Source organism: Astatotilapia calliptera, chromosome 5 (genome assembly GCF_964374335.1).
Source record: "Astatotilapia calliptera chromosome 5, fAstCal68.1, whole genome shotgun sequence".
Taxonomy (NCBI): domain Eukaryota; kingdom Metazoa; phylum Chordata; class Actinopteri; order Cichliformes; family Cichlidae; genus Astatotilapia; species Astatotilapia calliptera.
Genome location: NC_137426.1, coordinates 3,126,633 through 3,198,721, shown reverse-complemented (window position 1 = coordinate 3,198,721; position 72,089 = coordinate 3,126,633). Strand labels below are relative to the sequence as shown.

Below are 72,089 nucleotides of genomic sequence, written 5' to 3'. Positions count from 1 at the left end.
CAGTGACGTCCTGCTCCTTACATCTTTACAGCAGTCAGCAACTTTCGAAGTTTGTCTTCTCATTTATTTTCCAGACCACAGCTCTGACTTTCATGTCCTTGTTTTTCCTCTCAGGTCTCCCAAATCTCTGCTCTGCGTCGTTCCCGATGTTTCGGTTTTCAGCGACGGCTGGCGCTGTCTGCGGCGCGTCATCACCGTCCCTCTGTCTCTCGTCCGACTGGATGGACTGATTTACCGCACCTCCTACAGTTTCACCTACACGCCTGAGCTCCAGCCGCCCCCGTCGGCCCGAATGACAGCCGGAGGAGGGAAGAGAGAAGGAGGGATGGGTGGAGGACAAGACGATGACATCCTGTTGGAGACCATCCATCAGGAGTTCACCAGAGCCAATTTTCACCTCTTCATGCAGAGTTAGTTCGTTTGTTCACAGGAATCACAGAAATCAAAGTGTACAAATAGCTGAACTGGAGACAGGTGTGACATCATAATTACCTTCCTTCCATCTGCTCTGCACATTAAAATTAAAGCGTTTTCTTCAAGCTCAGTAACAAAGCAAAATCATATGTTTGCATTGGTACGAGTGCACACGAATGAAAACAGGTTCCTCGGTCATGTGACTGAAACTAACGCGACACTTTTCATATCTGTGATTTCTAATCGAGGCTTCAGCACAAAGTTCTTTGACAGAAATTTTATATTTTAAAAGCCTTAAATAGCTTTAGACAAGTGTTAACAGGAAACAGGAGATGAAATGGAAAAAAAAGAATGGCTGACGCCCCCTGATGTCACTGATGTCTCTCTGTTGAAGCTTCCACATAAGCAGTTCGACCTCAGCCTCATTTTGGAGCCAGATGTGATCACATCTGTTAATCTGCTTACCTGCTAATTAGTGACAGACTAATAAAAAAGAGACGTTTCAACACCAAACCTGAAGCACAGACTTGGATGTACAGCTGTGTTGATCTCAGTGGATCAGCAGTATGATGAAAACACGCTGGCAGGAAGAAGTCTTGACATTAATAAAAATAAATCACTAGATCCTTGCATATGTGAGTTTAAGGAAAATTAGTTTTTTTATACATTTCTTAGGTAATAAAGGCAACCATCCGAAATAAGAACAGATAAAACCTGAGCTTTCATCACATATTTTCATGTGATCATTTAATGATAATGGATTGGATTTATATATCGCTTTTCAAGGCACCCAAAGCGCTTTACAATGCCACTATTCATTCACTCTCACATTCACACACTGGTGGAGGCAGCTACGGTTGTAGCCACAGCTGCCCTGGGGCAGACTGACAGAAGCGAGGCTGCCATATCGCGCCATCGGCCCCTCTGGCCAACACCAGTAGGCGGTAGGGTAAAGTGTCTTGCCCAAGGACACAACGACCAGGACAGAGAGCCCAGGGATCGAACCGGCAACCTTCCGGTTACAGATACGCTTCCCAACCCCCAGCCCCAAAGAAAAAAAGAAGATCAGCTGCAGCTGCCCACACATCTGAGACAGAGACTGTAGGATGACTTTGTGGTTGGTTGGATTAAAGCTCCTGTGGAACAAAACAGCTGCGTTCTAAAATCAGGTGCTAGTGAAGCTTGACTAACCTTTGACCTCACTGACGGCAGGCCGATAAAGAGACTTTCACCACAGAGTCTACGAAGGACACTGAACATTAAACATCACTTTATCCTTGTTCCTTAAAATCGAATCTCTAAATTCAGTGTTCCTGGTTTTGAAGTACAAATGAGTGCTCAGTGTGAGCAAACACACTGTGAGTTATCACTGAGTTTTGCAGCCACCAGAGAAACACTGTTTGTCCTGTATGATGTGTTCAGGGTCTCTGTGGCAGTAAAACCTTCAATATGATTCAAAAACGAAAAGAAGTGACAGTGAAAGGGAGGATGTGTTTATCTCATGGATGGATGTGAGTTGAGAGCAAAGTAAAACGATGTGCTTCCCATTTTGCCCACTGAGGGAAAGTTTTTGAACCCAATATTCTGTGACAAACAGTCTGGGTGTCAGTCTCTCACTGGTTGTGTGTGAATGTTAATGTTAATATATTAAACCCACGGGAAGAATTACAGTTCAAGTTATCAAAGTGTCAGCAGAGGCGCTGCTCCGGTGAGTGATGGACAAAAGAAATATCTGAGTGTAGAAAAGACAAAACAATAAAACCTGTTGTCAAACTATCAAATAGAACAAGGCCCGTTTGTTCTATAAATCTAAAATCTTGTGAAATATTATTCTGTGTTACATGTCACACACTAGTGATATTTCCAGCATTTTATTCCCAATAGAGCAGCACAAACGGGACTAAGACCAAGGTGGAGGAGAGTGGAGACCCACAGGCAATCAGAATATTAGACAAGAAATCATTTGGTACATTTTTTTACTTCAGTATTATTTCAAGTTGTTTAGCATTAAAATGTATTATTTTAAATAACTCAAGGAAAGAGTTATACAGAATAATATGCATTTCAATAATGAATTGTATCTTAATGCATAGGTGCAAAATCATTGAGAAATCAAACATGTGGATTATTAAAAATGACATTTCCATATTGGATCAGAAACGTCCAGAGTTAACGGTGATGTGAAACAGCTGGAGATGTTCAGATGTTCACTGGGAGCGAGCAGGATTAGAAATAAGTCCGCCACCTCAGGTCGAGCAAAGTTAGAGGCTGAGATGATTTGGACATGTGCTGAGGAGGGAGGGTGGATACACTGGACTAAACACGCTGGAGATGGAGCTGCCTGCAGGAGGAAAAGACGAAGAACAGAGAGAAGATTCATGAAGGTAGAAAAGGAGGAGCATGCTAAGGGTCGGGTCAGATGGAGGCAGATGATCTGCCGTGGTGATCCCCACAGCAAAAGATGATGATGAGAGAGATAGCCTTTATTTGTCAGTTGCAGGTCTTTTGCCCACGACCGAGATGACAGACCTTGCCGACCGTACATACAATACACAAACAGGTCAGGCTAGGTAGCAAGGAAAAAAACATAGAAATGTGTAACACAAAAGGATAATACAGGAATGCACAGATATCAACACACCATAGCCTACCAAAAGAAGAAGAAAAGTTAATAATAGACTCTAAGTGGATGTTCATCACACATTCATCATTTAGTTTTACCGATTCTGATCCAGTCTGGGGATTTTCTCTGTAAACTCTCCAGCTACTCCACCTCCAATCACACAGATGGGGTAAGGTTCACCGGTGACTCCAAGCTGACCGTAAGTGTGAATGGTTGTCTGGCCCAGCGACAGCCTGTCTGCAATGTCTCAGCCGGGTATAGGTTCCAGCCCCCCCACGACCCTGACGTGGATAAGCAGACTGGAATTTGACTGCTTTTCAGGGGTAAATGGGTTTATGTGTTCCCTTTTGTAGTTTGAACTGTGTGTGATCTTCTGTTGCACCACACATTAGAGAAGATGTAAGCAGCACGGTGATGACAGCCTCCCTCACACTTTAATCTTCATTCTTATTTTGTTAATCGAGTTAATCAAAGTGTCAGGTTACGACTGAAGTCACCAAACCAGCAAATCTGATTTCACTTGACTTGTTTCTACACTTTGTTCCTGCTGCATGTTTGATTCTTGGAAGTAAAATTACAAGTAATTAAATTTGGGCTGAAAAGAACAACCAAAAGCTCTTTTGTTCCCACGAAATGAAGCAGGTGATCATGACAGAGGCATGGCAGGACCTCCCGCATCGCCGTATGGCTCTGTTGAAAACCCTCAGTTCATTCTTTTCAGCCGTCGCATACTTCTCATTCTTAACACGGCGACTTCTCCTCAGTTCGGGCGTTATCTGTGGAAGCTCATTCTTCACTGAGATTAAGCAACAATCCAAAAAACACAAGTCACCTGATTTAATATGCGTGGAAGGGAGATAAGCTGGAGCTTATTCATATTTGTTAAAGCTGCGTCGCTGCAGTGATTTCTCCCCGCCTGCAGTTTCTTTTTATCTGAGTGGAAATGTGACTTCACTGCACCTGTTCTGAAGAACAGCAGGCAGATATTAATCTGATGACCTGAGAGGAACTCAGCAACAATGTGTGAGAGAGAGAGAGAGCTCCACAAAAACAAGATGTGAAGAGAGGGAGGGTCTGATCGAGAAACTCAGAGACCACCAGACCTTCGTACACGACCAACCAGCCAGTCACAGCGCAGACTGCTCCTACATCATATTCCACTTAAAAATCTGTTTTTATACTAATAATCACCTCATATGTTCCCCTTATAGTTCAGTGTAAATGTCTCCCTGCACTACAGGCAGGAATTAAAAACAAATAAACAAATAAATTTACTGTTTTTGAATGATTTTCATGCCAAACCTCACAAAACTTTAAAAATTCATCACATAATATTCTCATTTATTTCAATTGGAATTGGAATCAAAGACGTCACATAGGAAAAAATCGTAGTTACACTTTTACTAATCATAAAAACGTATTGCAGGGATGTTAAAGTCATTAACATGGTGGGACACACACAGCCCACTTTGATGTGCAGTGGGCTGGACCAGTGAAAATCATGATAAATGTGTAGAGTTACACAAAAGATTCTGGTAGTCCATTGCTCAGACTATAAATAAATATATTTATAATAAAATATAATTTAAAATATACAATTTATCGTAAAATATTACAATTTTTAATTAATTCACAGAGAATTTGGTGTAGTATGGATGGCAGTGGGTCTTTATCTGTGGGGAAAAACTGTGAAAAGTCAGTTAAAAAGACCAAAATCTGTGCACTCCTTCACATTAAAGCTGTCCAGTGAGATCACAGTGTTTTCCAGGCTGATTCTGGTCCCCGGGCCTTATGTTTGACACTAGTGTATAAAATGCTGGGACTCATTTTAAGGTAACACCATTGTTTGAAGCTTTTCACAGCTAATGTTATCTAATAACTGGATATTTTTGCGTTAAAATCATTTTTATGTTCAGTAATACCTCAGAATCCAAGCTCGAGACATATTCATTTGTCATGTGAACCTGTTTTATTCAAACTACTTTTTTCATTGTTCAGTCATTGTTGATCTGGCTGTAGTTGTAGTTCTGCTGCTGGTCACACCAACAGGCTGTGTTGTCTTCACAGGGCATCATGTGCAGTGCACACTTTGAGTCTCCCTTCAAAGAGCATTCACGTGCATCATTGTACAGAAAACATTCTTTAATTCAATCAGCCAGGCAGCCGAGGGAAGCCTTCACCTTCACGCCTCACGTGTCCGATGTTCTGCAGGGAACAGAACGAGTCTTTCATCCTGCACTCTTTTCCCCTTCCTCTCCTCCTCTTCCTCAGCATTAACAACACAAATATGTGTGAGAGAACGAAGGAAGGAGACGGGCAGGAACACAAGACCATACGGTCACTGGCTCCTAATCTCAGTCATGTGGGAGAAACTTCAAACTGAGAGATTCTCGTACCCAAAACAGTGACGCCCACCACGCTTTCCCTCCATCCTGATGAACTGGAGACTATATGAAAGAGCCCATTTTATGAGTTCCCATCTATAAGAACACCTTTATTCTTCATTCAATGCTCTGTTATATAAAGTTCAGTGACCTTAAACTTTAACACTGAATGAAGCAAAAAAACATCCTGTCATAATATAAAATAAAATTGTAATTAACTATAATTAAGCAGTAGGACAAAAGAAAAGAAAGCCTTTGTTTTTGTGTCAAACTCCTTCAATTAGTGATAGAATGATCAGCCTGTCGGTCACTTTAGCAGCTGGACTTGAGTTATGCTGTTTGCACACGTGCAGAATGCACTGCTGAAAAAAGACACAGAAGTCATCTGGATGGTGTGCATGTTGCTCCCTGTTGGCTGATTCACTATCAGAGGCACATAATGCACACAACGTCATTTCTTCCTCAGCTCATTCTGTGATTTCACAGAAACACATCTGTTTGTAATGCAGTGGCCACAGATCGCAGCCACGCAGGGCTGGGCTTCAGCTTTCTTACAGGGACTGACTTCTAATGACCTCTAATGATATACAGTATTACACTTTCTATTGGTTCAATATTTGACAGTTTGCCAATTTTTTAAAATATATAAAGTTTAGCATGCTAACGTGCTAGTATGTGTACATAATAACATTTTTACATAAAAGCTAAAAATAATGTGAATTTCTTTTGTTACTTTCTTTCTATTATTACTAACAGCCTACAAACAGCTCAGGTAACAACAACATCTGTGACCCCAGCAAATAAGATCAGGAGCTCAATTACTAGTTGCTGAATTCACCATGTAATGTAATTTATTCTGCTTATTTAATTCAGGTTCAAGGGTGGCTGGAGACCATCCCTGCCATAGGCTACGCTTTAAATATGCCAACCAATCACAGGGCTGACACACGCAGTTTGTTTTGTAAATCATTGCAGTCATAGAGGACAAACAGCGTTTGATTGACAGCCTATGAGCATGAAGTAGAATCAAAACACCAAGATGAAAACACTCAGCTTGACGCTTCACAGCAGCATATGTGACGAATCTCCCAGCTCAGCTGTTTCGGTCTGGACCAACGTGCTGGGCGAGGACGACCAAGAGGAACAAGTGGAGAGAACTTAAACTTATTTTCATCAGTGCATTTCCAGACTGATTTCCTTATGTTTGAGAAATGTTTGAGAACTGAGGTTCAACATTCACATTTATCAACGTATACCTTCACATCAGAAACCTCAAAAAGAAATGATTCAAAGTGGCTTTAAGATATTATCTCAGTAAGTAAAGGGGTTAGGATTAGATTAAGTGTCCTGGCTGAGTGTTTAATGTACACATTCATTTCAAGGTGAAAGGTCAGAGAAACAGGATTAGTGGAAAGGTTTGAATCCCCAACAGTAAAACACGTGGCTACAGGAGCAGCATTATAGAGGCACCTGGACCTTCTCCCAGTTTCAGCATTCATATCCTTCATGCTGCAGCCAAGAGACCCGTATCCCCCTGTTTGTGTATCACAGTGGGATAAAGGAGCCACTGTCTACTTTTACTCTGCTTTAGCACACTCCTCTTCCTGTATGTCATCACCTCCACATCACTGTGATTGACAGGCAGCACAGTGAAAACACAGAGAGAAGATATGGAGAAGAAAAGACAAGCTCATATCAAAATACAAGAGCACATAAAAGACAAGCAAAGATACCAGATGATGCTCATTGTCCAGCCAATAAGAGAGACCCTATCAGCGTGTCCTCACAGAAGAAAGAGCTCATCAGTGGACGTCTCCTGCTGCTCACATTTGTTGAGCTGCCCGTGGTGAAAGCAGCTGTCAGGGAGAAATCCTCCTGGAACAGCAACTGGAGAAGTATGAGCAGAATGCTAATTGCTTGAAACTAACAGAGCATGGGAAATATTGGAGGAATGCTAATGATGGTTAATAGAGATTATACCCGCAGGGGGCGTGTCCATCGTTTGCTGGATTTAGCACAGATGATAGGATAGCTGTGTGTTTTCAGAGCACCTGTTTTCTCTGTGATTGACTGGAGAGTAAAGACCTGATGTTTGGTATTTAATAATGTTTCAGTTTGTCACAATCTCACACTAAACAATCTTTTAATGCACTTCACCTCTGCTTCAGTTCATATCTGACTGTAGTGTAGTTTACAGTAAAGTGTGGGTAACGCTCACGTGCACAAAACACTTACATTTTTTTATTATTTAATGTAATTTATTTATATGTAATTCCTTCAGTGTTTGAGGACTAATTATTATATATAGTGTATATCAGCCCTCGGTACTTCTTGGCTTCTTGTGTTTCTTCGTCCTAATTGTGCTCTGACTCGTCGTCTTCAAACTTCAGGAGATTGACAGACTGAGGTGCAGCTTTTGGTATAGAGAAAGAAAAGCAGCCTCGAGGAGAACAAGTGTTGATGGAGAGTCTGAGATATGCCTGCCCAGACTTGCACGTTGCTTCCTGTCAGACAGAAAGTCACTCATCCAGCTGCAGATGGGAGCTGCCTGATCCAGCTGCAGAGCCAGGATGAAGATGTTCAAAGAACAACTAAAATCCACAACAAGTAACCTGGCATAAGTTCCTGCAGAGTCATGATATTGAAGTGCAATGCAATATTAACACAACATCTACAGACATGTTTGCACTTTGTAGGCAAACTGCAGAGTCCAGGAGGGCTCAGTGACAGACCTGAGATGGGACAGTAGGGTGTTTGTTTTGCAGCCACTGCATTTACTCCTCTGTATACCAAAATATTCGACAGGAGGATGAGCCCAAAGGTCAGCTCTTCAGAGGAGCTGTGCATAAACAAATGTTCACAGAAGTCAATAAACTGAAGCAACATTTCCTCTACAACAATGTGAGAAACTGATAAAGTCAGAAAACAGTTACTGGAGCTGATTCTGTGAACTGTGGTGTGTGTTTGGTTTTTCACTGACTACTTCTGCATTTTGGCTTTATGCTAAATAAATGACAACATGTCCACATATGTAAAACCTTAGTATCAATAGAGCGAGTTATGTCTTTTTAACGTGACTGTAAATTATAGAAAGTTACAGGAAAGCTCAGAAATATATCAGATTTCAGATAAATTAGGAAAAAAGTTCTTTTAGTAACTATGTTTTCTCTGAGGATGCTTTCAAATGATTTTCAAAAGGAAAACTTTCTGTTTAGAGTTTTGAACCTTTTTGCTTTTTTCCTTCTATCAGCTGATGCAACTGCTCACTTGTACAAACCCGAGTCAGCCATCAACCTTCAGCCTTCATTGGCCTGTCTATTTAGGTATAACCTTTTATCAGCAAGTAACAGAGAAACTCCAGGAACATCAACAAGTAAGAGAACGACATTCAGCTGTAATAAACTTCCTTTTGGGACAAACCAGAGGTGACCGGAGATCATTTGTCTTGTCTTTTTCTTTCCATGTGGGTCAGCCTGAACATCCGACATACAAACAAGCTTCAGTGCAGATGTGACAAGAACAAATACAGATGTGCATTCCTCCTGTTCACTGCCACGAGGGTAAATGTCTCTGTGTCATCTCAGTTATATAATGAAAAGCTTTATTTGGTGTTTCAGAGACAGTCGAACCATTTAGCTGTGTGTGTTTGTCTAACAGCATCAGAGGGTGATGTCGCTCCCGTGTGTCTACATGTACAGCTGATGTTGCCGGAACATTAATCTGTCATTCTGTGGAGATTCAACATCTTTTTGAGGACAAACACGTCCATCATTTGGAGGATGAGGTTAGGTTTAACAGTTCAGTTTGGGATGTAGTTTAATATCCTTGGAAAAGGTGAACAGATGTGTGTCGGTTTGTGTCAGAGAAGAAAGGTCCTTCCAAAAACACGTCTCTGCACTTTGCAGCCATATTGGTAATGCCTCCAGTCACTTATTTCAACACCTTATAAAAGCATCCTATGATTTAAATTTCATCACAATAATATTTTTTTTATATTTTAGCAAATAAACAACCTGTACCACCCTGATTTTTCAGCAGATCAGTTTCCCAACAGCATGAACAGGTGAAACAATAGTGCAGTCTGTACATGTACAAGTAAGGTTTCACTCACTAAAACTGGGGGACAAACTTTATTGGATGGCCTACATCTCATAGAAAGCCATATTATTAAAATGCTCCCAAAGGTTACAGATACAGCAGTCACCTCCTAACTTTAACTTTTAAAATGGGAGTCTGGGGACTGACCTGCTTTTGAAGCCATCCCATGAGGCTCCTGTCATTTTGTGCACTTCCGGTTTGGCTTAATCTTCCAGCTCTGGAAGTTGATCCTTGTCATGTGTACATAGACTATAACTGCATGTGTTTATGTGTTTGAGTAACTGTGTGCATATCAGAGGAAGTTACCTCAGGTACCCAGACTGTCTGGGGTCGTGTGCAGAGCGAGACTCTGAGCTGACAGTATTTACGAGCCTCTGGAGACATTAAACGCCTCGTACGGTGTTGTGAAAAATGCTTTATGAGCTCACGGCGAATATAATCCATCATCATCATCAAACAGTCAAGTCTCAAACTGCTGCGATTCTGAAAATCCCCAGGATGTGGAAATACCCACTGAGAGTGTTATCCAAGCCTACAACAGCTCGCTGATGGTGAGAGTGACTTCTGCCATTGTTACATAACAGCTGGTTTTGGGGGAGGGTCCGATGTAAAGTTTTGGATGAACAGTTACTGTTGATCACTCAGATCATGTGCATCTTTTTTATTGATACCTTTAACTCTCAGAGTTGCTCTTTTACAAACAGCCAACAGGACTGAAATATTTAAACATTAACATCTATCAAGAGGAGACTCCTGTCAGTGCCAGGTCAGTTTGCCTCTCGGGTGCAGAAGGTGCAAACTGTCATCTGGCAAACAGATGTCACGGGAACATTTATATCTAAGTTGGCAAACTGAGAAGTTTGGATGAATAAACAGAACGATCAAGACAAAGCTCAGTCGTACTGTGTAAGGAAGAACATTTTCATCATATTTTGTTTGTCTTGTTTTGCATTAATGACCCCAAATTTTACTGAGGTCAGCCAAAATCAAAACAGACAAAATCTAAACTAATACTGGAAAAAATACTTTAAAAGAAGCAAAAACACAAACAAACAAAAAGCTGAAAGAATAAAAACATAACTGGGGGAAAAACTCAAAGTGAAATGAAGTCAGTCTTTCCACTCAGCCATCTCCACCTATATGTGGAGTTATTTTGTAGCCTGGTTAAAACTGCATTAAGACGTCATCAGTCAAATCTGAAAACAACAACAGGATGCAAAAACAAAACAAAACAACAAAACTAACAACTAACATAGAAAAGACTCACTGAAGGACGGAGCTGGACACGTTCAGCAGGTTCTGATGTTACAGTGAGTTTTTAGAAACTCTGGCCTGAACTGTTCGACTGCACAGCAGAGCCGGGGACACAAAGTGCAGGTAACGAGGAACAGGTGGGCACGCCCCGTCATAGGTACAGGTACTGTAGAGCAGAGTAAATCCTAGACACACACACACACACACACACACACGGTAGGACAAAAGCTCTGCTCCTGGGGGAAGAGGTATCACGACATTTCTCTCTTTTTTCATTTTCTCCTCTGTGTAACCAGAAAAACCTTCAATTTAAACTCAGGAAGCACAAAACGCAACATCAGCCCTTCTGTGAAATACTAACTACTGCCAGACAATATGTGTGTGTGTGCTGTGATGACCTTTGACCTCATGTGAAACCTCCTGACCTTCACATCCTCCCGCAGACTCCTGAAACGAATGGCACAGAAACCCCTCAGAGAACACACACACACACACACACACACACACACACACACACACACACACACACACACACACACGGTTTACTATCCTTGTGGGTACATCCTATTGACATACCGGTAATCCTTACCCTAAATGAGGGCTGTTGGTCCCCACCAGTATATTAAGAACCCGTACACACACACACACACACACACACACACACACACACACACACACACACAAACGGGCTCCTGATGCTCTGAATCCGTTTAATTTCATTTTTATTTAGTTATTTTTTACAGCAGTGTTTAGGTCTGCTTTTATAATGAAGGTGTGGTCGACACTGGGATGTATGTCAGGGCTCCAGGTCAGCAGTGTGGAGGTATAGATGTGTTCAAGCAGGACTGTTGATCCTGAAAGTGAAGCCGTTTCCTGTCAGGAAGCATCGACCCACAGGGATACTGCCCAGGAAGGTTAGTCACACACACACACACACACACACACACACACACACACACACACAGGGCCAAAGTCATTTCACACACATGCTGCTGCTGTTCGTGTGTCTTAAGCTCTTTTGTTCAGACTGTGTTAACTTTATGTGGTTGAGACAAAAAGCACATCAGCTCACACGAGCACACAGCCAACAGTGTCTCACACTAACAGAGCATTTTTTGATTTTAGCTGAAAAACACGTCGCTGCTGTGATCTGCAGCCTGAGAAAGGCTAAAAGAAACTGACGCCTCATTAAACTAAATGTTTAGCAGCTTGTTACAGCACGTTCATACCGTCAGGTGACCTCTGGTGGTCACAGGAAACTGAACCTGTCATTTAAAGATATATTTGAGTCTTAGTGATGGTGCCTTAGTTAGCTACAAAAAATCAGAGATTAGAGAAGAAGAAACTCTTTGTTTCCTTTTTTAAATCAGTGTCAAAGTCATTTCTTTAAAGTATTACCATATTTTCATATTCACTATTTGCTTTTTATTGTAATTCTAATGACTAAGGTCCTTTAACCTTATTAAATAATCTGTTTTAACACAAACTGTGGTCTCAGCCTAAACAAACTAACAGTTTGTTTCTTTCCATTCAATGTGCGGGAGCACAGAGGCCAGCAGAGGGCTCGGACTGAGAAAGGGCTGCCAGGAGGCGCCTGTGTGGAGGGTACGAGCTCATACCAGGCTGTAACTGCAGAGCCAGCTGACCTGAGACTGTTGATTCTCTCACTGGGTTTAAATTCAAAACTGCTGCTGTTTTTATTGTGTTGTGTGGTGTTGCTGTATTTTGTGAATGAAATTACAGTGAACTTGTCTGGCCCCACGTCAGGCTGATGCTGCTGCAGCTTTGTGAACAGTTTTTAACCTGCAGTGTCTGATTTTGTCCAATTATTTTCAGCAGGGAGAAACGTGCTCAACATAACAAATAATAATATACTGTAAGAAATCAGCTGCTTCTTTAATTCAGTTCAATTTTATTTTATTTATATAGTGCCAAATCACAACAACAGTCGCCTCAAGGTGCTTCATATTGTAAGGTCGACCCTACAATAATATATACAGAGAAAAACCCAACAATCATATGACTCCCTATGAGCAGCACTTTGGCGACAGTGGGAAGGAAAAACTCCCTTTGAACAGGAAGAAACCTCCAGCAGAACCAGGCTCAGGGAGGGGCGGGGCCATCGGTAAGGGTGAGAGAAGGAATCTACACACCATCATTTATGGATCAACATTAGCATTCGTTGGTTTCAAGTTGTGGTGTCAAACATAATTTCCTCAGGAATTAATAAAGTATTTTGATTCTCATTCTTTTCTGCTGTGCTCATATTTGTCTGTCAGACAGAAAGAGAATTTTCATACAGATAATGAACAAAGCTAACTGCATTATTAGTTAGCGACCGTGGCTCAGGGGGGTTGGGAAGCGTATCTGTAACCAGAAGGTTGCCGGTTTGATCCCCGGGCTCTCTGTCCTGGTCGTTGTGTCCTTGGGCAAGACACTTTACCCTACCGCCTACTGGTGTTGGCCAGAGGGGCCGATGGCGCGATATGGCAGCCTCGCTTCTGTCAGTCTGCCCCAGGGCAGCTGTGGCTACAACCGTAGCTGCCTCCACCAGTGTGTGAATGTGAGAGTGAATGAATAGTGGTATTGTAAAGCGCTTTGGGTGCCTTGAAAAGCGCTATATAAATCCAATCCATTATCATTAAATGATCACATGAAAATATGTGATGAAAGCTCAGGTTTTATCTGTTCTTATTTCGGATGGTTGCCTTTATTACCTAAGAAATGTATAAAAAAACAAATTTTCCTTAAACTCACATATGCAAGGATCTAGTGATTTATTTTTATTAATGTCAAGACTTCTTCCTGCCAGTGTGTTTTCATCATACTGCTGATCCACTGAGATCAACACAGCTGTACATCCAAGTCTGTGCTTCAGGTTTGGTGTTGAAACGTCTCTTTTTTTATTAGTCTGTCACTAATTAGCAGGTAAGCAGATTAACAGATGTGATCACATCTGGCTCCAAAATGAGGCTGAGGTCGAACTGCTTATGTGGAAGCTTCAACAGAGAGACATCAGTGACATCAGGGGGCGTCAGCCATTCTTTTTTTTCCATTTCATCTCCTGTTTCCTGTTAACACTTGTCTAAAGCTATTTAAGGCTTTTAAAATATACAATTTCTGTCAAAGAACTTTGTGCTGAAGCCTCGATTAGAAATCACCGATATGAAAAGTGTCGCGTTAGTTTCAGTCACATGACCGAGGAACCTGTTTTCATTCGTGTGCACTCGTACCAATGCAAACATATGATTTTGCTTTCTTACTGAGCTTGAAGAAAACGCTTTAATTTTAATGTGCAGAGCAGATGGAAGGAAGGTAATTATGATGTCACACCTGTCTCCAGTTCAGCTATTTGTACACTTTGATTTCTGTGATTCCTGTGAACAAACGAACTAACTCTGCATGAAGAGGTGAAAATTTTTTGTTTATGTCTAGACATTTCCAAAGGGTTGTGATTTTGTGGTTTTTTTGGACACTGCAGCCAGATGTAACGAGCACAGGGTGGAGCTGAAGGAGAAACCGAGGCTCATATGGCCAATTAGTTAAGCCACAGTGAAGCATGTCCTGTATTTCACTCTGATGGGGCCATAATTTACAAAATGAACAACATGTTGTTTTTAATAAGAACTCAAACTTGAGAATGAGACCGTAAACATCAGGAAACTGTTTAATGAGGTCACAGTCCAAGTAGGGTCATTTTCTCAACTTCTATACAGTCAGACTTCTAGAGGAGTCGCCCCCTGCTGGTCTGATAGAGAATTCATGTTTACGGCGCTTCTGCATTGGCATCACTTTTCAGAAGTCTACATCCACCTTTTATACGTTGCCTTTGGCTGACATGAAAAAACAACCTGTTTACAAACAATCACAAAGTTTTAAATAATTCCCATCCAATAAAATAAATGCAGACAGATGCCAACACGATGCAATCAGTCTGAGTGTGTCTGTGTCGATAAGTGCAGCTCGTCTGCGCCGCCTCTCTTTGCAACAGGGACTCGACTCCACTGGTTGTTATACAGAAATAGATCTGATGGTTTTATTTTTTATAAGGATAAAGTTGCCGAGCAACTTTGTCCTGCAAAAACGAGATCTCAAATGTGGAGGAATTTCTGATTTCCTGTTTCAGATCTGTGAGGTTCTGACTCGACGAGTGTAAGTAGTTTATGTGTAAATGTGTATTTAATGTTAAATTCATGTCTATGTAGATTTATGATTTCTGCAAAGCAGTGCAAACATGTAACTGTCATCTTGACCCATTCAGCTACAAATTGGTAGCAGATTCATAGCTGATGCACTTATTTCTATTGTTATTATTATTTGTACTAGTTGCAGTAGTAATATTATTAGTATTAGTATTATTGCTCTGTTGCCGACCAAAGTCACACCTGCTCCTGTGTTTGAAGCAAACATGTCAAAGGCAACAAAACTGCAAGTTTACTGCACAATAATTCTGGTTGTGCTTTCATCTCCAACCACTGTTCTTCCTTTAGCATGAGCAGTTTTGATGTTCCTTTCTTTTATTCATTACTGGTGGATGTTTAATATTTATAAGAGCTCTTTTAAAATAAAGCATCTACAGTAAATCTGTTCATAAACACTTTAGATTTTCACCTTAAACCTCTTGTAACATGTTCAGTCTCCGTATCTGTTCGCTGTGTGTTACTATAAAGACAAAGCTGCTTTTCAGTGATTCAGAAATGAAAAATGTTTGATTTTACTTTTCAGAAATGTCCAAGAAATCAGACCTCATCTAGTTTAAATATTTGAATCCATGTACAAATATAGCCTGGCATCTAGCACCGCACAGACCACCTCAGACTCTGTCAGCACCAGGACTAAATGTAAAAAACTCCTCATATATTTGAACTTACTGACTTCACTCAGCTTTATTTACCCAGAACTTTAACAGCCACTGATATTTAATCATCAGATCAGTGGAGTCCACACACAAATGAAATTATGTGATGTAAACATGTAATAACACAAGTTTGCATTTTACTCCCAGAAGACATTTTGTCTCATTGGTAGTTTTAATAAATAGTACTTGTTGTTAAAAGCATTATTTCATCCATGCAGAGTCTTTAAACTGACGCCCACCTGACTGACAGCTCCTCATGTGATTCAGTAGACAGCAGATCTCAGGCTGTACCACTTTCTTCCTTTTTCCACCCTGCAGTGAAATCAGAGGTGCAGCAGGGCAGCTGCTCACATGAGTTCAGGAAGAACCGGGAATGATTTCAGGTTCTGAGATTAGAAGGGATGCTGTGAGGTGAACCCTGACACCCAACCCACTGCTGACTTTGACCTTTCCCACGGCACACACACACATTTTGCTGTGATAAACACACTCTCTTGATGGCTCTCTGTGGGAGAGTTAGTTCACATGACCACCGGGGTGCTGCTCCACCTGACCGAACTAAAGGGTCAAATAAATGTCTGTGACCGAGCTAAAGGGCCATGTTATTGGTCAATCATGTGTGTGCACGTGAGTGAGCGTGTGCTTGAGATGATGTGTTTCTATTCTCTTCTTCTCAGCAGTGAGCTGCTGCAGAGAAACCGCCTTTTAATTAACTCTGACTTCTGACATAGTGAAATAACAGTGCGTGTTATTGGACATCAACAGAAAAATTTGAGATGTAACTGTGGATTTTACAAAAACTGCTCCTTTAGTGCCTGGACAGGTCACATGAGACTAAACAAAGATAAAAAACAAGACACATATCTGATTTCATATTTGCTATTTTTAACTTGCTCTTTAAAGGTGATCTGTAAAGTGTTCCTTTATTGTCATTTTCACCTCAAATTTATTTTAAAAAGATCTAGTTGGTTGTTGGTTTCATGGACAAAAGCAGCCTGTATAACATGGGCGCATGAACACTACGTATCGAAGAAATTTTCACACTTGTATTAAAAACTGTCAGCACGCCTACATCACTGAGGGCCATGTGCATGTGAGTGAACTGGACCTTTAGCTTTCAGCAGCTGGAGTTCTGGAGCCAGGCTGCGTCCTTCGATGTTATTTCTATATCACATTATATCATTAAACAATAATATAAGGTTCAATTTTGTTTGTTTCTATAATGATCTAACCATCTTCACCACTACCTCCCAGTGTGATCAACACTACACGCACACACACTGCATACAGCAGCGAGCACGCCAACAACTCGTGCAATTAAAGAACTTCACAGACAGTATGATCGGTTTAGCTCAGGACATGTGAGCAAAGGTGACACAAATGTGCGTTTTCTTTTACATAAAACAAATACAGGCCACATTTTCACAGGTAAATACAACAGAATACAATCCCAACATATTCACAGTTTTATAACTTATAACTTTTACAGTTTTAGAAATTGTCAAATTTCCATTCATGTGAGAACTATGTAGAAACTCACAAAAACAAGTACATGAAAATGTTTTTTCGTTCGTTTGTTAATGTTTAAAACTGTCTGTCAGGGAGCGAAAGAAAAACAATGGACAAGGACATCTGCAGTCAGCACAGGTATCGAATAAAGGCAAACACACCTGGGGTCTGTTCAAATCTTTTAAAGAACCAACAACAACAAAAGAGAACTCAGGAAGAGCAACCCTGCACCAGGCAGCACGATGCGGTAAACCCCACTAGAGGGCGCCAGAGAACAACCAATAAAGTAGCATCATACTCATAATCAACACAACTCTTAGGTGTGCACCTACATCCTGGGAGCATGGGAAGAGGTCGTACCTTGTTTTATTGTTTTACGGTAGGATTAACGTAGCTATGTCAGTTTTAGTCTAAGTGCCTTTTTACATATAGATGAACTGTTGGATTTTCCAGACCAGCAGGTTAAGGGAAGTCGTTTATGGGGCCACACTCTGACCCCCCCCCACACACACACACACACAGTGTTCTTTGTTCACATGTATACCTATGTAAGATGTTATATGTTAATGACCCTATGCATATTCATGTAACCACAATAAAAGGAGTGCTATGGGGAACCTGGCTGAGAGTCTGACGGAGGTCAAGTGGTGGGACGACACTTGGCTCCAGGCAGGTCTCCCTCATGCATGAGTAAACCAGAGAACTTTGGTGCCTTGTGTCTTGCTGCGTAGCAAATTGTCCTTAACGTTCCAGCGAATAGGTTTACGTTACAAACCTATCAATGTAGTTTCTACACAGCAGAGTAACAAACTAACTGAAATTGACACTCAGCACAAAGATTAACAACTAGAAATATTCTAACAGTGTTTTAAGGTTTTTATGTGAAGCAGCTTTGCAGATAAACTCGAGTCCTCTCCTGCACCTCCCACCGAGAGCCGCCAGTCTCCGGTGGCGTACAAGTGCTTAAGGAAAAGTATGTGCACCTGCTGTCACAACCCGGCTCATAGGAGGTGACAATCAAGAGGGAGACCACACACAGGCTTTTAAAGACTGTAAGACATATTTAATGAAAATAAGGTAAAGCAACTTAAAGACAATTTAAAGGACATAACAGCCATGACTGAAACTTCCAAATGAACAAAATGGGTGCCAGGCGGCGAGACAGAGCCAAAGCCAGGCACCCTGGTTCAGTCAAGGTGTCTTTATATACACTGGGACTGGCCTCTCAGGTGTGCTGCATCACTAATTGGGTCAGCTCCACCTACCTGCAAGAAACAGGTAAAAGAAAAAGAAAAACACAAGGCCAGCCCACTGGCCGTCACACTGCTGTAAAAGTGTGTAAAATATGTCATAAAAGCGTTTTTGTTCGTATGTTACACTTTAAATATCTGATTCATATAAAACTCATTTTTTGTTCGCTTTTTTAAATAAAGCTTTGTCCAATGTACATGTCATGTGTTTTATTCTTTGGCCTTCGGAAACTGTAATAATTCATTTTGATACATAAAATATTCAAACTTTTTTGAGTATTTGAATAAAAAGATGCATCAAAAATCTTAAGCACTGATGAGCACAGACGGCTGAGAAGTGTTTGATGAAAAACGTTTTTCTTCTATGAGGCTGGATTTTCAGGTTCTGAGGAACCAAATTGAAAGACCATATATACCTAGAGGCACATAATCAATTGTGTGTGATCTTTAGCAGGCTGCAAACCTAATGTGCACTCGAGGAATGCACTGTCCCACTATACCACGGCAGGATCAACGCAGCTATGCCTGTTCCAGTTTAAGTGCCTTCTTTACATATAGATGAACTGTTGGATTTTCCAGACCAGCAGGCCAAAGGAAGTCGCCCGTGGGGTCACAGCAAGAGGAGATGAAGTTCAAACAAAGGGCATTGCAGAAACAGGGTCCTTTGTATAATATCATCAAAAACAATATCCTGTAAATGCTAACCGTAGTGCTAAAATTCACAACACAAATGTGTAAATAATGAATTGTATGAATAAATAAAGGAGGCTAAATAGCAAGCAGTGCTAATGCGGAACTGTGTTAGTTTGCTGCTTCAATGAAAGCAGAAGGATCAATTTTAAAATACAGACACACACTGTGTACGCTGTGACTGCAGCTGCCGAACAAAACTGCATCATAATGTTAATATCACAGAATCATCTGTATTTTCCTTAGTTTTTGATCTCTCTCTCTCTCTCAGACACTCTCTCACACACACACAAACAATTTTGGGAAATTGGGAACTGCTCCTAATGATAACGAACCTTTTTTTCTTCTTTATAAAACCCCCCAAAACAAAACTGTTTATTTCTACTGCAGTTAGACTTTTTAATATGCCAGTGTTAAGGCTAAAATGCGCTGATGCTGTGACAGCTTACTCCGGAAGTGCAGTTATGACCCGCTGCTTTCGCACACTAGAAACCGAAAGTGTTCAAAACTGCGTCAGAGCGCTGAGAGGAGTGGCTGTGAGTCCCGTTATTTTCGAGAGATACTGTATTCACAGTCTTGGGAGATTTCTGCAGACATGGAGCTTCTATCACTTCTCTTTATGAGCTCCTGCTTCCTGACTTTGTCCGGACTGACGTTTGGTGATCAATCCGGTAAGAAAATCGTTAATTTATTATTTATTTACCGATCGTAGGCGCACGCGCAGTTATGGAACAATGGAGTGTCTGTGAACACGCAGCAGCGTGGGGCCTTAAGGCTGTTCAGGCTGATGGTTTCGTGGGTGGATGCCTGCACCATCCGTACCCATCACTTTATCTTTTAACGCAGCTGTCCGCATTGTGTTTTGCGTTATGTGAGTATACTGAGTATTACGGTAAACAAGACAAACCGAAGTCAACATTTTCAGGCGAACGTGTTTTCAACACCATGATTATTTATGGTCATTTATTAGAGAAACTCAGTTTCATTTGGAGATGTCTTTATCTTTAGGTGTGGCCTCATCGACAGCGGTCTGCGCGCTGCTTCCTGAAACGCACATCCTTTTTCTTTCCTGTTGAGACACAAACTGTGTAACATTTGCTTCTGAATATGAAATTTAAGTGTGTGTCCGCTACATGAAGCTTTAAAGACACTATAGCTTTACGTTATACTGACCAACAAAATGAAAACTCAAGACTCACAAAAACTGAACGAGCTGACACACACACACACACACACACACACACACACACACACACACACACACACACACACACACACACACACACACACACACAGCATAGCTCTTGTTTTTTTTCCTCTCAGGCTGTAGGTAATAATTAAAGTCTGGAATTTTAGCTCGCTAACAGTAGCAGCTGCATTCTCACAGAGGTGGTGCACATGGCTCTGATAAAGAGAAGTAAAAAATAGAAACAAGAAAATACATGAAAATCTGTGTGCACTTTTGGCAGGTACACAGAGATTTTAACTATGTTCAAATGTCTGTGCAGAAACAGATTAAAAACCTGAAACACTTCAGTTGTGTTTGCTTAAAAAATAAAATAAAATAAATGAATAAATCCCAGTTTCATTCCTGAGGAGCAGCAGGAGACTCTGCTCTAAGCACTCAGCGTGAGGACTGAGTGAAGAGTTATAAAGTGTTTAGAATTTGCATGTTTTCAGATATTTAATCAACTTACAGACAGAACAACAACACAGCTCTGCAACACCACTGACCAGAGAGATAATTAATGGGAGCAAAGACCAGAAATTAATTTTTGACTCCTACAGTTTATAATAATGTGCATTACATGGAAAACAGGAAAAGACAGCAGTGTTTACATGTGTAAGGCAACTCAATTATTTTGTAACTGTAGGTGTAACACCCCTTTCTAAACTTGGGATACAGATTTGAATGTTGTGCTGGGCCAACAGTTAATGTTTGACTGCTGGAGCAAATTGAGTGACTAATGAAACGCTCTGAGAACTTGATTTTATCAACTTCACAAAAGAATAATGTCATATACATACAATGGAAACAACAGCATTACATGAAAGGAAAAGCTGGAACAAAAATCATGGAAAATAATAAACAAACCACACCCCAGGGGATTTGGCTCAGTCTCTTGTGTCAGGCCACACCTTGCAGTGGGAGTCCAGCAATGAGCCCCCTCCTTGCAGGATGTGCAAAGGAGCAGTGAGGTGCAATTCTGTCCAAACACTTAAGTAGACTTTGTACAGTTTGAGGCTCGTCCAAAGAATTTAACTTCCTTCTCAGAACAATCATCTCAAGGAATCCTGGAGGGGTGGCTCACCATCTTTGGACTTTTCTTCAATGAACCGTACACCCAAAATACCTGACCTGTATAACACAGAGTAACATTCAGGAACCTACATTTAGACATTCATGCAAACTACAAAAACAAAACATATCCCCTTTTCTGTAAACTGCATTTACTTCACAATGAACACAACGAGGGTTTGACACAGGAACATACAGTCTCTACAGCATAAATATAACCTGCAGTCTTTGCATACAGCGTTATAGGAAGCTAACAAAATGTAATGTAATCAAGCTGAATGGGTGGATGACTGGTTGTGTAAAGTGCTTTGGGGTCCTTAGGGACTAGAAAAGCGCTATATAAATACAGGCCATTTACAGGCCATTTGTGGAGAATTTGTGGGTCCTTCTAAAACAGCAGAATTATGTTGAAGTAAAACCGTACACCTCTCTGAAGAGTGTCCAGGAGCTGTTGCCTAATAATTATACACACACACATTCTCATATTTTTCCTTTCTTAAATATTCAGTTTTGACTTAAGATAATATTATTGGACTGACCAAGATCTCTGTAGACATTCAACAATAACAATAACCTTCAAAAATAAAATATAAGATGCTTAATAATTGTGCACACGGTGTGTGGCTAAAGGGTAAAATAAATTATTATAATCCAAATGATGCTGTGCTGAGGAAATGTGCACTAAAATATAAGGTGTGTGTGTGTGTGTGTGTGTGTGTGTGTGTGTGTGTGTGTGAGAGAGAGAGAGAGAAACTGAGACTGGCCTTAACCTTTGACCCTGCTGATTCTGGAGATAGGAGTGGATCCTCTGTTTCTACCTCAGCCTCTACACAAAGAGTTTTACCATAACCAGTCATTTCTGGTCGTGAATCGTTTTCCTGTCACCTCTTCTGTGTAACTGTCACTGAAAAGTGGTGACAGATTACACCGGAAGTGTAGGCTTACTGCTTTTAGGGAACAGAAACTCTAAGAGGAGTGGCTGCGAGCTTCGTTATATTAGAAAGATGCTATTTTTGATCCCCAGCAGATTTCTGCAGACATGGAGCTTCTACCACTTCTCTTTATGTGCTTCTGTTTCATGACTCTGTCCGGACTGACGATTGGTGATCAATCCTTTAGGAAAATCATTCAATAGACTGATCATAGGTGGAAGGGGAGTTATGGAACAATGGAGTGTCTGTGAACACGCAGCAGTGTGGGGCCTCAAGGCTGTTCGGGGGATGGTTTCGTGCCCGTCACTTTATCTTTTAACACAGCTGTCCGCATTCTGTTTTGCGTCATGTGTATACTGAGTATTAAACGAGTAAACGAAACAAAGACCTGAAGTCAACATGTTTTTCACCATAATTAATATAATAATACAGAAAAATACAAGATGTTAAAAAAAATCAAATTATTAACAGACGCAAAATCTAAATATAACAAACTTACTAATAACCACATTTGTAAGTTACTAATTTGACTTTAGATCAGCAATATTCACCCTCACAGGGCCAATATCAAATCAGTATAATACTCATAAGACATTTGTTGCCGGATACTCGATGGTCGGTTGCGTCGTGTGTCTGGCGACACTCTCAATGGAGGACTTTGAACGACATCTACCAATTCGGAACCACGATAACAGAGTTCAGGCTGATTGGAGCCGGCTTATCGAAGAACAAGAAGTGGCTACAGCTGTTCAAAATCCCACAAGGCTGGCCGACATGATAGACGATGGGCAGGGCTGTGAGTACTCAGACTGTGTTTCTTTGAACGCTATATGGATAAAATCTTGGAGAAGAACAATGGGAATTGAGAGATTTGGTGACCAGTGACGGAAATTAGACCAGCTGTAAACATTGGAAGCAGTTTGTTCGCACTAACCAAAACAACTACCATCTTCATCTCAAGTGGCCCCCTGGCGCCAGCTGGATGCTCAAGGCAAAAGCTAACGGGAATAACAAATTCTCCCTTAGATAACAAGACTGTTTGTTGTGACTCTTCGACCTCCTTCAAGGCCACCCGTGTCAACCGATGATTGCTGACTTTTGCCTAACCGGGTGAAGGGACACTTTCTCTCGGCTGAACATGGAACACACACACGCTCACACATACGCATGTACATGGACACAGACCTGCACTCGAACTACTACTACTGTGTGACTATCACTGAAAAAACAGTGACAGATTAAACCGGAAGTGTAGGCTTACTGCTTTTAGAAACAGAACTCGATCAGTGCCTTAAGAGGAGTGGCTCTGAGTCTGTTATATTAGAGAGATACTATTTTTGAACCTCAGCAGATTTCTGCAGACATGGAGTTTCTACCACTTCTCTTTATGTGCTTCTGTTTCATGACTTTGTCCTGACTGACGTTTGGTGATCAATCCGGTAAGAAACGTATTGATGTAGAGGCTGAGTACGTTTGAAGAGGGTTGATGGGTGGAATAAAGCGATGCCACTGTTACGAATAAAACTTATGGTGTTGAGTAAGTCCAGTATCTCTAGCTGTACTTATCTTGTCCGTTTATTGCTCACCATTGGTTGCATTTGTTGTTCCACACTTCATCATAGTATCCAACATCATTCAGAATAAATCACAACAGTGCAGCGGCTACAAAAGGTTTGCTCCCTCAGACCAAAAACATGTGACACTAATTTTATGTGTCTGTGAGCGCGAGGGAGAAAAAGAAGAGTCGAAAAGTACGAGCTGTCACCGACCAGAAACAGGAGCTGGAAGCATGTAAATATGTTAACCACTACAGCCAAGAAGAGTGCCTGACAGCCCAGCTGTAAGTCAGCTATTAAGACTCGACTGTACGCTGTGTTCGTGTTTTCCTCTGAAACAATAAGTTCCGTTGCAGCAGCCTTTCAACGCCTCTCTCTGTCTCTCGCTAGCAAAGTTGACCCAGACAACAAAGTTAAGCTAGTTTTCAGCTACGAGCCCGACACGAACCCGACGTATCAGCCAGAGGTCCCTTTACTACGGTTCGGAGCCGCGAACCTGTTTTATATACGCGTGGAATAGTTTTCTATACGAGGTCGCTGCAAAAAGTGCAGCCTTACCTAATGTCCACCTACTGTTACTCATTTATATTAAAGTTTTTAATTAATAGTAATTAATAGTAATAAATCACACAGCAATAGTACATTCATGTAGTTGTAAAAAGCATGATAATATATTAAGTAATCCAAAGTATTCAGAATACGTTACTTTCATTGAGTAACATAATGGAATACGTTACAAAATACATTTTGGGGCATGTAATCTGTAATCTGTAGTGGAATACATTTTAAAAGTAACCTTCCCAACACTGATGTAACAGTCTGCTTCTAAACTCAAAGTTACTGAAGATCTCTGGTGTGTAACCAGTTACTTATTCTGGATGGCATTACCTTGGTCCGCAGGATTACTGTGAGGAATCCTGTGGTCATTTTTTAACAAGGTTATGTCCTTCAACAGCCCCAGTTTGGATTCAAACACTGTATTGTTCATTTGTTTAAATAGACTTTCTTTGTGATAAAGCTTACGGTTAGGTTGGGTCAGGTGACCCTGAATCCTCCCTTAAACTTTCCATGGTACACAGAGCACTCGTCTCCAGTCCCCTTTCTTTCACTATACGTTTACAGGTATAGACCAATAAAAACTTAAATTGTGGCATAAATTGAAATCTTAGTCCGTATCCATCAGAAGTGAAATTCTTTTGTGAAGACACTAAATTTCCTCACAATCCATTCTAAATTTGGATTTAAAATCAGATAAGAAAATAAATAGTTTAGAACTTTGTGGAATTTTATTATTATTTTGAAAAACTGAGCTCTGACACCATAAAGAAGCTACTTTGGCTGCTCCATTATTCACAAGAGGTCTTCACAGCAGGCAGCTCTGCACATTTGGGCTCCTTTGGTGACGCCTCCTCATCAGAGCAGGGAACTTTCTCTTGTTAGGTGAATGTGTATACCACTGGAGCTGTTAATATTGATCATAATGATATGTGTCGATGTGAGCATTAATGGTTGACTGTCTCCCTGTGATAGATTTTCACAATTATATGAAGTTGTACCTTCAGAATGATGTCAGAATGATAATATAATTGAAAACAATGAACTCCATCATAGGGTATGCTGGAGTTTAATACTAATAACAGTTAACCAGCCATAATAATAGCAATAGTTCCAGTCTTTGTGATAATCATTGTAGCAATAACAGTAGCAAAAATAATTATAAAAATTGTTAAACTAAAGTAATATCTTTATTATGATAGTAATGTATAACAATTGAAATGAATGTGTCAACAAAGCATAGTAAATTTGTTTTTATATGTAGTATCTACAATTTGAACACCTTTGACAACAATTTCTATATTTTTATGTATTTCATGATTTATTATATCATTAATGACTGGATACATGCTGTTTAATGATGAAATCACATTCACCTTAAAAACTGCTTTTAGTTTGAAATCCGAGCTCAGTTTACCTTACCGTAATACCTAGTATACACACGTAACGCAGGACATAGTGAGGAGCTGGTTTGATCAATGTAGCAGATCAATGAAATGAAAGTATCCTCTTGATTATTTCTGATACTCGTTGGTTCATTTGGAGACGTCTTTAGATGTAACGTTGGTGTCAGCGGTTTGTGTGTTGCTTCCTGAAAACCCACAAAAAGCCCTTCGATTTGTCAGTTTTTAAGATTTCTTCATCATTAAAGTAATCCAGTAATAGTCACCAGTATAAGTGTTGACAGTTAATTCGGCAAACTTTCATTTTCGAAATTATAAACACAGAGTGTGTGTCCCTGATGTTTTCCCCCGCCTCCTCGCTTACAGCGCTGTTGCTGCCATCATGTACCCCGGTTTAACCGCAGTAACTGGGCCTGTCAATCACAGAGGCTGTGGCGTGGCTGCTTTGAAAGTGACCAATCACATGAGTGCCTTCTTCCTTCGTGTTCCGCCTCCAAACTGTCAGCTTCGGGAGCAGAGCTGCTACAGGGTTTGCAAAGCAGAGACCTTCGACTGTGTTCTGGCTTCTTTGTGCACTTAGCTGCTGGTTGTTGTTGCGTTGACTGGCTGCATGTGACTTTATTTTATTGATGTTGTGTAATTCCACACATATGTTCTTGTTTTAACATATGATATAGAAACTGAACAACAGTGTTTCCTGAAAACCCTCTCCTGTCTGATCATTTCATAATAACATTTAAATTTACAATAATTGATTACACAGCAGTGGGGAGTAGACTTCATCACAGTAGATGTCTTTCTGAAAGTGCTGTAACTGAGTTTAAGAATATAACTCTCCCACTGATATCATCTTCAGAGCAGCTACTACAAAAGGAGTCGACATCTATTTAGTAATTTTACCTCTTTACTGCGTATGACTCTGGATACTGTAGCTCCTGTTGTACTTGGCTTTCTGGTATAACTCTCAAATGTGCTGATTAAAGCAGATAACTGTGATAAGATTGCTTTCAGAGCTGTTGCCCAAGCAAAGGGGGAGGGTGCATCTGACCCCCTCGGCTGTAATTGGTCCAGCCCAGAGTCAATCATGACCAATTCAGAGACTGACTGACTTCTGAAAACATAAATGTAATAAATAGAGTAAAGGTGAGCTATTATACTCATTTCTAGCTCCATATTTTATTCTTAGACACTACTGGAACAGTTTAACATGATTCACAGTTCACAATGATCCTTGTGGTATTTCAGGAAGAGCTAGGACCCCAAATCCAGACTCATTGGCAGGTCTGAAACTTACAACAAACAAACTACCCACAGCGTTTTTGATGTGAAAAAGGCTGAGGATAGACAAGGGCTGTAAACCCACAGCAGGTAATTAGAGACAGTAGACACACCTGGCAACACAACTGAAACTCATCAGGGAAAATAAAACTGAGGAAAGTAAAACTGAACACTAAACACACTGAACAAGGATCACTAAAATAAAACAGGAAATCACTAACACAGAGACAAGAACTCAAACATATGAAATGTTCACAGAAAGACAAACATGGAAAAAAGAGACAAAACAAGACTGAGTGCAGAGAAAGGAAATACAAAGAGGAAGTAATAAACCGAAAGTCATCAATAACTAACAAGGATTAAAGGCACAAATAATAAAATCAGAAACCAATGCCAGAGGCCAAAATAACTATAAAACACAAAATACTATTTATCTAATTTATATTAGAAAACTCTTCAGCTTCTTCGCCCTCCATTTAAACCTGTCATTCAAACTGTGCAGTGGGGCGTGGACCACAGAAAAATGTGAAGAGGAACTAAACTGAAGAGTGAACTCACTGTTTAATTCATGTTTTGTCTTTCAGGGACATCTGTGATTGTGAGAGAAGGTGATTATGCCATTTTACCCTGTTCCCTCGGCACCAATGAGAACATTGAGGATGTGCGGTTTGTGTGGACGAAGAATGGAACTGAAAAGGAGGTGTATATACATGATACTGGGGTGAATCATAGTCCTGCCCTCCCAGGTCGAGTCTTACATTTTCGAGATGATCTGAAGCACGGCAACGCCTCCATAAAAATAAATTATGTTCAGCAGGAGGACAGAGGAATCTACACCTGTAACTTTACAACCAAAGGAAAAACATTCAGGATTAAGCTTGTTGTTGGTGAGTGCTGTTATCAGCTGATTATTTACAGATGAAACAGTCAGCATGCACATCTGGGTCTCACCCCTACAGCACACCTGTAGTGATATTTGCAATATTTGGTGGACAAACTGAGACCGTCCCATGTGCATGCTGGTCCTGCTCCTGTCTACTTATCAGAAATCTGACGCGCTCACAGAGTCGTCACTAAACTAAGTAAAATCTCTGTGACGTCTCAACTCTGTGAGCAACTTTACATCACACAGACCTCAGTGGACCTGTGGATGTAGAAGCTATGATCCAGTCTGATGCTCACATGTGTTTCTACAGCAAACTGAGATAATCCGGGTAAACCCCAAACATACACTGTATATAAAAGCTGGACATAGCCACCATGACATCACTAACTGGTTAATGACGTCCTGTTATGGTATCTCAAGCTGACTGTCCCCATTTTGGTGTTTTGAATTATCTTTGCTTTATCCTAATTTTCCTAATTATCCTAAAAGTACTGATAACTTATTTAAACAGGTTTTTCACATTTGTGAAAGTGAAAGATTTCCTAAAACTAAATATAATATAAATAAATATAAGTGACTAATTCTGTTGCCTAAATCTGATTAAACTGTAACTGAAAAATATTGATCAAATAAAACAAAACCACATTGGTTCTCAGCACCTGTGTTCAATTTCAACATGTTTCTCAAGTCTTCCTGGACTTCCTGAAACGTGTACCTGCAGTTCTCTGGATGCAGCTGCAGTTCTCTTAGAATTTATTTACAAAGATTCAACAGAGAGAAATCAGTTCAGTTCATTTCTGCTCTGTTTGGGGGAACTCCCTGTATTATTGAAGTGGGGGTCGCCTTCACTCAGCATGACTGAAGAGTTTTAGGACAGAGAGTTTTGGTACTGCATCATCTGATCTCATAATGTCTCCCCCCAAAAAGAAAACACAACAGGCAGAAGACATGATTTTGTGCAATTTGCAAAGTAAATTGTGTGCTGCAGATTTTATAATTCACATTTTTGTGATTTGTTTAAATATTTTCTTCCTAAAAAGTAAAATCTTACAAATACACATGCTGTAAGGCCACAAAACCACATCTGTTCACAACAGTTACAAAACTAACAGCAACTTCAAAAGAAGATTTTGTGCTGATGCAGATGTTTGTAAATCTGACCCTAAATGTTCCTTCTTTAAAATTCTAATCCTTGTAATGAAGGGATTTTTTTTACAGGCTGTTCTTGCTTATATGACCAAACATCAGAGTTAGGACAAATTGTGCTACATCATTAAGGACAGATTAATGTAAGGTGGTTCCCACTGTCAGCACACGCCTCTTCTCTTTTCCTAACTCCATGTCAATTCCCCACCTTTCCTTGAAAAAGAAGTTAAAAATAGCAGCTATGAGGTGCTTTTGGAACTTAACCTCCTATGTGCATGCATTTTCCTGTATATGTCAATTTATCTAAAATTTGAGGAGTCTTCAAAAAAAAGGCAGAAAGAAAAGAAAATCTCTGCGAATGAAACTTTAAACACTGAATAAATATTAATTTCTCCTTATAGTTCAGACACACAGCTGTTCAAAGTGTGACTCACTGTGTGATTATCACCCATCCACCAGGATAAACCAGCCTCCAGTTGAAATGTTTAAGGATTTTTTTAAATCTGTGACTGTGCTTTCTTTGGGGATTATAAAAAAAATATGTCTAATATAGCAGGATAACACTTCTGAGTTTATTTTCATCAGTTTTATCTGTCTGCCAAATTGATGAGACCACAGTCACCTCTAACATGTGTGTTTTTTCTCCTTTCAGACTCCGTCTTAACTTGTTAGAGCCTCTCACAGTCATGTGCACTTCTGCATGTCTGTAACTACCAGGCTCAACTTTGTAATAATTTCCAAACCATAAATATCTGATACCTGCCTGTTTGATCACTGTGAAGTAACATCTGTAAAATATTTCATGTAGTCTGTTAGTTTAACCTTTAGCTCTAACACAGATCATCTGTCTGAAGATTATGCAGGAAATGACCGAAGCCTTGATGTTTTTAAGCTTTTACTTCATATGTTAAAGACAGTTAATCAGTCATCATGAGGGCTACAAGGCTGAAATTTACTGGATGTCATCTTCATTTTGTCTACAATAAATGTGCCAAGTTTCATTCTGATATATAGAAGTAGCTCTAAGATATTAGAGTGTAGTTCAAAGTGCAAAGCAGAGCTTCTCTAACCAATTGCCTCGAAACTCCATAAAAATCTCTCCAAAGTAAAAAAATAATGAGGATTCATTCAACTTCTTCTTGCATTTCAAATGTTCCTAAATGCTAAATTCAATTACAACATGATGCATTGAATAATTAAAATAAAGATTTACACATTTATTGTAATTTAATCGCTTTTTTTTCGACAGACAAAACCGTTTTATTTGATTTCTTTTCGTTCCATTGTAACACCGAGGCTAACCACGTTAACTTCCATATATGGTCAGACAGGTGATTTTCCCGGCTTCAAACTGACAGTGGTTTCACTGCGGTTAATTTCTATTATATGACAGTAGCTGTCAATCAAACGTGCTTACAGCTAGTGTGAAGCTTCACTTTTCTGATTGGCTGATCGGATTAATCGTCTTCAGAGCGGAGGAGAAAGATACCGATTGGTTAACTCTGCTTGTGGGCGTTTAGAGATTTCAGAGATACCGGACTTGATTGATAAAATATTTATCAGTACTTAAAAATTGGTTTTAATGTCGCAGTTTTAGAAGTTTGTGTAGCTCCGATAAAACTTTACGAGCGAATAAAGTCACGTTTTTTCAGCTTATTTTTACTCCCGGCTAAACTCAAACGAGCTGAAGTTAATTTGCGGGGTTTTGTTCTTTAAATCGAGCTCATGTTTGTCTTTTAAACATGTTTATCATTCCAATAAACGGCTTTTATCGGTGATGCGACAGGCTAGCAGTAAGGTTAATAACAATTTACTGCCGTAAATGAAGACGTTACTGTTTTTATGTCGTAAATTCTTCACTGATGTTCACGAATCTGCTGAAAAACGAACGTCCCAGCTTTCAAATGACGTATAAATGTCTGTATCGGTGCTTCCGGTCATCATGAAAATATGCAGCATGATAATTTATTAGTTTTTACATGTAAACTTGGGTCGCATACAACCTCTGCGTTTCAAAAGGTTAAAGGTCCGGAACGTCCCAGGTGAGTTCCGTTTGTGGTGAGGCTCAGTTAAAAATTGATCCATCGCGACTTTACTGTCTTTTGGTTGGAACCCTGCAAAGCATTTACTGATTATTTTTTTTATAAACAGTTCAGGGAAATAAAACTGTTTTAATTGTATTTGTAAATGTATATGTAAATATTTGGTGTGGGTTTTTGCTACATTATCTAATTAATTATGAGTTCAGTAACCAAAAATCTGTCAATGATCCGGGCACCGTGTTCGTTAGACGTAGCTGTTCAGTCCAGTAGAAACTACCTGATGAGATTTTGCTCAAACTGTATCGCATCCCTCTCAGTGTAATTAAAATTTTAAATTATGTAGAGAAATGTGGATTCAAATGTATTTTTTATTTTGGAGAGCTTTTGTTGATGATATTTTTTGTAACCGCCACAGTTATTACATTATGAAATGCCTGAAACTTTTTTTAAAATCTTTTATATAACTCTTAGACAAACTTTGGGACCTCTAAACTTTTTCTGTCTAGAAATTAATTAATGTGAGTCAAAAAATATTGTTTAGAGTAAAAACTAAATTTCTCATCAAACATCAGAGCTGTGATGTTAGAAAAGTTAACGCAGTACTCCGCTTTTTGTTCTCAAACACATTATAACCCACATCTGCACTTAGAGTAGCTGAACAGGAAAAAATAACCAATTAACTGTGATTGTTCTTACATAATCTGTCTGTTATGTGTTCACAGGAGCAGCAGAGCCAGAGATCACAATTTTTGTTCGACTATATGGCGGGGCGCTGCTTCAGTGTGATGTTAAGAATGCTTATCCCGAACCTACAGTGCAGTGGTGGGACAGTAACAATCAAATCATTCATTCTGAGGAGTCACAGGTCTCTGAACAAGGTCGCTTCAACATCACCCTCAAAGCTACTGTGAAAAAACCCGACCGCTATCGCTGTGTCGCCACACAGGAGAAAATCAAACATCAGGCGCAAAAAGAAATCAATGTTGATTTTGATGGTGAGTGGCATTTTATCACTAAACGATTCTCATTGCTTTTGAAAAACGTAAATAATACTCTCAGATTCAATGCAAAGAGTGACGTCTTCAAGGAAACAAAAGCTTAAAAAGACAATCAAATATCTGGAAAATGTGAGATTCACTGAAACTGAAGCAAAAAGCAACTTTAGTCTGAATTCAACTCATAAATGATTTTGTTTGTATATAAGACTTCTTACAGGTGTCATTATGTCCTGTTGTGGTCCCTGAATCCAGAGATGGGAGTTGCCCAACATACGAAGTGCCTAATTGTTGCTGCAAACCACAGAAGACTTAATGATACAAACACAGCAGCAAATTTAAAATAACATATAATAGAGAGAAGTCTGAGCAGTCTTTCTATATTGATGTTAATAAATTAAACAATAAAACCAAGAAAGAAACAAACTGTTTCCTGTAGATGTGGTGAGACCTCAGAATTAGGGAGATATTCAAAGGGGCTGTTTGGGGTGGTGGGGTGGAAGAGTGGTATACATATACATACCTATACAAAAAACTTGAATTTTACAATGTTTATTTATTGGATAAAATAAGTTAAATGTCACCGTTTTTATTGTCCGGCCGTAAATAGGCCGGGGGTGTTCGCAATCTAATTGGGCCGGGTCCTCAGGTGGACGCATAGACTGGAAGTGAGCGACTGTGAAATACATCACAAACTCCCTCGGTGGAGTGAAACTCTGCCGTCTGCTCCTTGCTATGTAAAATATAACAGGACGCTGGCGTAAATTTTCGACCATCTCACACTTCTGTTTAATCAGCTTCCTTTTGACATTTATTCAGCTGTGTGAAAATCCTAGAGAAATCCTCCTGAGGGATTAATAAAGTTTTATTTAATCTAATCTAATCTAATAACTTTAATCTCAGCCAAACCGATTTACTCACGAACAAATAAAACACTGAAAAAGGCCAAACGATAACATGTTTAAGTTATTTAAGTGACTTATATATCATGTTTAACCTGAGTAGCGAAAGACCGTGGGGGTTTCATCATCTTTTTCAAGTTCCTGTTAGGAGTCATGCAGTCGCATTTTGAACCAGCTGCAGACGTGAGAGCAATGACTGACTGACCCCCACATAAAGTGAGTTACAGTAGTCCAGGCGGGAAGAAATAAGAGCATGGATCACTGTTTCAAGGTGCTGCCTCGAAAGAAAAGATTTTACTCTTGCCAGTCACCTTAAATGATAAGAACTGGACTTCACCACTGCTCTGATTTGGTTGTCCAATTTAAAATCACTGTCCAACTTAAAACCAAGGTCAGTAACAACAGGTTTAAAATAGACTTCCAGGGATCCTAAATCAACAGAGGAGGACTCACAGGGACCACTAGGTCCAAACACCAACACTTCTGTTTTTTTTTCGTTAAAATTTAAAAAGTTTAGAGCCAACCAAGCTTTAATGTCATCTAGACATGTCAAGAGAGGTTTTATGGAGATGCCATCCTTCTACTTTAGTGGTAAATCAATTTGGCAGTCATCGGCATAACAATGAAATGAGATCCCATGCCTTCTAAGGATGGAACCCAACAACAACAACAAACTTTATTTATATAGCACATTTAAAAACCAGTGGTGTACCAAGTCCTTAACATGTAAGAGAGTAGGGTGAAGTAACAGGGAAGGATGAGGGCTATGGCAAGGTGCCAAAACATGCTAGCAGGTTGAATGGCATTAAAACACAAAGCAAAAGAATTGCATATAAAAGCATAAAAGAAAACGAAGTGTAAAGGATAAAACAGTCAAAAAATTAAAAATGTTTAAAAGTAATTAAGAATAAGCCGAAGATAAGAATAACCATTAAGCTAACTAACAAGCAAGCGTTAACTGGAAGAAAAGGTGAGGCTAAATAAGTGGGTTTTAACCGCGATTTGAAGGAATGGATGGAATCAGACTCGCGTATAGCGATGGGGAGGTTATTCCATAAATCGGGTGCAGCCAAGGCAAACGTGCGGTCACCTCTAGTCTTCAGCCGGGATCTCAGCAGTACCAAGAGTGACTGGGAAGATGATCTTAGTGCTCTAGTAGGGGTGTATAATCTAAGTAGCTCAATGAGGTAGCTTGGCGCTATATTGTTCATAATTCGGAAGGTAAGCAGCAGGATTTTGAATTGAATACGATACTTGACGGGAAGCCAATGCAGATCAGCAAGGACAGGGGTAATAGAGACACGGCGCCCACTACCAGTAAGGAGACGAGCAGCCGCATTCTGAACAATTTGCATTCTACGGAGAAGAGGAGAGTTAAGACCGAAGTAAAGTGAGTTGCAATAATCCAACCTAGATGTCACAAAGGCGTGGTTAAGCTTTCCAAGGTCCCAAAGCGGAACATAATGTCTGGCCTTGCTAATAGGACGCAGTTGATGGAAGCAAGATTTAACAACAGAAGACACTTGTTTCTCGAACTTAAAAGAGCTATCCAAAAATACACCTAGGTCACTAACCGTGTCGGTGAGGAAACTGTTAAAGGAACCAAGGGCATCACGGAGTTGGTCACGGGGGACTCTGCTGTCAAAGACGATAATTTCAGTTTTCCTGTTTAGAATAAGAGAGTAACCTGCCAGCCAATTTTTGACCTCATGCATGCACTCGCAAAAGCCGTACAAAGACATAGCGGGATCATCAGTTAGTTCGAAATACATCTGTATGTCGTTGGCATAACAATGATGTGCAATGTTATACTTCTCAAAGATTGCGCCTAAGGGGAGCATATACAGTAAGAAGAGCAGTGGCCCTAAAATTGAGCCCTGTGGGACGCCGCATGACAGAGGAGAAGATGATTCGGAACCGAGAAGGCTGACAGATAAGGTTCTATCTGACAAATAAGACCTAAACCAATTAAGTGCAGTGCCACCAATACCCACTACATCATTTAATCGAGAAATTAGAATATTGTGGTCTACTGTGTCAAAGGCAGCAGTTAGGTCAAGCAAGACAAGAACAACATGGTTACCAGAATCACATGCCAGAAGGATGTCATTAAAAACCCTTAATAATGCAGATTCTGTTCTATTAAGGGTTTTAAAACCTGATTGAAAAACCTCAAAGATACCATTATCATCTAGAAAATCTTTCAGTTGACTAAAAACAATTTTCTCTAAAACCTTGGAGAGTAAAGGCAGCGTGGAAATAGACCTATAGTTGGCTAAAACTGTGTGATCAAGGCCAGGTTTCTTAAGCAGTGGGTGCACTACTGCATGTTTGAAATTTGCAGGAACCATACCAGAAGACAGACTGCTGTTAATAATGTCAAGGACATACTGTCGTATGCTAAGAAAAATTTCTTTAAAGAATTGTGGAGGGAAAGGATCCCGAGGGGAACCTTCGGGCTTAATATGGTGAACCACATCCTCTAAAGTGGAGAGTGTCACAAGATCAGACTGAGTGAAAACAGCAGCGTAAAGGACAGAGACAGAGGGGTCAGAGTTTGAAAACAATGAGCCGGGAGTTTGCTATTCTTGCCAGCTCAGATATTTGAAGTTTACACAGCTACATTCTCACCTGAAAATATGTTAAAAGTTTATTTTGCGACCCAGAAAGAGTAATATTAAAAATAAGTAGCTGCAGTAGAAGTAGCCATTGTTGGAAACTGGAATTGGCCGGGCCAATCTGGGATATGGTTTTTCAATTTTGTTGTCCGGGTGGAAAATCAGGAGAAATTCGGGGGAATGGTGGCTCCGGGAGATTTTCTTACTGAAATCTTCTGCTGCTGTTTTTAAAGTTTCCATGTTACCAGGCTGTAGAGGGCTCTGAAGATTTAAACAGTTTTAGATCCATGACACTCACAGTCTTATGTTAAAATGTCAAAGGACAGCATTATATTTTTGATATTAACAGTAACTCTGGGCCTCTGTGGAATGAGCAGCTGATCTCGTCTCTGTCTAAAGATGGATAAAGAAAACTCAAGAGTGCTGAATCATTCAATAATACAGACTATTAGAGTAACAGGTGTGTAGCATCGCTAGCAACAAGCCTCCAACACAGTGCGTATGCTAGCGGCTAATCTAGCAAACGAATTAACAACAGAGTGATTTTAGAACTATAAAATGCTAAGCTGTGTCTTTTTCATAACAGTGACATGTTTGTATTTACCTTAATTAAATGAGTCGTCAGTCGCAGTAAAGCCATCAGCAGATAAACTGCAGCAGCTGGGCTACTTAAAAAGTGTAGGAGGGCGTGTTTGCAGTCACGTCCAGCAGATGTGTGGGTGAGAGTGTGACACAGTTGATCCACCTCAAGTCACTACTGCACAGACTCTGGGTCCAAAAATGCAAGATGGCAGCCTCCACAAGCGGGGTATTTTAGCTTCATTTTTGCACAATGGGAGGAAGTGCTCTCGCATCGTCCATTTTTTCTACAGTCATTGGCTGAACAAGGGATATAGGCTAAGGCCACCATGTGCTCGCGGTCCCTTCTCTGGGCCGGGGCCCAGAAACGCTATCCTGGGCAGGGGTTTCCCTAGATTTTTCACTCATAGGGGTCTTTTGAAAGTTCACTGTCTGGTCCCTTACCCAGGACCAATTTGAGAGGGGAGATCCTACCAGAGGGGGACTTCAATCTCTTTCAGTCCCGCCTTGCTTGACAACTGATGCAGCTATAAGAGCAGGAATGAGGCAGTATGAAGGGACATGACAGAGAGACGTCTCTGAAAGACTGAAATGACACACACACACACACACACACACACACACACACACACACACACACACACACACACACACACAATAATCTCATGAATGCAAATATCCTGTGATGGATTTAGAAAAAGCTGGTGTGATTTTTGTGGCTGGCCTTCTCACATATGTATTTGCAGGACTAAAAAGAATAATATTTAAATAAATAATGCAAATGTGATTTACTAATATTTTCAGCATGCAGTTTGTTGTTAATTCCACAAAATTTACTTGTCATGGTTGTCATAGTTTCTTGTTTTATTATATTTTTTATGAGCCTCCAACATCATTTCCTTGTGTATTTATTGTTGAATGTATATTTTGGTCACTATTTCAACCGTTTACACAATTTTATCCTCAATTTTCTCAAATTGATTATGTTCTCTGATATTTATGCATCTTTGTCTGCTACACTGTTATAAAAAGAACCTTTTGTACCTTTTTGTTTCCACAGAGAAGAGTGACTCTGCACCACAAGGTAAAGTCCAGAATCCTAATGTTGATTCATACATTACATCATTTGCTTGATGTCATTCACAGGTGGGCAGTCAGCAAGGTAAACAAACACAAAGTATTAACATTAGGAAGCAGCACAGTGAGGAGATCATTTAGGAAGAACGTGAAGTCCTGGAAAAAAAATCAGAGTTTATAGACAATCTGGTAATTGGTGAGGGGACAGAGACGACTGTATAAGATCTTGACATGGAAAAGGAAGAGCCTTAGCCTTCAGACAATAATTCTGATGGCTAAAGTAATGATCCAATCATATGGTTGGAATAGAGTTAGAGTGACGTCAGTTTAGGTTGATGCCAAAAGCACATGAGGATCAGACATTAGCGCCCTAATGTTTGGAGTATTAAACACTAATCTGAGTGTGATAAAAGACAATGTTAACAAATATTAATAGACAGTGATATCAAACCTGGCTGTTGTCTAAACAAAGTCTGATAACAAAGCAGAGCAGCATGTGCTGTAAACTGTTGAAAACATGCTCCCACAAATACCAGTAACACCACAACAAGATACCAAGACATGACCAACTCCATGGCCATAAACATTTCTCTGATTTCTTTATAGTAGCAACTTTATTTGGAACTGACAGAATAATTTAGTTTTTCAGTTTGTTTATGTTCTTCTGTGAGACTGGAAGCTTTTGCCGAGTCAGAATTAAGATTTTAGTTTATTATATGTATCTGTTATTTATTTAAAAAACACTTGTAAAGTGTTGCAGAAGATTTATCATGTTCAGCTTCTGAAAAAAACATGCAATACGTAAACCTAAGTTAACCTTATGTTTTCAGATCTCAGGAGTAAAATGGAACTTTTAAGCTCATCACAGTTTATTCTAGGAGTGTTTATATTGAAGGAGAGAGGGAGATTTTATAAGAACCGACTCAGTGCTGTTAGAGCAGTGTTGAAACTTTGCTTTAGGACCTTTCATGAAACTGAGCAGAGCAGAACTGAGCTGTGTTTTTCTCAGCAGGGCGCACACAGCGAACTTCTTTCTGTTGACTCTGTAACAAACCAAAATTTAAATATCTGTCAAATTCAGTTAGGATAGGACTGAATGTGAGGCACCCTGAGGATTTTACGCATTAAAAACAAGTTTCAGAGTTCTTGTCAAAGTAGTTTTAAGGTGGTCGACCCCCACACCACATCACCTTTTTTGTTTTTGTTGTGACAGTAGTTTGACACAGTACAGAGCGAAAAAGCTCATTTACTCTCACCTGATGTGGCACTAAAGCAATATTGAGTTTTGCCAGTAGGTGGCAGTGTTGGCTTAGACAAACGAGTGCTTCCAAAGTAATCTCACACAAAAGTAACACAGGCCAGTCATGGTAATGGAAGGCGACAGTAAAACAGAACTGCTGTTTCTGTATTCTCTATTTACTGGAGCAGTCGGACATTTACCGATGTGACACAGTAACTAAGTCGTGTTTGGTGTTCATCCAACATCATACAGGTCAGGTGTGAAGATTTCAGGTGGAATATTTTGTAATATTGCAGCTCTTCACTGGATAAATCCTGAGCTCTTCTGCTCATGACAGAATGACGGTTATTACTGAAGTAAACTGACTGGCGGCCACGTCTGCAGCCTGTTTGCAGTTCGGACACAAGCATGTCGCTGCATGTTGTACTGTGTGTCACAAATAAAATTTGACTTATTTATATATGAGTAGCACACTGTTAGAAGCTCATTCTGCAATTGCATCATCACAATAATTTGTCTAGTTGAGTAAATCTGTCCCAAAGCCTTTGATTTACTCATATTTTCCTGCTGTGATTTAGTGCATTCGGATTTTAATATGTTGTTAGTAACCTTTACAGCACAGTGTAACTGGGGGTCATTTATATTATTAAAAAATTGATTTGCTCCAAATTCCATCATTCATCCAGCTCAAAAGATTTTTAATAGATTTCAGACACTTCTGTTTGTGGGTCAAAATATTAGGAACACCAGTTATTATAGTTCAGTGCTGTGTGACACATCAGCATTTACTGACTTCAAACAGGTTTAGATTATCCTGAAAAATCCAAGTGTCAGAAAAAGCTGAACACAACAAATTTAATCAAATTCAAATGAGTAAAAGATCAAACTTTATGGTGCTGCAGTACCAGCGTCCTGCAAACATGTACTTTATAACATTATTTTTGCAGCCCAGTTATTTAACAATCAAATTTTAATTTCAGTTTAACATTTATTTATTTAATGCAGCTAACCTGTGAGCTCTCTGTAAGCAGTGCTTAACTCTGTTCTATAAAGCTTTTTTTTATTTTTTATTTCAGTTGTAATGTTTATTTTATCTTCCCTGATTTGAAAGACATCAGGAGGTCAAGCACTGTGATGGCATAGTGTGTTACTCAGTGTTACTCAGTGTTACTGATGCAGTTAGAGGACGAGGGTGGAGGCAGCGTGCAGGGACATTAAACCTGAAAGTGAAAAAATAACTGTTGAGCCAAATGTACCAAAATCTCACTGAAGGTTTTAGCTGTAAAACAGCTGATCAGACAAAAGAAACACTTTTCAGTCTCAGGGGATGAGAGCAGTTACACACTCTAATATGAGGGAGATACAACTTTGTTTTCAGAATCAGAATACTTTAATAATCTCCAAGGAAATTATGTTATTTCATGATCGCTTTTTACTTAAAAGGTCAGAGGGTGTCCTAGTGTTTAATAATTTATTATCTTGAACACACTCTGTAGATTTTTGACTGCAGGATAATATAAACCTGTAATAAACCTTTAATTATTTCCTCTGTTGGTTTCAGTGAGGTCACAAATATGTTTGTGCAGATGAAGCTTCCACACAAACAGAATCAAGATAAAGTCAGAGGTTTAAGGTTTTAAAGAGAAAATGGAAATGAAAGCAGCAAATAAACTCTACAAGTTCAGATTTCTAATTTAGGAAATAAATCATCTTCGTCTGAAACCAGAACACAGAAAACAAACTGCTTAAATTGTCCTTTAGTTTTGTTATCCTGCTGATGAAGATGATCACAGCTGTGTCTTTGTTAAAGAATAACTCTCAGCTTTTGGTAAATATGTCAAACATGTATTCAGGAAGGGTCACTTCACTGCACTCTCATATAGTTTAGTTTGAGAGTTAGTGCTCAGTGCCAGTGTGTTCATCAGGAGAGCTAACAGTTTTTCAAAATAAAGCTGATTGCAAAAGAATTCAGATTTGTGTGAAGTGTTAGTGTCTAAAAACAGGTTTAATCCCAACAGCTTAAATTAAATCTTAATTCAGTGGTTCATTTTACACACAGCATGTTTTCAGCCTTTATTTATTCTGGATTTTTCTACAGGATGATAAAAAGAGATCATATTAAAGTCAGTCTATAAAAATGTGTTTTTAGAAGTAATGTCAAGGAAAGGAGGCTCAGCAGGAGGAAAGCAGGAGTCTCTGAGCAGCAGCCCAGAGATTCAAACATCCTTCATAGAGGAGGATGCTCCAACATCATCATCCTCACAGCTCAGAGTAGAAACAGAACCAGCCTGTTAGCTGTGGAGACGAGCAGGAGGAAACAGGAAGTTAGATCCATGCTGACATCACTGAGCTCGCTGGTTAAACCTGCTGTTTGTTCCTGACATGCAGTCACAGTCTGAGTTACACCAATGTTTTCTCTTCTGTTTCAGGGTCTCCTGTATGGGCTGCCATAGTCATCAGTGTTCTTGTTGCTGTTGTTAAAGTGTGAGTTAAAGCTTGCTTTTTGAAGAAAGGTGAGTTTTACTGATGTACTATATCAACATTCATCATTTGTTGGCAGGAACATCAAACATTCTTTACAACTCCCTCATGTTAGATCTTAACCTTTGATTTATGTCAAAGAAGATAAAGACTTTGTTTCTATTCACTCAGTGTGTGACCAGTGTAGTTGTGTGTTTCTTGAATATTTTGACTTTGTTCCCGCAGGTTCACAAAGAAGAGAAAATGGCCGCTCCATAAATCTCACCTCCGAACGATCTTAAAAAGTGTGAATTGGTCATATTTGAAACCTGTTTTTGTTTTTTGTCGTTGAAAATAAAATAGAAAAAATACCATTTTAAAACAGTCACATTTCCATCATTTCAACTTTAATTTGATCATTTACTGATCTCAGTGTTTCCTCTCCTGCTGCAGTTTCATGGCTCCTCCTGAATCCTTTCCCATTTTCAGTGTGCAGCTTTATAAATAATTCACTGAACAAAGTTTCTCTGAGGTTCATGTTTTTCATGAGGACAGTGATGGTTTGTTTTGACCATAACAGATTAAAATAATTGGAACTCCAAAAAATTGTCCCCTTTGAAGACGTTACAGTTTATTATCTGGATCAGTAAAAAGAAAAATAACGAGACAAGCAAATTTAAAAATGGCCCAAAGCAAAACATTAACTCTAAATTCAGGATTTATTAAAGTTTCACGTTTCTATTATGTTTCATATTCAGTTGAAAGCTTGTCATGCAAGTGATGAAGAAACATTTCAGCTCATATTTAACTCAGTCTAGTTAAACATGTGCACTCATGTTTTACTGTAAATGAATATTTAGCAGATAGAAAAATTATGATTTTCATTTTTAGAATATTTTTACTTGCGCTTAAACTCTAATATCATATGTTGTTTTTGGTTCAGTTGATTTTTTTTTTTCAAATTATATTTTTGCTGTCAACTGTTGATGTACTTTTTTATATTTATGCCATTTAACAGAAAGCTTAAGAGTGCACAAGCCTGAATAAAAAACTTTTGCGACTGTGTGTGTGTGTGTGTGTGTGTGTGTGTGTGTGTGTGTGTGTGTGTGTGTGTGTGTGTGTGTGTGTGCGCGCGCACGCATGTATATGCGTCACTAAATGTTAATAAAGTGAGAAGATGTTTTACTGTTCTAGTCAAATTCCAGAATGATTCTTATTTTGCAGCAGCTGTGCTTTGATAAAAGACATTTAGCTACAGATGGAATGTCGGTGCAAAGCTAAAGTGTTGCTCAGGATTAGCAGGAAGCTGTTGCACTTCAGTGTTTTTATCCTGAGCTGGCCGAGGAGATCGATGGGTGTTTGTCTCTAATGTGTCAAACTAATATCAAACATGAGATTGAATAAAAAGTTGACTTTTTGTTCAATCTCAGTCACTTTTGTCATTTTTTTTAAACATTTTGGCTGTAACTAGTTTAACATCAGTATGAATGTGAGGGAGCCGTCAGTCAGGAAACAACACTGTGCTGAAGAAACATGCATGAAACTTTTTTTCACATATTTGTTTCACTGTGTGCATTTGCTGGTTCAAATATGAACGACAACAAACAGGTGATCATCACTGAGGGAGGATCAGTGGATTTGTTAAATGTCGTCACAGAGAATGTTTGTTCACACATGATGGCAGATCCAAAGAGAGGAAACATCTTTCCGAGCTTGTCTCCACATGTGGGGAAACTTCTCCTCTCATCTAGTATGAATCAAAAGTGCAACCAGCTGTTTTTCAGCTTGATGAAGTTAAATATTGTATTCACAGCATCAACATCATGGTTCATGTCTAACTTATACCGCCTGGTAGTGAAGGCCAGGTGAAGCTTGTAAAAAGGGTTCATTACTCTTTGGTGACATCTGGTGGACAAAAATATGAAGAGCAGCTTGAATCAACAAGTAAAAATGAAGTGCTTTGTTATGATGGCCCACTCTATGAGACGAGTCTGTGCTTCCGCTGTGGTGCTTTGAACATGTGAAAAAATGTTTATTTGATTAATAAATAAATTTGATGAATAAACCTTCCTTGTTTAAACTTACATGCACCGGGCTGTGGTCTCTGCTTGTTTGTGACTTCTCCTTGTTTGTAAACATAACAAATAAAAGATATATTATGTATAATTATGTAAACACAATCTTATAATCTTAATAGGTTGGGAGTATGCTTGTACTGTGACGTCCTGCCTCCACACTCTAACTGTAACCCCAACCAGTGAACAGTTACATTTATATATAAAATACTGTCAATTTTATGTATATTTTATTTGACCTCGATGACGTTTTCATGGAGGTCAAGGAAAAGTGAGTAGGAGAGTAGATGAGGACTTAGGAAACAGAAGAGCTGTGTGCTGAGAACTGGACCAACCTTACGCTCGTCTCTGTCAAATATGATGATGGATGTCTGCAGTGTTGAAACTACAATATGCAGAAAATGGACTACAAAATGCACATCTTACACTGCCACCACATGTCCTAACCCCATTTTCTATGGAGGTCAAATAAACGAGAACAGTCTGTGAAATATTTTTAGAAAAAGAACATTTAGGGCCAGATTAACGTCTCCAGCAGCAGAAATCCTTCTTTGGATGTTAAAAATCTGCTGGATTTACTGATGGCTCAGTGTTTTGTGACTAACAGTTGTATTTCTTCGGCTGGCCTTATGGTAAATGGACTGATTCTTATACAGCGCTTTTCTACTCTCCAGAAGTGCTCAAAGCACTGTCTACAACATGCCTCGTTCACCAAATCATACAAGCACTTTCTTCTGCTGTAGTGCTGTTTAGTTAACATTCACACGGATGCATCGGAGAGCAAACTGGGGTTATTATCTTGTATCTGTTGTATTCGGGGGGAGCCAGGGATCAAACCACTAACCATCCAATCAGCAGCTGACCTGCTCTACCACCTGAGCCTTATGTGTTTGTAAGGACATAAAACAAAACTGTTAGAGCATTCAGGAGCAGCAATCTGACACCAGGCAGCACAAAGCAGCAACAGACACTAGAGGACACCAAAGGAACATCATTAACTTTAAAGCTGATATATATATATCAGCACAATCAGACTTTTAATATTCACAGTTTGTAAACAACTAATAAACACACTTGCTGCTTTGAATTTACAGATATTCAGCACAAAGATCAGCAACCACTAACTACTACTACTTTTTCTCTCTCTCTGTTGGTGAGACAGACAGATGAACCCGGTTGAGCTCATAAAAACAAAGATGAGGGAGTTAGAGACTGAAAAGAGAGAAGTGACAGTTAGAAATGAGGTCAGTCAGGAGCTGAAACAGGACCAGCTTGTTTTACATTGTTGGAGCTCAGGATCAGCGTCAGTGTGAAGTTTGTGTCAAGTTTTTTAAATACTGCTGCCTGATGCTTGAGGTTCTATTTAAATCAAATCACTTTTATTGTCACATCACATGTGCAGGTAAACTGGTACAGCACATGCCAGTGAAATTCTTGTGCACAAGCTTCACAAGCAAACTACAATTATGCAAAATACAACTTAATAACGTAAGAACAAACAAAGTATAAGAATGGGTAAATCTGAGGATTATAACAATAAATATATTTACAAATATAATAGTGAATGTGCATTACTGAATATGTATTGTTGTAAAGGCTCACCTTTCAGCACATTCACTTCACCAGATGCACCTTGTTTCTTTTCCTCACCTTTGATTGGGTGTGGTGCTTGCCCTTAATTGCACTCACCTCTCACCCGTTATATAAGGACTGCACTCACCTACAGCTCACTCTTTCTTCACTCCCACATGGGGCGGCAGCTGAGGTGAGTTTCTGTTTGAGTCTCTTGAGTTCATGTATTATTTTGAGTTACTTAAGTCGTACTTTATTTCCTTTCAGAGACAGCAGTCCATGTGTGTCTTTCCTTTACTCATTATTCAATAAACGAGAAGCCTACAAGTGATGACTGATTGTTCATTCTCATCCTGACCGGATGAGCCATGATGGTAACAATCTCCAACCTCCTCTGAACCTTCCTCCAAAACATGGTCCTTCAAGCTGGAACAGTGTTATCGTCATGGATTCACATCCATCAACAGTAGATTTGAGACATTTCGGTCGTGAAAGGCGACCTCCTGCTTACCTGCAGCAGTATGACGTTCAGTACCCTGGAGCTAGAAGTAGAAGTGCTAGATGTGATACAGAGAGTCCAACAGAATGCCAGCACAGTGACACAGACACACATAGGCTGCAGGATCCTGATGGAGAGTCAGAAAGCCAACCAGAGACACGCCCTGCTCCTTTACCCACCAATCAAGATGAGGTTGTGAGGGAACTCCTGATGACGATGAGGGAGATTAGGCAATTCATGATTCAGTTATCTCCTCCCCATTCTCGCAGTTCCCCCAGATCTTCAATTCACACTGTCTCATCTGATAAAGCAAATCCTCTGTATGCAGTTTACAAGCCATTCCTCAAACACACCAGCAACATGAACAGTTCCCAGTGATTGATTGAGCAACATGTCAATCACCCTCTCAGCCCCCACAGGTTAGCCGTCCCTCTGGTGCAGTTCCTGCTGCTAGCCCTCCTTCACCAAATTCATCAATATTAGATGCTGCAGTTCCTTCAAGTGGTTTGCCTAGACCAGTTTTTCCTACACCAGATGAGACTCCTTTTAATTTCCTGGCCACACCACTGAAGGTTCCCCACCAGATTTCCTTTGTTCAACTTGCTGTTCCTCTAGATGAAGACCCCGCTAAACCTCTCATTTGCATTCAAGAACCAAGGCAGCGCCCCCCTGTAAAGCAGCAACCAGCTACAGCTGATGGTCTGCATGCACGGAAACCTTCGGGACTCATTCCTGCTAGTTCTAGTCACCCTGTTAGCACTAGAACACATGTATGCAAGCTTGAGGGTCCTTCTTTCCCAGACCTTACCAGAGAAGATGAAATCCAGTATAGGCTGTTACGAATGGCCCTTACTAACCTTCTTGACCCTCATGAGACAGAGCACTTTAAATATCATGTCCTTCTCGATCATCTGAAAGTAGACCAAGGTAAACGATTAGCTCTTGCCTTTTTCTATGCTCCTAACCCATACACTCAAGCCATCAAAGCCCTTGATGAACGTTATGGGCAACCAAGGCAGCTAGCATTGAAAGACCACCCAACATAGAAACTGAGAGTTAATAACACGGATAACAAAGGAGGGCAGGAGAACTGAGAGAAGAAAATCAATACCTGCAAACTACAAGCTAGAACACAAACTACACTGCAAAACTATTTGACCTTAAAAATGCAAAATTACTATTAATGACAGAACTAATCCTACAAAAAATACATTAGTAAATAAATCATGGGTGTCCAACTCCAGGCCTCAAGGGCTGGTGTCCTGCAGGTTTTAGATGTCGTTGAACTAAAACAGCTGATTCAAATGGCTAAATGACCTTCTCAACATGTCTTGAAGTTCTCCAGAAGCCTGGTAATGAACTAATCATTTGATTCAGGTGTGTTGACCCAGGGTGTTATCTAAAACCTGCAGGACACCGGCCCTCGAGGCCTGGAGTTGGACACCCCTGTAATAAATGAAAGCTCTAAAACAGAACATGAAAGGCAAACTAAGAATCCACAGAATACTTGATAACAATTACAAATAGAAAGTCCCAACTCATCACATCAGATCCATGACAGGTTAGGAACCATCGAACTCACAACATTCCATGTTCACATCACTATTAAAATTACACAGAGTAATTGTTCTTTTATTTTTATTTTTTGCCTGTCCCGTTTGGTTCTTCAGCCATCAGAATTGTTGTCTGAAGGCCAAGAAAGATCCCCAACGGATTTACTTTACTAATCATCACGGCCTTGCCTGAGATGATCCTTGAGAAAGGACACTTAAAAAAATCACCTGGATCACCTGTTGAGAGAAGAAAAGGAAGAAGAGAAAAGAAGCAAAAAAGAGAGCAGCATAAAAACACAACACCATCGCAATAATCTAGCTAAGTGTAAATAACAGTAAATATTAAATGTTATTGTGCAGCACGCAAGACCAACAGGGCACAAAGTGCTTTGAGGTAGCAGCCAAGAAAGGTGTGGTTTGTGTCTGTGAACACCTGTGTGGATCAGCGCGCTTGTATTAAAAAAGTTTCTCCATGTAGCGATCTGCTAGGGCAGGGGTGTCAAACTCAAATACACAGTGGGCCAAAATTCAAAACTGGAACAAAGTCGCGGGCTAACGTTAATATTTATTGAAATATATTTATTCCTCCAGATGAATCTTTTCTTATGGACTCAAACACATTTTTGCTAAAAAACTGAATATGGAACAAGCAAAGCTTAATACTAAACAATATATATATTAGCTGTATAATACCAGTAGGCCAGCTCTGATAGTAATTTGGTATGGCTTCGCGGGCCAAATGTAAGTAGGTTGCGGGCCAAATTTGGCCCGCGGGCCAAAGTTTGACACCTATGTGCTAGGGGGTGTGGGGAGTAATAGCCCCGTCCCCCAGAGCATGAAGCAGGTATGGAGGAGATCAGGCCCCAGACTTCCAGAGGCCCCAGAGTGCGAGAGCCCAAGAAGACCATTGGAGGGGCATCCGTGCCACCCTCCTGGGAAGAGGTGAAAAGAGCCCCAGATGAGGGGTCACCCAGCAGCCGTGGTGCAAAAGCCACAGGGGGCTGCAGTGATGTGCCCGCGGGCTCTGCCAATCTGACAGAGTGGCCCGAGCCCCAGGCTCAGAGGCCAGAGGCCTGATGGCCCCCCACCCCCCGGAAGGGGCCTGACCGAGCCACAGGAGCCAGGCCCCACCAAGCAGCCACCGGGAGTGAGCCGGACACCAAGAACCACCAACACACCGACCCCTGAGGGGATGGAGTGTGGTGAGGGGAGAGTAAATATTTACCTTTTAAAGTTTATTTCAAATCACTGATTCTCTCTTGTGTTTATCACTTATAAAATAAAACCACATTAATATTGCTGCTTCTAACTACACTTATGCCAAACAGCGCTTTACTAGTCCCTAAGGACCCCAAAGCGCTTTACATATCCAGTCATCCACACATTCACACACTGGTGATGGCAGCTACATTGTAGCCACAGCCACCCTGGGGCGCACTGACAGAGGTGAGGCTGCCGGACACTGGCGCCACCGGGCCCTCTGACCACCACCAGTAGGCAACGGGTGAAGTGTCTTGCCCAAGGACACAACGACCGAGACTGTCCAAGCCGGGGCTCGAACCAGCAACCTTCCGATTACAAGGCGAACTCCCAACTCTTGAGCCACGATCGCCCCCAAGAGTCAACTTGAAAATTCAGATTTCGATCTTTTGAGCTCTGCATGGACGAACACCAGCATCCATAACTGAACCTTTACATCTGGATGTCCCCAAGTCCCTGAGGTCATGTGATCTGTGTATCATACAAACTAATGAAAGCAGATCTTGTGCCACAGTGGCCCCCAGACCCCAGAAATCTCTCCCTTTGAGCTTGAAGTCTGTGGACTAAGTGGACTCTTTCCAAAAACACTTTAAAATCTTCTTTTTAAACTTGTTATTGGTTAACTTTTGTTTTTATGTTCTAACATTTTGTTTTTAAGTACTTTGTTTATCTTCAAAGGTTCTAAATAAATAACATTTGATGTACTTTTATTTTACTTTCCTTGTCTGTCTGCTCATTGATTTCAGAAACTATAACTTGTCCTAATCTGTTCTCTGTTGGGGGTCCATTCTGCTACGATGGCTCATTGAAGTGTAATCACCAGAAATAACTGAATTCTGTCTCAATAATTTGTGTTCTTCCTTATTGACCTGGATGTTGTTGTTTTATCATTTTGGATTTCCTAATATCATTGATTGTAAATCCTGCTGTAACCAGATGTTTCTCGCTCTAACGGTGAGTTTATGTTTCTTTAGAGTTTAGGTCAGATCTTCATTCTAATCACTAAACTGTTGATGTGGCAACAGCTGTCTCTTTCTCTTTCCTTCATACCTGTTGAAGCAGGGCTGGGCACTGCTGCAGTGTGTGACTGCACTGCCAGCCAACACTGTGATTACTGATTTTTCTTCAGAAAGTGCAACGACTCCTGGGACTGTAGAGGTTTTACCTCTGAAGCTGTGTTAATGTTTGGTTTCCTCAGTGCTGTGTCTGCACTTGCAGTACAAAAACGTGTTGCAACACTTCCTGTTTGTGTGTTTGATGTGTCTAAAGATCAGCCTGAGGGTGCACTCTGACTTATTGTGTGGGTTTGAGGTTTTTCTTCAGAAACACATAGAATATAGCATATCATTCAAACTTATCTTTTAAATCATTTCTCTCTTTCTCTTTTCTTCCTGGTTTTTAGTTTTTCATGTGTTTAATTTTTTGTTTCTTGATCTGCAAACATACATGATGGAACAGGACTGGGCAGTGCTGCAGTGTGAAACTGCACTGTGACCCAAACACTGTTATTACTGATTTTTCCTAGTAAAAAATTAGTTGAGCAACAGCAGTGCAAAGACTCCTCTGAGTGTTAATGTTAGTGTTCAGCTTTTAATAATGTTGGATTATTATTTCAGTTCTTGTAGAAGTGTGATGTGTTTTAGCACTTGATACTACTTAATTTCTCCTGTTGGCACCTGACGAGGAGAATAATTCTTCTTCTAAATGTTCCGCATGTTGGAAACACTTGAAGCAAGTTGATGCTTTAGGGAGGAAATTTTCTTTGACTCCTTAAGCTATGCCCACTGTGCTGTATGACAGGCAGAGGGGACGGCTATCTGCCATGACTGATCAGGGGACAGCGGAGGAAGACAGAACAAAGACACACTGTGGGAGAGAGCCAGATTAATAATAAGTAATGAATGAACACAGTTGTGAAAAAAGGTGAGTGAAGAAGAAACAGTTAGTGCATCATGGGAATCTCCCAGCAGCCTAGACCTAACTGAGGGAGGATTCAGGGTCAGCTGATCCAGCCCAAAGTTTGAAGCCTAATCTTTTTTTTTTTTTTTTTTTTGATTAACCTTTTATTGTTTATTTTATTTTCACTTGCTGAATACGGGACAGACTTGACTGGGGGAAAGAAGGGGAGAAAGAAAGAGGGAAAGAGAAACAGCTGAGAAGAGGGACAGGGGAGAAGGGCAAAAAACAAAATCACCCGTGTGTACACCTGTGAGCATGGACGCGCTTGTATTTAAAAGGTTCCTTCATGTAACAATCTGCTAGGGAGTGTGGGGGGGCCACAGCCCCGTCCTCCAGGGCATGAAGCAGGTATGGAGGAGATCAAAACTCCAGACATCCAGAGGCCCCCAGAACACAAGAGACCAAGGAAGACCAACAGAGGGGCAGCTGCGCCACTGTTCCAGTAAGAGCTGAGGAGAGTCCCAGATGAGGGCTCACTCAGCAGCCGCGGAGCAGAAGCCAGGGGGAGTTGCAGTGACGCACTCGTGAGCTCCGCCGGCAGCCAGCCGTGGCTGAGTGACCGAGCCCCAGGCCGAGAGGCCGGGGGCACCCCACCTCCGAAGTGGACCGAGCGAGCCCCAGGCTCCAGGCCCCGATAAGCGGCCGCCAAGGAGTGAGCCGGTGTGTACCTGGATGCCCATCCCCGGACACAAAGAACCACCAACGCACTGACACCTGAGGGAGTCCGCCACTGGCAGGGGAAGTGGTGGTGGGGGGAGATAGGCCTCCAAACCTTGGAGGGTCTGAGATGTCCCCAGAGAGGTGGCGTCTGATACCCAACCTGACATATAGACACAGACATACAGGCACACACAGACACAAACATCCATTCCCACCCTCATGCTCTCATATGCACTTACTCCACACTCAACCAACGTGGAGACAGACATAAAGAGACGCTGTACACATGATCACACTCCCCAATCGTACTCTACGAACCGGGTCTAGGTACCCTTGCCCCTGGAGGGGGGGGAACTGCACCCAGACCCAGGTGGTGTTACCCTTTTCCCTGCGGTGGGAGGAGGCAGACCGCCCCGACTCCGCAGCAGCAGGGAGGCCCCACACTCCAGACCGCAGTCGGACGGCCAACTCCTGAAGCCTAATCTTGAAAGTAGAGATAGTGTCTGTCTCCTGAATCCAAACTGGAAGCTGGTTCCACAGAAGAGGGGCCTGAAAACTGAAGCCTCTGCCTCCCATTCTACTTTTAAATACTCTAGAAACAACAAGTAGGCCTGCAGTGTGAGAGCGAAGTGCTCTATTCTTGTTTGTACTTTTACATTTCCTACTAGTTATTAGTTAAACTAATTTATTCTCTAAAGAATTTTTAAAAATGAATACAGTTTAAAAAATAATCAATAATTAGTTTTAAAATATCAACAGGTCAAATTAAAATCACAACAATTTACTGCAGAATAAATTGTTCCCCATATTGATGCTGTCAGATTGGATTTCATCAATCTGCTGAGAAATTAACACAAAGAAATTTAATGTGGTTTAATCCTGAGAGGCTGAGCTCTGAGATGTTGTAAACAGTTACTCTGTCATACACAAAATACCCGAGGACAGAAACTAAAGAGAAATGAAATACTCATCTGAGCAATCACATCATCAATTCAAATGTACTATCTTAACATAAGAAAGCAAATGTTGATCCAACAGATCATTAAAGTTTAGATTAAACTCTACTTTCCCTTTCATTCTAAAGTGTGAGAGAAACTTTTTCAGCAGCTGCTGCAGTTTTTCTTGAATGACAAAGAAAAAAAAAGGCAAAGAGGTTGAAGTTTTTAGGATTAGCTTTAAACTTAATGTCATGTCTTCAGCAGTGTATCATCATTAGTGGAACTGCATCAACATCCCAGGTGCAGTTCTCAGCTCCTGGGTCGGGCCTCTGGCTGCCTGTGGTTCTGTGGGGTTCTTGGTCTTTGGCTGTGAGGGCTCCGTCTGAGGCCTCCCTCCTTCTGCTGGGGTGGGCACACACTTGTCACTGAGATGTCTCCTCAGCTCTTTGGTACTCTTGGGGTGCTGTTTATTTTTTTATATTTGTGTCTTCTTCACCAGTTGGTGAGTCATTGTGCCCTCAGTGTTACAGTAAAACAGTGGTTCCCAAACAAATGCTTTTGTTTTGTGAAAAAGTGAAAAATGAGCGTCGTTACATAACCATAAAATTATATACGTATAGTTCACACTTCATATTGGACAGGGTTATTTTAACAAACAAAGGACATTTTGCCTGATAATTATTTTTATCCTCCTGTAACTTTATTGTATAAAGAACTAAAACCTACAAAGTTTCAGGACCAGTTAGTTGTTATAAGAAGTGTTTGTGAACTAATCCCCGGCTCGGACAGTCTCGGTCGTTGTGTCCTTGGGTAAGACACTTCACCCGTTGCCTACTGGTGGTGGTCAGAGGGCCCGGTGGCGCCAGTGTCCGGCAGCCTCGCCTCTGTCAGTGCGCCCCAGGGTGGCTGTGGCTACAATGTAGCTGCCATCACCAGTGTGTGAATGTGTGTGTGAATGGGTGGATGACTGGATATGTAAAGCGCTTTGGGGTCCTTAGGGACTAGTAAAGCGCTATATAAATACAGGCCATTTTACCATTTAATCAAATCAAGCATGTGGGATAGCCTACTGTTTGTCTGTGATTTTGCCTCAGGGATACCTGCCTTGAAACAACAGCTGTTGTGCAAGTGAAGCCAAAGGCAACATAAGCTTCATCATATGTTGCCTTTGGCTTGGAAGAAAGTTGGATTGGAAGCCTATTTGGCGATGCGTCAAACTCTGCTTTGTGTTTTTGTGGGAGCCCCGTCAAAAAAGTGTGAATGTGTGTGTGGATGACTGGATGGCTCGATGGCTTTGGGGTCCTTAGGGACTAGTAAAGCACTATTCACAGACCTTCAAAGTAAAATAGGAAGTATAACACAGAGACGCGAGCTTGTCATGGTGGAGACAGAGCAACTAAGAAACACAGAGACATAACCATAAGGCAAATGACCAAAAATGATAAATAATACACAGAGGGAAATCCTGGAACACAAGAAACTAGACTAGAGGGAGTAACAAAAGACCAACCATGAGAACATAATTCACAATACAGAGTGACAGAAAACACAAGAAACTCAAAACATGCGAAGACACAGACCAAGAAACAGAACAGAGGGAGCACAGAGAAACATGAGGGGCAAGGGATCAAAACTAGAAACCATAGAATAAATCACACGAGTAAAAAATACAAAAATCACAAAGAACTAAAAAACGCTGGGTCAGGAGACCCAGGATCCTGACAACGAGGCAGGTTTGCCCTTGCTGACAGGCAGTTAGTGGGGCACACACATCAAAACCTCCCAGCGACCCGGACAGAAGAGGATGGATGGAAAATTAAAATTTGAATTAAATCCAAAATGGAAGCCATGAGCATTTCTTTTTCTTTACTTTTCTTTTTTTTTTAATGTTTCCTCATTATTCCAGGAAACCAGTCATTTATTTCATTAATCCCGTCAGTCTTCTCTGTCTTTCACAAAGCCACCGGAAGTGCAGTTATGGTTTACTACTTTAAGAGAATAGAAACTCAATGTGTTTTGGAGCGCGTCAGTGCGCTTGGAGGAGTGGCTCCGCGCTCCGTTTTATTAAAGAGATATAACGTTTGATCCTCAGAGGGTTTCTGCAGACATGGAGCTTCCACCACTTCTGTTTCTGAGCTTCTGTTTCCTGACTTTGTCCGGACTGACGTTTGCTGCTGAATCCGGTAAGAAACTCATTGATTTAGACTGATCATGTGTGCAGGCGCTGTCATGTTTCACAGCAGCGGATGGAGCTTTAACGCTGCTCAGGCTGCTGCGTTAGTGGGTGGATGACTGCGGAGTCTACACCTGTGACATCAGCTTTTAACGCAGCCGCATTTTAGTGTTGAAATAACGAGAGAGAGAGAGGATTAATGTACGGCATGTTCAACAATGAAACATTTTAAGGTGGTTTAAGGTGTAGGTGTGGCGTCTTTGTTAGTGTGCTGCTTCCTTTCTTTCCCGGAGACTGCGTGTCATTTGTTTATGGCTGAATATGACATTCATTCAGAAACAAATATCCACTACTTCTACTAATACAGACATTAGTGTAGAAGTAGTGTTTAATAAACATGGACAAATACAAGTGAAAAGCTGTGAGAGATGCAGCAGCAAAATGTGTCAAACTAACCGACTTGTTAGTTGTCAGACTTCTGCTGCACCGCGAACAGCAGTCCTAGCTACAACTAGTAACCAGGCCTCACAGTAATAGGAGGCTGTTTATAGTACTATCCGTAGACAGGTGCAGAAGGGGTGACACAGTGAGGAAGAGATAGAGAAAGATTATATTAACCGGGTAAGGAAATATATCGATGAATATAATGATGATTTGTAACCTATTAATTCTTCCCTCAAATGCAAAATCTAAAGTTTGCAATGAACCAGAAATTATTTCAAAATCTGTCCATGTAGCTTTAAGAACGTTCGATATGACCTTTACAAAAATAACTTAAGACAGAAGCTAGTACATATTCCTCATTAACTTAATTTTAACACGATAATGTTTACGTGATGTTTTTCACTCCACTCATAGAGGCTTTTTCTGGAAAGGTTTGTTGGCAGAGCGGAATGCAGAAACATTTTACTTGTACTATCTGATGTATATCCAAAAGTCTTCGAGGTTCTCGAACACCCCAGTGTCTATTTATTGCAATTCAAGTCGTTCAAGTCTAATAATTAGCTTGAAATGGTACAAAGGTAAATGGTAAACTGCCAGAGGTAAGAAAAAAAAGGTAAGGTTATCCAAAGAAGAATAATGTAGGCAATGTGAAGGGGAGCTACAGTAAATAAACATGATTTTCATACAGAAAACATAAAGGAGGGATTACAGATGTTGTGACTGTTTTTCTGTCGAACTGAACTTGGAGTTTTAATGTTCATGTCTTATAAAATCAAACTTGGATTTTTTAAAACTTTCTGAAACATGACAAAATTGTTTGAAAAGCTTTGCTTTAAGCCAGTTTTCTTCTTATACCTGACTTTCAGTGTATATTCATCACTCTGTGTGTGAGCTCACTGTTTAAGTCTTTTGTGTTTCAGTGACATCTGTGATTGTGAAAGAAGATGATGATGCCATTTTGCCCTGTTCCCTCAGCACCAATGAGAACATTGAGTCAATAGTGTTTGACTGGAAGAAAGAAGGCACAGTTCAGGTGTTCACGTATAATAATGGTTCCCATGACAATAATGTCCTCACAGATCAAAATGAGCAGTTCAGACTTCGAGTATCACATTTTCCAGAAGAGCTGAAGCACGGCAATGCATCCATAAGAATAAAAGAAACTAAGCGGGAGGACAAAGGAAACTACACCTGTTTTTTTCCAAAAAGCAGAAAAATATTCAAAGTTGAGCTTGTTGTTGGTGAGTGCTTTTAGAAATAGCCCGATTATTATTTTTAAAATACTTTCTATATGTTCTGTGCTTTATTGCTAATTTTAGGATTATCATAAATGCATTTTTACTTCAGGCCATCTAGGAAAAGTGAAGGATGGTTGGATGATGGGCAAATTATTGCTATGCCGCAGTCGCAGGGTGATATACGAACAAAGGCTTATGATTTAATTACAAAGCTTCAGCAGAGAGAAATCCCTTTGTATATTGCCTGCTACAGAAGAAATCGACAACCCAGTTCAGTTCATTTCTGCTGTGTTTGAGTAAAATCACAGTAATGTTGATGAGCAGAAATAAGTGGGGGTTTCTTCTGAACCCTCAGTGTGATAACTGAGTGAAGAGTTTTAAGACAGAGTTTTGGCACCGCGCCATCAGATCACATAACATCTCCAACAAAAAAGAGAACACAACAGGCAGAAGACATGATTTTTGTGTATTTTGCCATAATTGTATGCCACAGATGGGAAGGGAAATCCAGCCGCTCTTCAATGTCAAAAGATTTTGTTCTGCAGCAGGCAGCAGACATTCATAAATCTGACCCTAAATGTTCCTTCTTTAAAATTCTAATCTTTGTAATTAAGGGATATTTTTCACAGGCTGTTCTTGTTTATGTGCCTTTTACATAACATCAGAGTTAGGACACATGGTGCTGAATTAAGATACTCAGCTTTTAGTCCATCTCAAATTGCAGTTTCAACACAGCAGACATCCAGCGCCACATCACTAAGGACAGATTAGTGTGAGGTTGTTCCCACTGTTAGCACACCTTTCTTTCTACTCTTTTTCTCTTCTCTTTTCCTAACTCCTTGTCAGGTCTCCCACCCACCTTTCCTGGAAAAAGAGGTTAGGAATAGCATTTATGGGGTACTTTTGGAACCCTGAGACCTTCCCATCTCCATGTTGGTCCCGCACCTGTTGACTTATCAAAAATCTGAGGTGTCCATTGACTTTTCACTAAAGAAAATAAAATTGGAGTGAATGCAGATATAAACACTGAATAAATATTCACATGCATAGCTGTTCAATGTGTGACTCACTGTTTGATCATAAACCATTCACCACCATAAACCAGCCTTCAGTTTAAATGTATTAGGATTTTTTTTTTAATTTGTGACTGTGACTTCTTTTTTAGTTAATGATTTTAAAAATAAGTCTAATATGGCAGGTTTACACTTTGGAGTTTATTTTTCATCAGTTTTATCTGACTGCTGAGTTGATGGAAGCAGTCACAGTTAACACATGTGTCTGTTTTCTCTTTCAGAGCCAATATTAACTTGTTAGAGCCTCTCACAGTCATGTGCATTTATGCATGTCTGTAACTATCAGAATAAACTTGTAAATTATTTCCAAACCATAAATAGCTGATACCTGATTGTTTGACTACTGTTAACTAAAATCTGTGATATTTAATATAGTCTGTTAGTTTTACCCCTAGCTCCAACATAGATCATTTGTTTGAGGATTATACAGGTATTGACGGAAGCCTTGTTATTTTTAGGTTTTTACTTCATATGTGTAATGACAGTTAATCAGTCATTATGAGGGCTAGGAGGCTGAAATTTACAGGATGTAATCTAAATTTTGTCTCAAATAAATGTGCCAGGTTTAAATCTGATACAGAAAATTGGCTCTAAGATATTACAGAGTTTAGTTCAAAGTGCAAAACAGAGCATCACTAAGAAATTAATTCAAAAATCCACAAAAATCTCTCCAAAGTTAAAAAATTATGAGGATTAATTTTCTTTTTTTTACATTTCACATGTTTTTAAATGCTGGATTCAACTACAAAATGATCTCCTTAATAATTAAATAAAGATTTACACATTTGTTATAATTTATTCGGGTCTTTTTCGACAAATAAAATTGTTTTCTATTATTTATTTTCGTTCTATTGCAACAGCGAGGCTAAATACGTTAACTTCCATATATGGTCAGACAGGTGATTTTCCCGTCTTCAAAACGAGAGTAGTTTGACTGGGTTGACCTTCTATTGGATGACAGTAGCTGTCAATCAAACACCCATCGGCGAATGTATAGATGTTTTTCTCTGATTGGCTGATTGAATTAAAGGTCTCGTGAGTGCGTCACGTTACGTCAGAGAAAGATCCTGGTTGGTTAATTTTGCTCGTGGACGCGTAGAGGTTTTAAAAATATCGAAGCTTATTGGTAAAATTATTCATCAATACTTAAAAATTGGTTTTAACGTAGTTGTATTGAACGTTTTCGGTAGCTCCGACAAATCTTACTGACAGAATAATTTCAGTTTTGGGGAGTCATTTTTTTAACTCCGAGTCGAACTTAAATGAGCTAAAGGTAATCTGGAGCTTTTTTCTTTCGAACGACCAAGTGTTTGTCTTTAAAAGCCTGTTTTTAGCCCATCTAACTTCTTTTGTAACGGTGGTGCGACCGGCCAGGAGTAAGTTGCTATCTGTTTACAGCCAGAAATTAAGACGTAACTATTTTAATATCGTAAATTAATCAGCAAAATCTATGAATATACTACAAATCGAAGACCTGAGCTTTCAAACGACATATAATATGACTATATCGATGCCTCCGGTCAACATGGAAATACACAGTATGTTTATGTATCAGTTTTTCCATGTAAATTTTGGGTCGCATAAAACCTCTGCGTTTTAAAAGGTTAAAGGACAGAACAATGGAAAACATACCAGGTGAGTCCTTTTTTGACGATGTCACCGACATTTATGTCCAGTGTTATGTCTCAACATATTATTAATAGACAAAGACTTGTTCGAACAACTTTAATCTCACTGACACTGACATTTGTTCAAATGCAACTTTGAAAACCTAAGACATGTTGTTTTAGTAAAAAGTTGCTTTCTCCTAACAATCCTACCAAACAAGGTATAATTGTTCAGTCTTTTTCTAATTGTGTTGCCAGGAACTTTAATATATAACATGCTAACTGAGGCCTGTAGAGTCTGAGATGGAGATCTTGGGTTTTTTGCATTTTCTTTGAGGATTGCATGGTCAGACTTTCCTGGGAAGGTTGATGGTTGTCTTAACTATTTTTGTATCTGTATAAGAATGATGGATTTTGTATTATTATTGCTCCTGTCAGAATGTCACGCCAATAATTGCTTCTTCTGATCATGCACTGAGCACCATTTTAGTGTATTAATTCATATTGTTACACTGTTAACTGTGTAGTATGTTTGTTGTCTATGATGTGTTCACAGGTGCAGCACCAAAGCCGTATGTCAAATTGCTTAAGGAAAAAGGTTTGCTGGAGTGTGAAGTTCCAGGTGCTTATCCTAAACCTACAGTAGAGTGGCAGGACAGTGATAACAAAACACTTTTTTCTAAGACGTTGCGAGACATAGAAGAAAAAAATCGCTTTTACATCACCATCCAAACTAGTGTGACTAAGCCCGGCTGCTACCGCTGTGTAGCAACACAGATGGCCAAATGGCATCAGATTCCTTCAGAGACCTGTGTCCCTGATGGTGAGTGGAATTTTATTCATCACATAACTCTGATTTATCTTTATTTTAATATTAATGGAATAATAGTTTATAAAATAAACGTAATGTTGTGTTAAAATGGCTAGAAATCATCAATTTAGCTTATAATGTTATCAGTATAGTAAAGAGCTTGGAAGGAAAAGCGTATGACCTGCTTTAAGTCTCTTACAGGCGTCTCACCTCTCATTTGAGAAGCTACTTTAGTGCACCCTGGTTTATTAACTTTACGGAATATAATGCTTTAGAATGATACAGTCCCAATCAAAAGTTTAAGACCACTTGAAAAATGGCTAGAAATCATATTTTGCATGGCTGGAGCTTAACAAGGTGAAGTTCCATTGTGTGCTAGGGAGGTGCTCCTTCAGACCGTAGAGGAACAACAACGCATGCTGGCTAAACTAACTGACTTAGAAGCTCTGTCTCGGAGGAACAACCTTTGTATATTTGGAATACCGGAGGGCCAGGAATCTGATAACCTGACAAAATATGTGGAGAAGCTCTTCAAAACTGAACTAGATTTGCAGGACCTGGAGTTGGGGATACAACGCTGCCATAGATCACTCGGTCAGAGGCCTCTCTCACACGCGCCTCCCAGATCCATGATTGTCTGCTTCCTCGAATATAGCATCAAAGAGCAAGTGTTGAAAAAAGCATGGATGAAGAAGGGTATACGCATAGACTGATGTCGGATTTATGTGGATCACAACTACCCGGCAGAAATCATCCAGAAGCGAAAGGAATACGCCCCGCTGCGGAAAATGTTAAAGGAAAAGGATATCCGATTTCAGACACAGGCTCCAGCGAGGCTCCGGGTCTTCTACAAAGATGGTCCTGCTACTTACAAGAGCACGTTATCAGCAAAGCTAGATCTTCAGAAGAAAGGATTGCTGAAAAGAGGAGAAGATGGTGGATCGGGGGAATCCCCCAGCCGCCATCCAGCTCAAGGGATTAACGGGGCTCAAGCAAGGCTAGAGGACAACTCGTGGAAGGTCAGCGGACGGGACGAAGGACGGAGAAGAGCTGTGAATGTTAAATGGGCGCGGGAAAAACTCAAGAGATTTCATCATTCATCTCATCTGAAAGACTAAACTAGTTGAGAGGCTTCTTGTGAGTAAACACTCCGTTTATGGTTGTTAAATAGAGTCAAGGAAAACGGTTATGAATAATTAAAGACAGATGTTATTATTATTATTATAGTTCAACAAGTATATTAGGATAGTTATCCTGTTAATGTATCAGTAGACAGCTGTGGTTTGATAGAGTTTTAGCAAAGGACCACCGAACTGAGATGAGTGAAGCGCGCTGTCGACACCTATTGGGAGTTGTGATGGAACCGGAACGGAAACCGTACTCCCACGAGGGGCCCTCCGCACGGAGAATCCCCCTCGCTGATTTAGAAGTTAGTTTTTCACTTCTTATTTGGAAGTCATATTTAGTTTGTAAGTCCAATTGTTGTTTTTCAAGGCACAGGTCATTTTTTTCAGGACTGATCACTCGGGGCGGGGAGAGTTTATCTCATAGATGTTATCTTGGGAGAAAACCATGTCATTCCAGGAATATAGGATGATATCATTCAATGTTAATGGTCTTCAAAACCCCATTAAGAGGAAAAAGATAGCAACTAAAATGAGAGGGGAAAGGCATGATATAGTATTTTGGCAGGAGACCCATTTAAACAATATGGAACATGAGCAGTTAAAACGCTTGGGGTTCAAACATGTATACTACTCATTATATAGACAAAAGTGTGCAAGGGGGGTTACAATACTGATTGCTAATAAAATAAATTTTCAATTAATTCAACAAATAAGGGATAGAAAAGGACGATACGTTATGGTAGTGGGTCAAATTGATCATAAACTAGTGACTCTGTTAAATGTTTACAGGCTGCCAGGCAATGATCAAGAATTTATTAAGAAATTATTTAATCTGATCGCAGAACACACCAAGGGAACCCTTATCTGTGGGATTGGAATATACAACTACAGCCCCACTTAGATTCCAACAACAAAACTAAAAGGACGACTCAGGAGACAAAAACAGTTAAAAAGCTTCTTGTAGAAGGAAATATGATAGATGTTTGGAAGGAGCTACATCCCAAGGAAAGAGCCTATATGTTTTTCTCATACCCCCATAAAGTACACTCCAGGTTAGATTATTTTTTTATGTTTAACACTGATAGAGATAGAATTCTCAGATGTAAACTAGGAGTAAAAGATGTATCAGACCATGCAGGTGTTTACTTGTCTATACATTTGGAGACTGAAATAAAGCAGACTAGCTGGAAGCTGAATACGAGCTTGTTAAATGATACCAAGTGTATACAATTCGTAAGAAATTAGTATAAAAACTACTGTGAACTAAATGATAATCAAGAGGTGTCCCCAAGTGTTACATGGGATGCATCCAAAGCGGTAATGAGAGGAAAATTGATTATGTGGCCCTCGTACAAAAAGAAAGAGAAACAAATGCAAATTAATGAGTTACTACTTACATTAAAGAATTTAGAGACTAAACACGCCACTGTTAAAGACTCTCAAACATTGGAAGAGATAAATTTAACAAAACGGAAATTTAATGATATATACGATAGACAAGAAGAACTAAAAGCTAGATTTGTTAAGCAAAAGTATTATGATTACGGCCCTAGGGCAAAGAAACTATTGGCCTGGAGAATTAAAAAACAGCAAGAAGAAAGAGAATTTACAGTATAAAAGATGAAGAGACTCAAAAAATGTGTTACACTGCTAAAGAAATACAAAACTCATTTGAAAACTATTATAAAAAATTATATTCAGAGACACAAGAGGCTGACCCTCTAAACATTCAGAAATTTTTGCATTCTCTGGATTTACCTAATATTGGACAGGAACAAAACAAAAGACTAATGCAACAAATTACTAAACAAGAACTGGATAAAGCCATTGCAAAAACAAAAACAAATAAGATGCCGGGTATGGACGGATTTACATCAGAATATTATAAAACCTTTAGAGAGTTATTATCACCGCTATTATTAAAATGTTTTATCTATGTGTTGGAGGGAGGGAAGTCACCAACATCTTGGAGACAGGCAATTATTTCAGTAATTCCAAAGGTGGGCAAGGATAAAAGGGAATGCAGTTCATATCGACCAATTTCAATTCTGAATATGGATTATAGATTATTCACCTCAATAATAGCAGAAAGGCTTAAAAATACAATACCAGAAATTATTGATGAAGCTCAGACAGGATTTCTCAAAAACAGACAGATACACAACAGTATAAGACGTGCCTTACATTTAATGGATTATATGAATAAATCCCAAAGGGCATCAATTGCATTAAGCCTTGATGCAGAAAAGGCGTTTGACTCCGTCCGGTGGGATTACTTATTTTTGGTTATGGAGCAGTTTGGTTTCGGAGACCTTTTTATTCAACTGATTAAAAATTTATATTATTTACCTTCAGCAAGAATAAAAATAAATGGGAGCTTAACTGGAGTAGTGGACTTGCAGAGAGGATGTCGGCAGGGATGTCCGCTTAGCCCAGCCTTGTTTGCTTTATTTATTGAACCGCTGGCACAAGCTATTAGGGAGGATGAACAAATGAAAGGGATATGGATACGGAATATAAAACTGGTTTATATGCAGATGATATTTTGCTGACCCTCACAGACCCAGAAAGAAGCTTACCTAAGTTATGGTCAAAGATGGAAATGTTTGGAGAACTTTCCGGATATAAAATAAACATTCAAAAAAACACAGGTGATCACATACAATTATGTACCCACAACAAAGATCAAAACTATGTCTAAATTCAATTGGAATAATAAAATAATTAAATATTTAGGTATTAAGATTCCCAAAACACTGACAGAAATCTATGAAATAAACTATTCACCAATTACAAGGGAATTGAAAGAAAACATTCAAAGGTGGAGCTTACTGCCACTTGATCTGTATAATAGGATTGACCTGATCAAAATGAATATACTTCCACCACTGCTTTTCCTTTTTCAATCTATACTGGTACACGTACCAGCCAAACAATTTGCGTTATGGAACAGAATGATTTTGGGATTTATATGGAAGGGCTGTAAACCCAGAGTTAGATATATAACATTGCAACTACCTAAGGAATGGGGTGGACTTTCCCTCCCAAACTTAGAAAGCTATTTTAAAGCAGCACAATTAAGATACTTAATTTATTGGTGTGATCCGTCGTACAAAGCAAAATGGAAATATTTAGATGTGACACAATTAAAATTACCACTACAGACAATACTAGGAGATAAAATATATATATATATATATGGAACAGAAAAATAATTTAAACGAGTGGACTAAAATTTCTTTAAAGATATGGTTTGATGAATGCGAAAGTCTTAAATCAGGAGCTGGAATCAAACAACTCAGATGGGTCACATATGATAAGGAATTTATCCCTGCACAGATAGATAGACGTTATACAACTTGGTTAACAAGGGGGATCGGACCATTTTGCTCATTTTTAGGAAAAGAAGGATTACAAAGTTTTGAAAGATTAAGAGACACCTACGGTTTGGAAAACAAAGATTTTTTTTTCAGATATCTCCAAGTCAGGTCCTATTTCAATAGTAATATAAAAACTACAGAAGAACATAGTGAAGGCCTAGTCCCCGTTATAAAAGAAGCTTATAAACATCAGATTAAAAATAAATTGATTGCTAAACTTTATTGGAACTTACAATCACTTAAGGATCAATCAACCAATTATATTAAAATTAAATGGGAGACGGAGGCCAAAATCAACATATCAGAGGACAGTTGGTTAAAAATATGTAGAACACAGATGGAAACTACTAGTTCGGGTTATTGGAGGGAATTCACGTGGAAAAGTTTTTATTAGGTTTTTTATAACCCCAAAAATAAAATACAAACAAAAAGGTCAACTGACAGATGGACAATGCTGGAGAAACTGTGGGAAAAACATGGCAGATCATTTTCATATATTTTGGAAATGCCCAGTAATCCAACCATACTGGAGTGAAGTGGTCGAATCAATTTACTTGGTGACTGGTCTCAAATTAAATTTGGATTTCTGTACTGTGTATTTGTGCGATATCCCATCAGCAGCCTCCTTAAGGGACAAATATTTGATAAAAATCCTGTTGGGAGCTGGCAAAAAAGCACTTACCAGGAGGTGGCTGGAGAAAGAGCCCCCAACAAAGAAAGATTGGATAGGAATAATGGAGGAAATATATAGAATGGAAAAACTTACATTTTTTTTTTTTTTTTTTTTTTTGAACCTCAAAATGGGCCAATTTCATAAAAACTGGAGGAAGTGGGAGAGATTTGTTGAAGGTGGTAATGTGGGATGATGGGTGGTGGGTTATATAACCAGAGCTTAACTAAGTGTTTTCATGCAACTACTGGAAGAAGGAAGGCCTGCTAAGGATGTGGTCACCATTTTTTAGAAGGCAGCTTATAAAAGAGACTGGAAATACCCTTCTGAATATCAACATGGGACCTGTAAAGAGGTGGAGGGGTGCTCCCCAGACCGGGCAGATCTGAGGGTTTCACTGTGCCATTATGTTATTGTCAGTGCGTATTATGCTTGTTTGTTTGTTTTTTGGGGGCGGGGGGGTGTTTTTTTTCTTTTTGCTGTTTTTTTTCATGTGGATGACTGTCATAATTACAAAACTTTCTATAAAAAAAAAAAAGATGTTTTGTTTTTGAAGCCCTTCAGTCTCGGATGCCATCTGACGGTTTGGGCTGCAGTCAGCACCAGTAACGACCTTAATTTGGGTCGAGGATCGTCCAGTGTCTTAACGGACAGCCAGCTGGATGCTCCGGCTCAGTGCTGGTGAAATTTTCGGGGGTTTTCCACTTGACTTCTTTGGTCCAAAACCCTCAGGATCACACCATGTTCAAAAAGGGAAAGTTTTTTTGCCTTTGCCATCAGAAAGTCATGACAGTATGACTACTTGACAGACAATGACAATGAATCCAAATTTTTGCACAAATTTGGCCTTTTAAAGGCATGTGACCTAAACTGTTTGAGTTTAAACACTGTTTTCAATAAATTGCATGCTCAAAAAAATGTTTTGTCTCACTCCCACTTCTTTCTGTTGCATGTTGAAGTTCTCCTTGGAACGTTGTTAAGATCCAACCATGCAAAATAGGATTCTTTGATATTTTTTCAGATTTTTCAGATGTTTGATATTTTATCAGTAGTAGACAGCTGTGACGATTCTGATAAGAACAAGTGGAAGAGGATTACTAGAGTGAAAAATGCGCATGACAAGTTTTATGTTAACCACTAAATAGTTCTTTTATGAAAGAAAAGTAAGTATATGCTCATAGAGTGGAGGGTATAAAATATAAAAACAATTTATCAAAAATGACATTTTTGTCTTCTTTTGTCTGAGATTTAAAAGTTCATGTGTAACTTAAAACTATGCATACAGATCCATACCCTTCGGTCAATGAAAGAAAAACAATGGTCACAGAAATAACTTTAATCTGACAAAAGTAATAATAAATACACATTCTATAAATCCTAACCAATGAAAGTGAGACATTGCTTTTCAACCATGCTTCAACAGAATTATTTAAAAAATAAATGCATGAAACAGGCCTGGACAAAAATGATAGTACCCACAACTTAATATTTTGTTGCACAACCTTTTGAGGCAATCAAACGATTCCTGTAACTGTCAATGAGACGTCTGTACCTCTCAGCAGATATTTTGGCCCACTCTTCATGAGCAAACTGCTCTAATTTTTTCCGGTTTGAAGGTTGGCTTTTCCAGACTGCATGTTACTGCTCCTTCCAATAATGCTCAATAGCTCAATAGGATTGAGGTCAGGGCTCATAGAAGGTCACTTTGAAATACTCCAATGTTTTCCTCTTGGTCATTCTTAGGTGTGGGTTTTTTGTTTTTTTTACCTGTGTGTTTTGGGTCGTTGTCCTGTTGTAAGACCTGTGACTGAGATCAAGCTTTCTGACACTGACCAGCACATTTCTCTCCTTGATAGTTTTGAGATTTCATTGTACCCTGCACAGATGCAGCAAAGCAGCCCCCAGTTCGGACAATGTTCTTTTCTTGATATGCTTCATTTTTCCGTCTGTGAACATGGAGCCGATGTGCCTTGGCAAAAAGTTACATTTTTGTCTCATCTGTCCACAGGACATTCTCCCAGAATCTTTGTGGCATGTCAACATGTTGTTTGGCAACAATGGTGTCCTCCTCTGTCGTCTCCCATATAGCCCACTTTGGCTCAAACAACGACGGATGGTGCGATCTGACACTGATGTTTCTTGAGCATGAAGTTCAGCTTGGATCTCTTTAGAAGTCTTTCTGGGCTCTTTTGTTACCATTTGGATTATCCATCTCTTCGATCTGTCATCAATTTTTCTCCTGTGGCCACGTCCAGAGAGGTTGGCTACAGTCCCATGGATCTTAAAGTTCTGAATGACATGTGCAACTGTAGTCACAGGAACATCTAGATGCTTGGAGATGGTCTTATAGCCTTTACCTTTGACATGCTTGTCTATGATTTTATTTCCAATCTCCTGAGACAACTCTTTCCTTTGCTTCCTCTGGTCCATGTTGAGTGTGGTACACACTATGTCACCAAACAACACAGTGACTACCTGGAGTCCTAGGGTAGTCCTCAGGGTACCATAATTTTTTTTCCAGGCTTGTTTCATGCGTTGTTTTTTTTTTTGTTTTTTTTTTTAAATAATTCAGTTGAAGCATGGTTGTCTGACTTTCATTGGTTAATATTCATAGAATTTTAATTTATTATTACTTTTGTCAGATTAAAGTTATTTCTGTGACCATTGTGAGTTTTTCTTTCATTGACCGAAGGGTACCAACAATTTTGTCCACGTCTGTATTTAAATTTTGATTCTCACCATTCACTGGAGCACAAACTGTGTGTAGACGCTACAACAGAGCGAAAACCATCCCCACAGACACAGTGGCCAGGGAAGCAGCAAAACATCACGTCAAGAAGGCCCTGAGTAAATGTGGTTATCCAAGCTGGGCATTTGTCAAGTTTCAGTCATTGTCCAAATGTACTGTTTATAAGGCTGGGAAAACCTTCAGTTAGCTGAGAGTGACGAAGTCACCTGGATGAGTGACGAAATGTTTCTCCCACTGAAAATGCTGTGTCCAGATGAACAGAATAAACCTCTTTGGGATCCTGATAATGTGACATTCACATTTTGCAGGTATCTGCAAATTCATCTGCCTCATGCTTACATAAAGTTACTGAGAACCAAGACTGATTTAAATATGATTGTATGTTGATCCCACCACTGAACACAACAGTATTCTCATTTTATATCATATGATGGGCACAAATATTTTTTTTGTTTTTTTTTGTTTTTTTTTTTTGTGCCTTTAGCAATAACTTTTCTTTACTAGACCAAAGACCAGCAGAAATTATTAAGAAGAGGTGTTATATGGGGATCATAAAGGTGGTTTTTTTTTTTCGGCATACATAAAAAAAATGACCCTAACAGTCTCCGGTGCAGAGAGTCATCTGTTGACAGTGCAGCAGGCGGTCATTATGCTGACAGATTCATATTCCTTGTTTTCTGCAATCATCGAGGTAACCTCGATAACAGACAGACTAACACATGGAGTCTGTGAGCAGCAGCACAGATTCAAACAGCCTTCACACAAGACAAAGCTACAACATCATCTTTACAGCTCAGAGCAGAACCAGAACCAGCCAGTTAGCTGTGGAGACGAGCAGGAGGAAACAGGAAGTTGGATCCATGTTGACATCACTGAGCTCGCTGTTTAAACCTGCTGTTTGTTCCTGACATGCAGTCACAGTCTGAGTTACACAAATGTTTTCTCTTCTGTTCCAGAACCAAAGACTGGATGGATTGTAGCTGGTGTTCTTGCTGTTGTTGTAGTTGTGATTCTTGTCTGGTGTTACATCAAGAATAAAAAAAGTAAGTTTAATGCATTTATGAACATTCTCATATTTTTGTGTGACCGTCATTTTTATAATCTTGTTTATTTCACTTTTTCACATTTTTTGAATATATTAATGAAACAAACTGAAATGAACTAAAGCTTATTGTGAGGAAAGAGGAGGAACACTGCAGAGGCTGATGAAGATGGTTAAACAGCAAACATCACGATTTATTCATAAAGACAGTTTAGCGTTTTGTCTGTAATCATAATAAAAGTGGGCGAATCTGTCAGCTGTAGTTATGTTGCCATATCGGCAAGTATAATTCAAACACACTCATGTGTCATCGTGCACGCCACTACTCAAACACATAGCACTGCATTTCTGCTCAGTTATGACTTTTTAACACAGTTTGTTTTCCAATCTGCAGAATCAAACAAGAAGGAGTCCTCTGATCCCTCAGCCCAGGAACTGAAACTCAATGCTGAACAAAGTGTGTGAAGTACGGTGTGTGTGTTGCTTATGTTTGTTTTATGAGAACCAAATTAAGTTTTGGAGCACAGCAGCTTGGACATGTTGGATTATTTTTGATATTTTCAGCTGTTTAAAAGTTCAGAACAGCTTTTAATTCTGTGGTTTAGCACATTGTTAAAAGTCAGGATGGAGGGATGTAGTTTCTGCTGCATTTGTGCAAAATAAATATTTCCTGTTCGGCCACCAAAGCCATTTTTCTAATACTTTGATCATCATCACTTCACATATATCTGTGTAAAAAATAAAAGTATAAATGTTTATCTCAAAGTCCTCAGTACTTGATAAAAAATACTTTCAAATACCGTCTAACACCATCTTTTCAACACTGGGCATTTGGGATTTTGTGCATAACATGTTACTAATAAAGAAACTACTTTTAGCTGCTCCGTTGCCACAGCAGGTAGCGCCGCATGTTTGATTTGCCCAAACAATTAATACTCTGGATGGATTTGTGTTTCCAGCTGCACTCATATTTCAGTAAATATCTAAATAACATTTAAAAAGAAATTTGTCTGATAACAGCAGGTTTGTCAAACAACTGTCTCAAGTTAATTCTTTCCTTTAGAATGCTCCAAGAAAGGAAAATGGGTTTTCTTTGTTTTCTAACCCTAAACGTACATTAACTTAATGTAATTAACTATAACCCTGAGCTGTTCTGCTGTAAATAAATGTGAATATTTGCAGTCTGAAAAGAAAGTGCCTTTTTAAATACGCTTTTGTGTTTTATCTTTTTATTTTTGCTAAAGAAAACTGTCAGGATACACACACTGCAGATGAAATGTTGATGTTTGATATTGAAAATTATGTTCATGCTTTTTTAATTAATTAACACAGCTCAAGATTCTCGGAATAAAATATCAAAAATTAAACTATTGTGACTGTTTTCTGTGTGTGTTTTCAAACTTTCGTGTATCCAACTTGGGAAGACTCGAGGAGAGGGGCAGGTTATACTTCTCTGAAAACATCTAAGATTTTACCAGAATGATGGGAAGAGAAAAGTATGAAGGAGAGAAATGAATTATGACCTGAAGCACACCACATCATCTGTCAAAGTGGAGCCAGTATTATTGCAGGACTTTGTAAAAACTGGGTCACTACTGTTTACTGATGATGTGACTGTGATCGATCCAGTAAGATGAATTCTAAGTTTTCTGATTTGATTCATTCTTCAGTCGCTAAGCCAGTCACCGTGGTTTTCAGTTGTACTAATATACAGCTTAAAAACTTAAAGGAACACTTTAAAAGCAGATCAGATCTAAATGGGACGAAATCACTAGATGTCTACACTGATATGCAAATAATTCAAACAACTCCACTATCTAGCCTTTCTGTGTAGAGACTTGCAGTTAGTCAGGTTAGGTTCATTGGTGAGTCTAAATTGTCCATAGGTGTGGATGTGAGTGCAAATGGTTGTCTGTCTCTCTGTGTTAGAGAGACACAGACTGGTGACCTGCCTCTCGCCCTATGGCAGCTGTGATAGGCTCCAGTGACCCTGATTTGGATAAGTAAAAAAGAATGGATGGATGGATTTATCTTTTTAGAAGGAATATAAAATTCCAAAGTATTTGTAGTCGCCAAAGGCATCTGCTAAAGACATTATGACCAGATGGTGCAAATGAGGCAGATTCAAACAACAGGACACCTAACATGGAAACGGAGGACACAGCAAAATTAACTCAACATTACCACAAATAACAAAAATAAGCACACAAAAGAAATAAAACAAAAGCTCTAAAATAGTTCATAAAAACCAAACTAAATGTTTGGGAATATTTAATAAATATTTGAACTGAAAAACACCAGGTCAAACCCCCGTGAAGATGTGGTTGATGTTTGGTGGTGGATGGGATGTAGCTCCTTCTGGTGCAGCTGCAGCACCACTTTGGGTCTGTTTGTCAGTTAGTGAACATCACTAACTAAATATCACACACACCTGCCTGGAGTTGTTGGTGTGGAGGTGGTCCTCAGTTTTATTTTGAAGCTGGACTTTGTGATGTTCTTTTTCAGGCTGAAATTTAAAGGGTCTGCACATAACTGACAAATACTCTACATGTGGTGATCAGTGACTGTCTACAGTCTTAGTTTATTAGCACATTTTTGGCTAATAGGAATGTTAAGACGTTCACCTCATTTCTGTGATCACTGGTTTCTTTATTGGGGGTGTGCCTCCGTGCCTCCGGACTCTTTCCCCTCTCATAGGGACTCTGCTGACTTTTGCAACTCTCTCATATCTTTTTTCACTCATAAAATCGCTGATATCCACCAACAACTTAACTCTGTAGGAGCTTCTAACTATGAGTAGACTTTCTGCTTTCTAAGGAGCTTGCAAAGAAAAGTGTCTGGACTTCTTTAAGTTGCTTGAAGACGTTTCACCTCTCATCCAAGAAGCTTCTTCAGTTCTAAGGTCAAATGGTGGAGAGTCCCAGAGTCTGGCTTACTCGCTTTAATGCAGATTTTACTTGCCACTTGCTTAATTTATTAGAATCTATTTTAATCTACTTTTTATTTATATCTTTTTCTCTTTGTAAGGGGACCTTGGGTTTTAGAAAGGCGCCCTCAAATAAAATGTATTATTATTATTATTTCAAGGCATTTTCTAAAACATGTAACAATATGTGCATGCTCTCACTTTCATTACAATATTGTTTATCAAAGGGTCTGACACGGGTGAGCTGGTCATTGCAAATAACAGCATGCTCATTACTCTTTTCTTCAATACAGCATGTCCTCCATTCATCACTTTGTGGAACTTTAACGTACTTCTGCTCTCCTCATGTTCCACCTTCACAACCATATCCCATAAAAATTAGTTGTGCAGTAATTAATTGCACAGATAATCTGATAAACAATTGCAGCACAGTAAAAAAACAAATAATACTTTTCGAGCCATAACTTGTTGTGTAAAGTGTTTTTCCAAAAGACAATTCTAGATAAAAATCCACTGCCCATGTTTTAAGGCAATGTTATACCCAGAGCACGTTTGTTACAATGGTGCTCTCTCAAACAACTGAAGAACACAGAAAATAGTTAATGCTGAAATAAATTTAAAACCTCAATCTTTTTCATTTTGACTAAACCGTGTGCACAAAACTCTGAACAGATCTGAATGTTAACCTAGAACCTAGTCAGCACACCTGCTACTGCTGTTTGCTCAGTTTTTGTGGGAGGGTGGACTGACCAATCAGGAGTACCTGCCAGACCAGAGCGTCATTTTGTACAGTCAATCAACGACCAGTTTATGGGCCACACTGACTGCACACTTTTGGTGTACCCCTCTCTCTCTTTGGCAAGGCAGACAGGATGAACCAGGTTGGTCACATAAAAGAAGAAAGATGGGGAGTTAGGAACTGAAAAGAGATAAGTGCCAGTTAGAAATCTGGTCAGTGTAAAACAGGAGCTGAAACAGGAACCGCTTGTTATACATTGTTGGAGCTCAGGGTCAGTGTGATGCCTTGTATGAACAGAGTAGCCTGGGATGATGTCAAATTCCTGGCGTCAATTATTGAATCTGACCTCACAGAATGTGGCTGTACAAGTAAGGCTAAAACCAGCACAGATCACAATGTGAAAGACAATAATCTGCAGTCTCTGAAAGGCCAAGACAGCATCACATGTGACACAACTGAGGCATAGGACGTAAAACTAAATGTAATAACAGGAGGCTGTCAGAATAAAACAGGAAGTGATAAAATAAATGAACGTCTAACATAGAA

At 39.7% G+C, this 72,089-nt stretch overlaps 2 protein-coding genes across 13 annotated transcripts in view; both read left to right on the top strand.

Annotated features, from left to right (window-relative positions):
* The window catches only part of rbpjl (recombination signal binding protein for immunoglobulin kappa J region-like), a 27,828-nt gene extending 25,638 nt beyond the window's left edge, over positions 1–2,190 (top strand). For all 11 annotated transcript variants that reach the window (XM_080301552.1, XM_026166661.2, XM_026166662.2 and 8 more), the window contains one exon: positions 115–2,190. In XM_080301552.1, the coding sequence (XP_080157678.1) occupies positions 115–415 (301 nt within the window). In that variant the 3' untranslated portion in view covers positions 416–2,190. The remainder of the gene's footprint in view (positions 1–114) is intronic.
* A 17,376-nt stretch (positions 2,191–19,566) lies between these two features.
* LOC113021857 (butyrophilin subfamily 1 member A1-like) lies at positions 19,567–42,113 on the top strand. 2 transcript variants are annotated; one of them, XM_080301543.1, is made up of 6 exons: positions 19,567–19,751; positions 27,688–27,990; positions 31,900–32,172; positions 37,332–37,355; positions 41,018–41,101; positions 41,295–42,113. In XM_080301543.1, exons 1-5 carry the CDS (start codon positions 19,676–19,678, stop codon positions 41,074–41,076), a joined length of 735 nt encoding a protein of 244 aa, XP_080157669.1. In that variant the 5' UTR covers positions 19,567–19,675; the 3' UTR covers positions 41,077–41,101; positions 41,295–42,113. The 2 variants fall into 2 exon arrangements, with proteins under 2 accessions (XP_080157669.1, XP_080157668.1); XM_080301542.1 differs by lacking the exons at positions 37,332–37,355; positions 41,018–41,101; positions 41,295–42,113 and adding an exon at positions 32,382–32,598.
* Positions 42,114–72,089: the final 29,976 nt, after the last annotated feature.

Excerpts from the sequence above, each read along its gene's own strand:
- LOC113021857 (XM_080301542.1), top strand. The coding sequence starts at position 19,676 with ATGGAGCTTCTATCACTTCTCTTTATGAGCTCCTGCTTCCTGACTTTG. Across the intron at positions 27,991-31,899 it reads CAGGATTAAGCTTGTTGTTG|GAGCAGCAGAGCCAGAGATC; the intron begins GTGAGTGCTGTT and ends ATGTGTTCACAG. Across the intron at positions 32,173-32,381 it reads AATCAATGTTGATTTTGATG|ACTTCTTACAGGTGTCATTA; the intron begins GTGAGTGGCATT and ends TTTGTATATAAG.